Here is a 72,089-nt window from a genome sequence, read left to right on the forward strand (position 1 = left end):
GTCTCCTGACTTGACCACAGCCCTTGGAAGTTTCTTCCCTGAATGACTGCCCCCCATCCTCGGAGGCTTGCATCCGTGGTCACCAGGACCCAGTCCTGTATGCCGAACCTGCGGCCCTCGAGAAGGTGAGCACTTTGCAGCCACCACAGAAGAGACACCCTGGCCCTGGTGGATAGGGTGATCAGCCGATGCATCTGAAGATGCGATCCGGGCCACTTGTCCAACAGGTCCCACTGAAAGTTCCTCGCATGGAACCTGCCGAAGGGAATGGCTTCGTATGACTCCACCATCTTTCCCAGGACTCGCGTGCATTGATGCACCGACACCTGTTTTGGTTTTAAGAGGTCTCTGACCAGAGTAACGAGCTCCTGAGCCTTCTCCGCCGGGAGAAACACCTTCTTCTGGTCCGTGTCCAGAATCATGCCCAGAAAGGGCAGACACGTCGTAGGAATCAGCTGCGACTTTGGAATATTCAGAATCCAGCCGTGCTGTTGCAACACTTCCTGAGAGTGTGCTACGCTGATCTGTAACTGCTCTCTGGACCTCGCCTTTATGAGGAGATCGTCCAAGTATGGGATAATTGTGACTCCTTGCTTTCGTAGGAGCACCATCATTTCCGCCATTACCTTGGTAAATATTCTCGGTGCCGTGGACAGACCAAACGGCAACGTCTGGAATTGGTAATGGCAGTCCTGTACCACAAATCTGAGGTACTCCTGATGAGGCGGATAAATGGGGACATGCAGGTAAGCATCCTTTATGTCCAGAGACACCATAAAATCCCCCTCTTCCAGGCTTGCAATTACCGCTCTGAGCGATTCCATCTTGAACTTGAACCTTTTTAGGTAAATGTTCAGGGATTTTAAATTCAATATGGGTCTGACCGAACCGTCCGGTTTCGGTACCACAAACATTGTGGAATAGTAACCCCTTCCCTGTTGAAGGAGGGGAACCTTTACCACCACCTGCTGGAGATATAATTTGTGAATCGCCGCTAACACTACCTCCCTTTCTATGGGGGAAGCTGGCAGGGCCGATTTGAGGAAGCGGTGAGGGGGCATCACTTCGAATTCCAGCTTGTATCCCTGAGACACAATCTGTATAGCCCAGGGATCCACCCGTGAGCAAACCCACTGGTGGCTGAAATTACGGAGACGCGCCCCCACCGCTCCCGGCTCCACCTGTGGAGCCCCAGCGTCATGCGGTGGATTTAATGGAAGCCGGTGAGGACTTCTGTTCCTGGGAACTAGCTGTATTGTGCAGCTTCATTCCTCTACCCCTGCCTCTGGCAAGAAAGGACGCACCTCTGACTTTCTTGCCTTTTTGTGATCGAAAGGACTGCATTTGGTAATACGGTGCTTTCTTAGGCTGTGAGGGAATATATGGCAAAAAATTTGACTTCCCAGCCGTAGCTGTGGAAACTAGGTCCGAGAGACCGTCCCCAAATAATTCCTCACCCTTATAAGGTAAAACCTCCATGTGCTTTTTTGAGTCGGCATCACCTGTCCATTGCCGAGTCCACAGGGCCCTTCTGGCAGAAATCGACATTGCATTTATTCTAGAGCCCAGTAGGCAAATGTCCCTCTGGGCATCCCTCATATATAGGACAGCGTCCTTTATATGCCCCAGGGTCAGTAAAATAGTATCCTTGTCCAAGGTATCCAGTTCCTCAGACAGAGTATCTGTCCATGCCGCTACAGCACTACACATCTAGGCCGACGCAATTGCTGGCCTCAGTATGGTACCTGAATGTGTATAAACAGACTTTAGGATACCTTCCTGCTTCCTATTCGCAGGATCCTTTAGGGAGGCCGTATCCTGTGACGGCAGGGCCACCTTCTTAGATAAGCGTGTCAAAGCTTTGTCTACCCTAGGCGATGACTCCCAGTGTAACCTGTCCGTTGGCGGGAAAGGATACGCCATAAGCAACCGTTTGCAGTGCCAGATTAAGGTCCTCATGGGCCTGGAGCTGAAATTTCTGAAGGGCCTATTGAGTGCCACTGCAGGGGATGTGACCAGCACAGCGGGTGTGTGGCTAATGATATGGCGGTGGGATCAGTGCTGTACATATATATTGTGTGTGTGTATACATGTGTTTTAAAAATTATGAACCCCCCTCTCCCCTACCCCCTAACCGGCAGCCTAACCATAACCTTCCCCTTTATTGCCTGACCCTAATCACGCCCCCAGTGGTGCCTAAACCTAATCCCCCATCCCCCGCAGATATGTATTTATGAAAATTTAAATTTATCCTTTATTGAAAAATTATGTATAATTAAAAATAATATCTGGTTAATTAGGACACAGTGGTGTGTAGAGTGGTTAATAATTAAAATGAAAGGTTGTGAAAAATTGATGTATAGGATAAAATATTCCTAAAAGGAAATTGCTTATATGATTACTAAAAAGTGAATCCTAATACCGGTATATGGAAATAGGGACAACAAACATGCAATGGACAAACAAACATAGTAACAGTAAGACACACAAAAAACATAAAAACACTCAATTTCCCCAATATACAAGTCTTTAGTGAGTGATGAATAGGATTCCCAGTCTGCGGTGGATGCGCAAAATGCGGCTTTAGGGCCATAACTAGATGTGTGCCAATAGTGCCTTGCCCACAGCGCAAATGCACTGAGAGCGCACCATCTGGCAGCACACCCGCACGGCCACTATGGCACACTTACACTTACTACCATAGGCCGCCGCTGCTACAAGGGAGTGCTGCAGCACTCGCCGACAGCTTCTGCTTCTCATTAAAGTATGCCGGAGTCGGGCGGGCAGAATAATTGGGGATTTTCAGCATGAGAAGAGGAGGGGGGATCCTCTCCTCTCCGCCCCTCTCCACCACTGGCTCCTCCTCTCTGAGACCTACAGCAGCCGCCAGGGATGAGAGATCGTGGTGTCTGATCCCTTGCGGGGAGCAGGCTTTGATGTCCCTTACATCTCTCCACAAAAACAGGTAGCTGGGCTGGCGGATTGGGGAATGGGGGTTGGGCTCTGACTGCTGTCTCTTGTGATTTCTAAGTCCCTTAAATTGCTACCTCTTTTGGTCTATATATGTTGGTTGCCCCCCACCCAGCAGGGGGACTGCTGCCGTAATGTGTAAAAAGGGGGACTTTGCTGCTGTAAAGTGTAGAAAGGTGGACTGCTGCTGTAATGTGTAACAAGAGGACACTGCCTGTCGTAATGTGTAAGAATGGGTACTCTGCTGCTGTAATGTGAAAAAAGGGGGTACTCTGCTGCTGTAACGTGTAAAAAGGGGGACTCTGCTGCTGTAATGTATAAAAAGGTGGACTCTACCTACCATAATGTATAAAAGGGGGCGCCACCTGCCATAATGTGTGACAGAGGCTCTACCTGGTGTAATGTGTGTAAGGCCCCTATAATTTTGGCGCGCGCCTACGCTGTGCACTGGCCCGTTTTTAAATATAGGTTGGGGGGGGGGCACAAATGCTGTTTCTTGCATACAGGGCTAAAATGTCCAGTTACAGCACTGTGCGGCTTGTTCCTTTTATTATTCCCAAGGGATCCTGCTGTGTAAAATTTATTATTTGTAATCCTTGCAGGGGTTATTATAATTGAATTGATAATCTCTGCACAGCATTTGGTGCAAATAGCCCTCTTCAAGCTTCAACGGACGTAGTATGTGTCCATGCTCCCTGGGGTAATCTTTCCTAGGTACTGTAGAAATAGGCAGGTCCAAGGACAGATTGGGATCGAAAACCAGCCAGGGAAATTTATGGAAGCAGCCCTAATAGGGGTGGGGTTCTGTTGAGGGGTGGAGTCTGTGAAGTGGGCGTGATTACTGCCTAGAAGGCCTAATTAAACGCAGGAAAGTAAAGCGCACGCCACAACATTTTAGGGACGTGGCTTCGTGGGGAAGGGGTGTGGCCACATAATAGTGCCAATTCACATTACACCACACAGTAGCGCCGCTTATACACATTGCACCAGGTAGAAACTCCTATACACACTGTGCCAGGTATAGCATGTTGTACATATTACACCAGATAGAGCATGTCTACACTTTGCGCCAGGTAGAGCATGGTATACACTTTGCGCCAGGTAGAGCATTGTATACACTTTGCGCCAGGCAGAGCAAATTATATACCTTGCACCAGGTAGAGCATGTTATACACATTGCACCAGGTAGAGCACGTTATACACATTGCACCATGCAGAGCACGTTATACACATTGCACCATACAGAGCACGTTATACACATTGCACCAGGTAGAGCACGTTATACACATTGCACCATGCAGAGCACGTTATACACATTGCACCATACAGAGCACGTTATACACATTGCACCAGGTAGAGCATATATGTAGGATGACAGAGGGACAAACAGTGCACATGGACACAATTTTCCCCTCACCCCAGTAGCCACTGACCTGGTCGGCTACCACTGTAGTGTGTTTCTTGTCTGCGCGGGGTCTTATGTTATGTGTACCGCTAGCTGGAGTTAACTGCCATTGTAAACAGGCTGCGCCTGTTGGGACTCCAGCAAGCCGCTGGGTCCTAGTGACCGGTGGCTGCCCAACTTCCCTCCAGCAGGGCTGCGGCAATTTACAGGTGGAGCCAGGAGTAGCAGAAAGGGAGGGGTGGGGGTTGGGAGCAGGGGCAGATCCAGAAGAAAATGACAGTAGGAGCAGCATGACAGGGCAAGGGCGAGTTGACCAATTCTAGGTATATTTGCACTCACCATAGGCGCGTGTGCTGACAGAAGAGCAGTGTGGTTTCAGTCCAAGGGGTGTGGTCTCTCAGGATATGCCATCCCCACGAACCACATATCTCTTTTTTGTCATGCAGGGTGACAGTGGAGCACATACACAGGGCGACGGAGGGGGGGGACACGCACGGGGCGACGGAGAGGGGACACATGCGCGGGGCGACGGAGGGGGGACACATGCGCGGGGCGACGGAGGGGGGACACACGCGTGGGGCGACGGAGGGGGGACACACGCGTGGGGCGACTGAGGGGGGACACACGCGTGGGGCGACGGAGGGGGGACACACGCGTGGGGCGACACACGTGTGGGGCGACGGAGGGGACGTACACACAGGGGCGACGGAGGGGACGTACACACAGGGGCGACGGAGGGGACGTACACACAGGGGTGACGGAGGGGACGTACACACAGGGGCGACGGAGGGGACGTACACACAGGGGCGACGGAGGGGACGTACACAGGGGTGACGAAGGGGATGTACGTACGGGAGTGACGGAGGGGACATACGTATGGGGGTGATGGAAGGGAGGTACATATGGGGCTTGGAGGTGTACCCTCACCCCCATTGTTAACCAGACCCTGAGTAGACAGTGACCTGGCAGTGACCCCACATCTTTAATACATTGCCTGATTTACCTCATCATGTCCAGGCTGTCTGTATGGGAAAACAATGACACAGCCTCCCCCCTCCCCCCCAGTGCAGAGCTGAGAGTGCTTTTTGTGTCTCCCTGTGGAGCTAATCAGTGACTCACCAGCGACACAGTAGCTCCTCTTGGCTGGAACGGAGTTTCATGTGCCGGCCAGGGCAGACTCAGCACAGATGATTGATGTGCTCCCCGGCTGCTGGTATGTGGAGGCGGGGCTGCCTGGGAGGAGGGACCTCACAGCTCACACACTGGAGGGAAATGTACAGTGAGGAGTGACAGAGGTAGAGCCGCGGAAGCCGCTTCCCTCACACTCACATGGGGTGCACGTCTTCCGCAGCAGCAGCGCAGGCGCGCAGCAACACAATATCCGAGCTGGGGACGTCCCTCACTCTGCTGTTGTGATAGTGGGCGGCACACAGAACCTTCACCGCTGCAGCCCCAGCTTGAGCTGCAGCGGCCGTAGCTATTTGGCATTGGGAGGAACAGCCACTAAATTGCGCAGTCTGGCAGCCTACTGACAATCTGTCCTGGCGTACCAATCCGCCGCTGGGCAGGTCCTACCTGATGCATGCGGGGGTATCCCCAGGGGCTCAAGGGGCCAGTTAAAGTCTGTGGAGGGTCAGTGGTGGTGGTGCCCACTTGTGAGGCCAGATAGGGGTGTCTGCCTGTGCTGCTGCTGTTCCCAATCCCTTCAGAAGTTCACACACAGAGCGTGCGCCGCGTGGTGGTGCTGGGGCGGTGCTTCCGATATCGATGCACATCCTCTCCTGTGTATGCGGCACAAGGAGGCTCAGGCTGAGAACACAGTTTATCATGCCGCGCCCGCCGTTGATGAGGGAGCTGAGTGAGAGAAAGGGGAGGTGGCGTCAGGACGGATGAACTCTAGCAGGAATAAATGTTTTCCTGTCTACAGTAGCAGCAGAGCAGATACTGTGGGCCTATTTTGATGGGGGGCCTGGAGCTGCAGCTCCATCCGCCCCATTGTTAATCCGGCCCTGACCGTTTGGGAATCTGCACTTTCCTATCAGGAGAATCCCAAAGCTTTTTCACATAAATCATTTAACTCATGTGAAGGGGGAAAAGTCACTTCTTGCCGTTTTTCCCCAAACATATAAACCCTCTTGTCAGGGACCGGGTTTACCTCTGAAATGTGCAATACATCCTTCATTGCTATAATCATGTAGTGGATGGCTTTAGCCATTTTAGGCTGTGACTTTGCATCATCGCCATCGACACTGGAGTCAGAGTCCGTGTCGATATCTGTGTCAACAATCTGGGATAGTGGGCGCTTCTGAGACCCTGACGGCCTCTGCGCTGTAGGATCAGGCATGGGTTGAGACCCTGACTGTCCCAAGGCTTCAGCTTTATCCAACCTTTTATGCAAGGAGTTTACATTATCATTTAACACCTTCCACATATCCATCCAATCAGGTGTCGGCGCCGTCGGCGGAGACATCACATTCAACTGCACCTGCTCTGCTCCCACATAGCCTTCCTCGTCAAACATGTCGACACAATCGTACCGACACACCACACACACAGGGGATGCTCTATTTGAGGACCGAACCCCCACAAGGCCTTTTGGAGAGACAGAGAGATAGTATGCCAGCACACACCCCAGCGCTATATAACCCAGGAATTACACAGTAACTTAGTGTTTACCCAGTAGCTGCTGTATATACTGATATTGCGCTAAATTTATGTGCCCCCCCCTCTCTTTTTACCCTCTTTCTACCGTGAATCTGCAGGGGAGAGCCTGGGGAGCTTCCTCTCAGCGGAGCTGTGGAGAGAAAATGGCGCTGGTGAGTGCTGAGGAAGAAGCCCCGCCCCCTCAGCGGCGGGCTTCTGTCCCGCGATTTTGTGAAACATAATGGCGGGGGCTCATGCATATATACAGTGCCCAGCTGTATATATGCTTTCTTTTGCCAGGAGGTACTTAATTGCTGCCCAGGGCGCCCCCCCCTGCGCCCTGCACCCTACAGTGACCGGAGTGTGTGCGTTAGTGTGGGAGCAATGGCGCACAGCTGCAGTGCTTTGCGCTACCTCATATGAAGACAGGAGTCTTCTGCCGCCGATTTTGATGTCTTCTTGCTTCACTCGCCGGCTTCTGTCTTCTGGCTCTGCGAGGGGGACGGCGGCGCGGCTCCGGTAACGGACGACCAAGGGTGAGTTCCTGTGTTCGATCCCTCTGGAGCTAATGGTGTCCAGTAGCCTAAGAAGCGCAACCTATCCGCAGTTAGTAGGTTTGCTTCTCTCCCCTCAGTCCCACGTAGCAGAGAGTCTGTTGCCAGCAGATCTCTCTGAAAATAAAAAACCTAACAAAATACTTTCTTATTAGCAAGCTCTGGAGAGCTCACTAAAATGCACCCAGCTCCGTCCGGGAACAGATTCTAACTGAGGTCTGGAGGAGGGGCATAGAGGGAGGAGCCAGTGCACACCAGTAGTCCTAATTCTTTCTTAGAGTGCCCTGTCTCCTGCGGAGCCCGTCTATTCCCTATGGTCCTTACGGAGTCCCCAGCATCCACTAGGACGTTAGAGAAATATAAAAGAGTAAACTGCAACAAGCCTCAGCCTGCATCTAACATCTCCCATGTGTGGTCCCGTCACAAGCAACCAAGCTGCTGGGTGCTATAAGACCACAACATGATACAACCTCAAACCATCTCTGTGGTGGAAAATGAAAAAACTGCAGAACATCGACTGCCCGCGCACTAGTCTCTGTGCAGTGAACATCACAGAACAGCGTCTGCCCCACATCAGTGTAGCGAAAGTCACTGAACAGTGCCTTACTCAGGCAACAGATTCCTGTGCTGCAAAAGTCACTGACCAGCATCTCTGGCATGTTCTAATTGGCACCTCACTGCGTCTGAGGTAGAGATGTGCACTTGAAATTTTTCGGGTTTTGTGTTTTGGTTTTGGGTTCGGTTCCGCGGCCGTGTTTTGGGTTCGACCGCGTTTTGGCAAAACCTCACCGAATTTTTTTTGTCGGATTCGGGTGTGTTTTGGATTCGGGTGTTTTTTTCAAAAACCACTAAAAAACTGCTTAAATCATAGAATTTGGGGGTCATTTTGATCCCAAAGTATTATTAACCTCAAAAACCATAATTTCCACTCATTTTCAGTCTATTCTGAATACCTCACACCTCACAATATTATTTTTAGTCCTAAAATTTGCACCGAGGTCGCTGGATGACTAAGCTAAGCGACCCTAGTGGCCGACACAAACACCTGGCCCATCTAGGAGTGGCACTGCAGTGTCACGCAGGATGGCCCTTCCAAAAAACACTCCCCAAACAGCACATGACGCAAAGAAAAAAAGAGGCGCAATGAGGTAGCTGTGTGAGTAAGATAAGCGACCCTAGTGGCCGACACAAACACCTGGCCCATCTAGGAGTGGCACTGCAGTGTCACGCAGGATGGCCCTTCCAAAAAACACTCCCCAAACAGCACATGACGCAAAGAAAAAAAGAGGCGCAATGAGGTAGCTGTGTGAGTAAGATAAGCGACCCTAGTGGCCGACACAAACACCTGGCCCATCTAGGAGTGGCACTGCAGTGTCACGCAGGATGGCCCTTCCAAAAAACACTCCCCAAACAGCACATGACGCAAAGAAAAAAAGAGGCGCAATGAGGTAGCTGTGTGAGTAAGATAAGCGACCCTAGTGGCCGACACAAACACCTGGCCCATCTAGGAGTGGCACTGCAGTGTCACGCAGGATGGCCCTTCCAAAAAACACTCCCCAAACAGCACATGACGCAAAGAAAAAAAGAGGCGCAATGAGGTAGCTGTGTGAGTAAGATAATCGACCCTAGTGGCCGACACAAACACCTGGCCCATCTAGGAGTGGCACTGCAGTGTCACGCAGGATGGCCCTTCCAAAAAACACTCCCCAAACAGCACACGACGCAAAGAAAAAAAGAGGCGCAATGAGGTAGCTGTGTGAGTAAGATAAGCGACCCTAGTGGCCGACACAAACACCTGGCCCATCTAGGAGTGGCACTGCAGTGTCACGCAGGATGGCCCTTCCAAAAAACACTCCCCAAACAGCACGTGACGCAAATAATAATGAAAGAAAAAAGAGGTGCAAGATGGAATTGTCCTTGGGCCCTCCCACCCACCCTTATGTTGTATAAACAGGACATGCACACTTTAACCAACCCATTATTTCAGTGACAGGGTCTGCCACACGACTGTGACTGAAATGACGGGTTGGTTTGGACCCCCACCGAAAAAGAAGCAATTAATCTCTCCTTGCACAAACTGGCTCTACAGAGGCAAGATGTCCACCTCATCATCATCCTCCGATATATCACCGTGTACATCCCGCTCCTCACAGATTATCAATTCGTCCCCACTGGAATCCACCATCTCAGCTCCCTGTGTACTACTTTGTGGAGGCAATTGCTGCTGGTCAATGTCTCCACGGAGGAATTGATTATAATTCATTTTAATGAACATCATCTTCTCCACATTTTCTGGAAGTAACCTCGTACGCCGATTGCTGACAAGGTGAGCGGCGGCACTAAACACTCTTTCGGAGTACACACTTGTGGGAGGGCAACTTAGGTAGAATAAAGCCAGTTTGTGCAAGGGCCTCCAAATTGCCTCTTTCTCCTGCCAGTATAAGTACGGACTGTCTGACGTGCCTACTTGGATGCGGTCACTCATATAATCCTCCACCATTCTTTCAATGGGGAGAGAATCATATGCAGTGACAGTAGACGACATGTCCGTAATCGTTGTCAGGTCCTTCAGTCCGGACCAGATGTCAGCATCAGCAGTCGCTCCAGACTGCCCTGCATCACCGCCAGCGGGTGGGCTCGGAATTCTGAGCCTTTTCCTCGCACCCCCAGTTGAGGGAGAATGTGAAGGAGGAGATGTTGACAGGTCGCGTTCCGCTTGACTTGACAATTTTCTCACCAGCAGGTCTTTCAACCCCAGCAGACTTGTGTCTGCCGGAAAGAGAGATCCAAGGTAGGTTTTAAATCTAGGATCGAGCATGGTGGCCAAAATGTAGTGCTCTGATTTCAACAGATTGACCCCCCGTGAATCCTTGTTAAGCGAATTAAGGGCTCCATCCACAAGTCCCACATGCCTAGCGGAATCGCTCCCTTTTAGCTCCTCCTTCAATGCCTCCAGCTTCTTTTGCAAAAGCCTGATGAGGGGAATGACCTGACTCAGGCTGGCAGTGTCTGAACTGACTTCACGTGTGGCAAGTTCAAAAGGTTGCAGAACCTTGCACAACGTTGAAATCATTCTCCACTGCGCTTGAGACAGGTACATTCCACCTCCTATATCGTGCTCAATTGTATAGGCTTGAATGGCCTTTTGCTGCTCCTCCAACCTCTGAAGCATATATAGGGTTGAATTCCACCTCGTTACCACTTCTTGCTTCAGATGATGGCAGGGCAGGTTCAGGCGTTTTTGGTGGTGCTCCAGTCTTCTGTACGTGGTGCCTGTCCTCCGAAAGTGTCCCGCAATTCTTCTGGCCACCGACAGCATCTCTTGCACGCCCCTGTCATTTTTTAAAAAATTCTGCACCACCGAATTCAAGGTATGTGCAAAACATGGGACGTGCTGGAATTTGCCCATATTTAATGCACACACAATATTGCTGGCGTTGTCCGATGCCACAAATCCACAGGAGAGTCCAATTGGGGTAAGCCATTCCGCGATGATCTTCCTCAGTTGCCGTAAGAGGTTTTCAGCTGTGTGCGTATTCTGGAAACCGGTGATACAAAGCGTAGCCTGCCTAGGAAAGAGTTGGCGTTTGCGAGATGCTGCTACTGGTGCCGCCGCTGCTGTTCTTGCGGCGGGAGTCCATACATCTACCCAGTGGGCTGTCACAGTCATATAGTCCTGACCCTGCCCTGCTCCACTTGTCCACATGTCCGTGGTTAAGTGGACATTGGGTACAACTGCATTTTTTAGGACACTGGTGAGTCTTTTTCTGACGTCCGTGTACATTCTTGGTATCGCCAGCCTAGAGAAGTGGAACCTAGATGGTATTTGGTAACGGGGGCACACTACCTCAAGAAATTGTCTAGTTCCCTGTGAACTAACGGCGGATACCGGACGCACGTCTAACACCAACATAGTTGTCAAGGCCTCAGTTATCCGCTTTGCAACAGGATGACTGCTGTGATATTTCATCTTCCTCGCAAAGGACTGTTGGACAGTCAATTGCTTGGTGGAAGTAGTAAAAGTGGGCTTACGACTTCCCCTCTGGGATGACCATCGACTCCCAGCAGCAACAACAGCAGCGCCAGCAGCAGTAGGCGCTACACGCAAGGATGCATCGGAGGAATCCCAGGCAGGAGAGGACTCGTCAGAATTGCCAGTGACATGGCCTGCAGGACTATTGGCATTCCTGGGGAAGGAGGAAATCGACACTGAGGGAGTTGGTGGGGTGGTTTGCGTGAGCTTGGTTACAAGAGGAAGGGATTTACTGGTCAGTGGACTGCTTCCACTGTCGCCCAAAGTTTTTGAACTTGTCACTGACTTATTATGAATGCGCTGCAGGTGACGTATAAGGGAGGATGTTCCGAGGTGGTTAACGTCCTTACCCCTACTTATTACAGCTTGACAAAGGCAACACACAGGTTGACAAATGTTGTCCGCATTTCTGTTGAAATACTTCCACACCGAAGAGCTGATTTTTTTGGTATTTTCACCAGGCATGTCAACGGCCCTATTCCTCCCACGGACAACAGGTGTCTCCCCGGGTGCCTGACTTAAACAAACCACCTCACCATCAGAATCCTCCTGGTCAATTTCCTCCCCAGCGCCAGCAACACCCATATCCTCCTCATCCTGGTGTACTTCAACACTGACATCTTCAATCTGACTATCAGGAACTGGACTGCGGGTGCTCCTTCCAGCACTTGCAGGGGGCGTGCAAATGGTGGAAGGCGCATGCTCTTCACGTCCAGTGTTGGGAAGGTCAGGCATCGCAAACGACACAATTGGACTCTCCTTGTGGATTTGGGATTTCGAAGAACGCACAGTTCTTTGCGGTGCTTTTGCCAGCTTGAGTCTTTTCATTTTTCTAGCGAGAGGCTGAGTGCTTCCATCCTCATGTGAAGCTGAACCACTAGCCATGAACATAGGCCAGGGCCTCAGCCGTTCCTTGCCACTCCGTGTGGTAAATGGCATATTGGCAAGTTTACGCTTCTCCTCCGACAATTTTATTTTAGATTTTGGAGTCCTTTTTTTACTGATATTTGGTGTTTTGGATTTTACATGCTCTGTACTATGACATTGGGCATCGGCCTCGGCCATGACTAGTGGCAGCAGCTTCAGCACGAGGTGGAAGTGGATCTTGATCTTTCCCTAATTTTGGAACCTCAACATTTTTGTTCTCCATATTTTAATAGGCACAACTAAAAGGCACCTCAGGTAAACAATGGAGATGGATGGATACTAGTATACTTATGGATGGACCAGCGACTGCCGACACAGAGGTAGCTACAGCCGTGGACTACCGTACTGTGTCTGCTGCTAATATAGACTGGATGATAATGAGATGAAATTAATATATATATATATATATATAATATCACTAGTACTGCAGCCGGACAGGTATATATATTTATTATGTAATGACTGATGACGGACCTGCTGGACACTGTCAGCTCAGCAGCACCGCAGACTGCTACAGTAAGCTACTATAGTAGTATGTATCAAGAAGAAAGAAAAAAAAAACACGGGTAGGTGGTATACAATTATGGATGGACCAGCGACTGCCGACACAGAGGTAGCTACAGCCGTGGACTACCGTACTGTGTCTGCTGCTAATATAGACTGGATGATAATGAGATGAAATTAATATATATATATATATCACTAGTACTGCATCCGGACAGGTATATATATTTATTATGTAATGACTGATGACGGACCTGCTGGACACTGTCAGCTCAGCAGCACCGCAGACTGCTACAGTAAGCTACTATAGTAGTATGTATCAAGAAGAAAGAAAAAAAAAAAAACACGGGTAGGTGGTATACAATTATGGATGGACCAGCGACTGCCGACACAGAGGTAGCTACAGCCGTGGACTACCGTACTGTGTCTGCTGCTAATATAGACTGGATGATAATGAGATGAAATTAATATATATATATATATAATATCACTAGTACTGCAGCCGGACAGGTATATATATTTATTATGTATTGACTGATGACGGACCTGCTGGACACTGTCAGCTCAGCAGCACCGCAGACTGCTACAGTAAGCTACTATAGTAGTATGTATCAAGAAGAAAAAAAAAAAATACGGGTAGGTGGTATACAATTATGGATGGACCAGCGACTGCCGACACAGAGGTAGCTACAGCCGTGGACTACCGTACTGTGTCTGCTGCTAATATAGACTGGATGATAATGAGATGAAATTAATATATATATATATAATATCACTAGTACTGCAGCCAGACAGGTATATATATTTATTATGTAATGACTGATGACGGACCTGCTGGACACTGTCAGCTCAGCAGCACCGCAGACTGCTACAGTAAGCTACTATAGTAGTATGTATCAAGAAGAAAGAAAAAAAAAAACACGGGTAGGTGGTATACAATTATGGATGGACCAGCGACTGCCGACACAGAGGTAGCTACAGCCGTGGACTACCGTACTGTGTCTGCTGCTAATATAGACTGGATGATAATGAGATGAAATTAATATATATATATATATATATATATATAATATCACTAGTACTGCAGCCGGACAGGTATATATATTTATTATGTAATGACTGATGACGGACCTGCTGGACACTGTCAGCTCAGCAGCACCGCAGACTGCTACAGTAAGCTACTATAGTAGTATGTATCAAGAAGAAAAAAAAAAATACGGGTAGGTGGTATACAATTATGGATGGACCAGCGACTGCCGACACAGAGGTAGCTACAGCCGTGGACTACCGTACTGTGTCTGCTGCTAATATAGACTGGATGATAATGAGATGAAATTAATATATATATATATAATATCACTAGTACTGCAGCCGGACAGGTATATATATTTATTATGTAATGACTGATGACGGACCTGCTGGACACTGTCAGCTCAGCAGCACCGCAGACTGCTACAGTAAGCTACTATAGTAGTATGTATCAAGAAGAAAGAAAAAAAAAAAACACGGGTAGGTGGTATACAATTATGGATGGACCAGCGACTGCCGACACAGAGGTAGCTACAGCCGTGGACTACCGTACTGTGTCTGCTGCTAATATAGACTGGATGATAATGAGATGAAATTAATATATATATATATATATATATATAATATCACTAGTACTGCAGCCGGACAGGTATATATATTTATTATGTAATGACTGATGACGGACCTGCTGGACACTGTCAGCTCAGCAGCACCGCAGACTGCTACAGTAAGCTACTATAGTAGTATGTATCAAGAAGAAAGAAAAAAAAAAAACACGGGTAGGTGGTATACAATTATGGATGGACCAGCGACTGCCGACACAGAGGTAGCTACAGCCGTGGACTACCGTACTGTGTCTGCTGCTAATATAGACTGGATAATAATGAGATGAAATTAATATATATATATATAATATCACTAGTACTGCAGCCGGACAGGTATATATATTTATTATGTAATGACTGATGACGGACCTGCTGGACACTGTCAGCTCAGCAGCACCGCAGACTGCTACAGTAAGCTACTATAGTAGTATGTATCAAGAAGAAAAAAAAAAAAAAAAAACACGGGTAGGTGGTATACAATTATATATATATTATATACAATTATATATATATATATATATATATATATATATATATATATATTAAACTGGTGGTGATTAATTAAACTGGTGGTCAGGTCACTGGTCACACTATCAGCAACTTGCAAGTAGTACTCCTAAGCAGACAATCACAATATATACTGGTGGTCAGTGTGGTCACAATGGCAGTGTGGCACTCTGGCAGCAAAAGTGTGCACTGTACGTTAAAATATGTACTCCTGCTCTCAGACTCTAACTGCTCCCCACTGTCTCCCCCACAAGTCAGATATACAGTCACACTATCACTTCAGCAAGTAGTAGTACTCCTCCTAATGCTCCCCAAAATTACTAAAGTAAATACTGTGTCTCTCTCTACTCTAGTCTCACTCTCTTCTCTATAAACGGAGAGGACGCCAGCCACGTCCTCTCCCTATCAATCTCAATGCACGTGTGAAAATGGCGGCGACGCGCGGCTCCTTATATAGAATCCGAGTCTCGCGATAGAATCCGAGCCTCGCGAGAATCCGACAGCGGGATGATGACGTTCGGGCGCGCTCGGGTTAACCGAGCAAGGCGGGAAGATCCGAGTCGCTCGGATCCGTGTAAAAAAACCTGAAGTTCGGGCGGGTTCGGATTCCGAGGAACCGAACCCGCTCATCTCTAGTCTGAGGTGTGGCAAAGATGCAGGACCGGTAGAAGGAGTCGCAGTACATCGATCAGTGTGGTCCAGATTAGGGTGTTGAGTGGCTAGCTCAGGGGAACAGCCAGGAGTGGAACCAGGGGGCTGCAGACACGAGCAGGACTTCAGAGGCAGGTAAAATTCAAGAGGCAACATGGCATGGTAGAAATGGGGTGTCAGGCAGCAGTCCACAGACAGTTGTGAAAATCCAAGAAGGTGCCAGCAGCATGCATTGCACCAGCGGTCTGGGTTGAATGGTGGGACCCTGTGGCTCAATGTGGAGCCCCTGTGCTAGGTCAGTCCTGGAAGAAGGGTCCAGCTTCCAGAAACCAGATGCTGGGCATCCCCTTTCTGTGCACATTTTATCAGAAAGTGTGATGGGTACAGATCTATTTACTTTGATTACTTTTTTTGGGGACTTTGAATGTCAAAGAGTGATAAGGCTTTAAGTATATGCCTTAACATTTTAAAATATATGGTCATCTGCACAAGGGTGACAAAAGCATATTGCTTTCTATGATGGTAGAGCAAACCACAATTTTGATAAAAGTAGTTTGTGTTCATACTCTAAAATCATTTCTGTTACTGTATCCAAAGTACATTTACAAGAGGAAGATGAAGATAGACAGAAACACACACACACACACACACACACACACACACACACACACACACACACACACACACACACACACTCATTGGAGCATACATAAAGATAATAACTCAGAACACAACAGTGACTTATATCTTTCACACAGCTCATTAAATAAGTGCAATACTAAAGTTTAGTGAAAATCAGAAGTTTTATTCAAGCAATCAGCTTAGCACACACTGCCACTTCTGTGGCAGTATACTACTTGGGTATATAGTCTTCCAGAATGTAACCCAACCAAGGCATTTCACCAACTACAGTATATGAACATTAAACAGGTTATATTAACATAAAATAATTAAGAAAGCATTTCTTACCATTTTATATTTTACAGCTACTGTAAATTTTATGAACAATATTAAAAGGATTGAATTCCTCCGTGATGAAATGGCACATAGTGTCATTTCAACAGGTTATACATGTCATCAAGTGGGTGGTCACATAGGGTCACACAGGGACAAACTGAAACAACTACTTTTCTATCCAATCCACAGGTAGGGCAAAATGCCAGAAGCTAAACGTGACTTCAGAAAGTCAATCACTGACTTAGGGACTGATTTATATTCTTTCAAGCAGAATTGTTGTGGCAATATATAATGAAGCCAAAATAATTGAAATGTAGCACACAATGTTACTGGTTAAAAATTTGACCAAAATTTGCTTTACAGTAAGAAACAGTGTTCATGAAAATGGTATTTTAACACTAGTTAAAATGATCTTTTAAGGCATTTCTATAGCAGACGGGTGTTTATCCCTTTAATGGTTATTTTATAGACCAGCCACTTGATTTTACACTTATTTGCAATACAATATGTATCAACTTGTCAACTGCCTTCAGGCAATTGTTTTGTTTACTCACAAGTACTGTATCTTATATATAGCCAAATCTATGTCTTCTCCTTGCACGCTGTACTTGTAATTTGCAATCTCACTTCCTGCTTAAAAATCTAGGGATGAACCTTAATCCATACAGTATTTTACATTTTGGCTTTATACTGCATCCCTTTACAAAGTATTGTGCAGAACGCCAAGCTTAATCTGAATCCTAATTTGCATATTCAATTTAGGAGATTTAGATGAGGCTTAAATTATTATATTCTCTGAATGTAACTCAAGGAAGCTATGAATATGTTGTGAAATAAAATCACACATAAATCAGAATTCATACAAACTTTAGGATTCAAAGAACCAATAAAAATACAAGATTTGGCTCATCTCTAATATAAAGCATCTGTGCAGGACAGCCGAAGGACTTAAGAGACTGGCTTTGTAGTAAAGCACACGCTAATAATATACTCTATCCTAATTAGTTTGTGTATGAAACATACAATGTCTCATTTCAGCTAAAATATTTACAAAATGCAATAAATGTACAAAGTTTTACATAACAAAAACAAACACTATGAAACAGAACAGTCTCATATTGGGTTTTCATATAAATATCTATATATATATATATATATCTATATCAGGCATGTCCAAACTGCAGCCCTCCAGCTGTTGTGAAACTACATATCCCAGCATGCCCTGACACAGTTTTGCGGTCAGAGAATGCTAAAGCTGTGTCAGGGCATGCTGCGATGTGTAGTTTCTCAACAGCTGGAGGGCCGCAGTTTGGATATGCCTGATCTATATATATATATCTATATATATACACACATTTTAATCAGGAATAACAGGATGAAGAGTCTGTTTTAATACAAATGACGTATGTTACCAGCTTGTTACTGGCTGCGTCTGAATGTGCCGCTGGCGGTCTCTTCATTGTTCAGGCATACATCATACTTTTTCTCCTCTTACGTGGAATGGGGAGTTGTTTATGATGTGTTAGAGATTTATCTGAAGTTTTATTGATGCATAATATTATATACATAGCTTGCAAACAACAAATAGCTCTAAACGTGGGTGTAACTTTATGTGGTGCTTGCCTGGCATAACCTGAGTGCATATATTACCCATAGGCAAACGCAGGGGGTGTTCCAGTTGCCCAGAAAGCCCCCTTCTCCACAGCCTGGCCAGCGGCCACTACATGCAGTGTAAAGGACAGAATGAACCTGCTGCACATGCCTGTGGATCTGAGTGCTCAATCATCAAACCAGAGAGAGAATCTTGTAAGAGGCTTACTGTGGTCATTGGGACTGCATATGTCTGAAGTACAGTATAAAATAAACAGCACTTTGTCTGGGGCAGACTATAGCTTGTTACATGCTAATTGTGCATCCTTCATGGGCTGGCAACAATCGATCAAAAATCAAACATTTGGAAACTCTCCTCCAGAAATCTGCTGCCAGTGCAAACCAGGGGCGCCAGAATGTTTTGAAGTTGGGGGGGCGCAGAAGAAATTACATATTACGCAGAGTGCTAAGCTCCATGCCCTGTCCTAGCCAGCTCTTCGCAGATGCGTCACTGGGAGGAGGCGTGGCCATGCTGAGCCTGCTGTGACATCCCCGCCTCCTCCCAGTAATGCATCTGTGACGAGACGGCTAGGACAGAGCATGGAGAACAGAACGCTGCAGTGGCAAACTTTGTAAATCGGGAATCCAGTGGTAAGAACTACCCCTCCCCAGTACCTGCACCTCTGTCATGTTTTGAAGGGCATGCTGCCCCCTGCCCCCCACCCCACCCCACCCCTATCCCTCCCATTCAGACGCCTCTGGGGCTAACCTGCATACATCTTCCAACAGTTTCTCCTTTGCATGTATACATATTGCAGCTTTCTTTTGTGAATGCAAATGCCACCTTTGTTTTTGGGCACAATTGTGGCCAACACTGCATCACTGCTCCTGTGTCTAATTCATGACTACTTCTAGATCTAGGTCATTAAAGTTACCCACTTTGGTGAAGGGAGACACAATTTGTACAGCTCTTATTTATCTAGAGGCTTCTTTTACAACAGCAAGTTACTTTCACATCCTGTTTTTGGATTTAAAAGTAAATATTTCTGCTGCTAGAGTTTGTGGGTCCAGCAGTTGTGGGAACTTATTCATGACCTGATCAACTAATGAGGCTTGGAAGATAGCACAAAGTTTAGTACGCACAATCAATCTCTCTGCAGCAAATTGGTCAGAGTTTTGCCACTGTTGGTAATCAGTGCTCGAAGGTGGAATTGCCGTATACACTGGGTAGTTAGGCTGTGGTCTAGTGGAGGACAGATGAATGGGGCTTGGTTCAGACCAATACTTAAGTGAACGGGTAGGTGAGTTTTTATAGTCAGGTGGAAGGCTACAGTGAGCTGGAGAAGGGTCAGACATTTCTTTTCTGTACATAGGGTGTGAAGAGTTTTGGGATGACCATGGAGAAGATGAATTATAAGGGAAGTAAGGTGCTGAATGAGAACCATGTGGAGCCAATTTCTGTGAACTATAGTGTTTGCGATGATCAGCATCCAAATCACTTCTATGATGACAGCAAGGCATCTGCTGGCTACAGTTGCAGTATACTGTTGGGTCATGTGACTGGTCACAGAAACTGTTTGATATACTTGGCCATGATTCCATGCCAGAGTCATTTGAGCTATGAGTAAGGGAGTCATTTGAGCTGACAGATGGTTGGTACCATCCAGAACCTCCAGTGTTCTTGTAATAATGTTTTATGGCATTTTTGTCAAATGTTCTTGCTTTCTGGGAAGACCCAGTTCTCTCTAGAGGAAGTTTCTGCATAGAAGAGATATCTGATTCCACAGTGGAACTCTCTGCGACTGATGGTTTCCTTGTCTTTTTCTCCTCTGAATAAGTTGTACCCTTAGTAGGAGAAACTCTTGCATTTTCGCGCAATTCATCAGCAACAGAACGCTGAGTCTGGTTTATCCTTTCTGGGTGATAAAACTTACACTTCATTCCATAGGTGCATTTCTTACCTATAGGTAAAAAAAAAAATAAGAATTTACTTACCGATAATTCTATTTCTCGTAGTCCGTAGTGGATGCTGGGGACTCCGTCAGGACCATGGGGATAGCGGGCTCCGCAGGAGACAGGGCACATCTAAAAAGCTTTTTAGGTCACATGGTGTGTACTGGCTCCTCCCCCTATGACCCTCCTCCAAGCCTCAGTTAGGTACTGTGCCCGGACGAGCGTACACAATAAGGAAGGATCTTGAATCCCGGGTAAGACTCATACCAGCCACACCAATCACACCGTACAACTTGTGATCTGAACCCAGTTAACAGTATGATAACAAAACGAAGTAGCCTCTGAAAAAATGGCTCACAACAATAGTAATAACCCGATTTTTGTAACAATAACTATGTACAAGCATTGCAGACAATCCGCACTTGGGATGGGCGCCCAGCATCCACTACGGACTACGAGAAATAGAATTATCGGTAAGTAAATTCTTATTTTCTCTAACGTCCTAGTGGATGCTGGGGACTCCGTCAGGACCATGGGGATTATACCAAAGCTCCCAAACGGGCGGGAGAGTGCGGATGACTCTGCAGCACCGAATGAGAGAACTCCAGGTCCTCTTTAGCCAGAGTATCAAATTTGTAAAATTTTACAAACGTGTTCTCCCCTGACCACGTAGCTGCTCGGCAAAGTTATAATGCCGAGACTCCTCGGGCAGCCGCCCAGGATGAGGCCACCTTCCTTGTGGAATGGGCATCTACATATTTCGGCTGTGGCAGGCCTGCCACAGAATGTGCAAGCTGAATTGTACTACAAATCTAGCGTGCAATAGACTGCTTAGAAGCAGGAGCACCCAGCTTGTTGGGTGCATACAATATAAACAGCAAGTCAGACTTTCTGACTCCAGCCGTCCTAACTATATATATATATATATATATATATATATTTTTAGGGCCCTGACAACGTCTAGTAACTTGGAGTCCTCCAAGTCCCCAGTAGCCGCAGGCACCACAATAGGTTGTTTCAGGTGACAACGCTGACACCCCTTTAGGAAGAAACTGGAGACGAGTCCCAGTTCTGCCCTGTTCAAATGGAAAATTCTAATATGGGCTTTTGTAAAACAAAACCGCCCATTCTTTTTGACAATCGCCTGGCCGAGGCCAGGACTAACAACATGGTCACTTTCCATGTGAGATATTGGTCAACAGCATGGTCACTTTCCATGTGAGATATTTCAAATCCACAGATTTGAGCGGTTCAAACCAATATGATTTTAAGGAATCCCAACACTATGTTGAGATCTCACGGTGCCCCTAGAGGCACAAAAGAACTGTATATGGAATACACCCTTTACAATCTGGACTTCAGGAACTGAAGTCAATTTTTTCTGGAAGAAAATCTACAGGGCCGAAATTTAAATCTTAATGAACCCCAATTTGAGACTCAAAACACTCCTGTTTTCAGGAAGTGCAGAATCGACCTAGTTGAATTTCCTTCGTGGAGCCTTCCTGGCCTTACCCACGCAACATATTTTCACCACATGTGGTGATGACGTTGTGCGGTCACCTCCTTCCTGGCTTTGACCAAGGTAGGTATGACCTCTTATGGAATGCCTTTTTCCCTTCAGAATCCGGTATTCAACCGCCATGCCGTCAAACGCAGCCGCGGTAATTCTTGGAAAAGACATGGTACTTGCTGAAGCAAGTCCCTTCTTAGCTCCCCAGGCCCTTAGTCCTCTGTGAGCATCTCTTGAAGCTCCGGGTACCAAGTCCCTCTTGGCCCATCCGGAGCCACTAGTATAGTTCATACTCCTCTATGTCTTATAATTCTCAATACCTTGGTTATGAGAAACAGAGGAGGGAACCCATACACTGACTGGTACACCCACGGTGTTACCAGAACATCCACAGCTATCGCCTGAAGGTCTCATGACCTGGCGGAATACCTGTCCCGTTTTTCGGGCGGGACGCTATCATGTCCACCTTTGGTCTTTGCCAACGGTCCACAATCATGCTGAAAAACTTCCCTATGAAGTTTTCACTCTCCCGGGTGGAGGTCATGCCTGCTGAGGAAGTCTGCTTCCCAGTCGTCCACTCCCGGAAAGAACACTGCTGACAGTGCTATCACATGATTTTCCGCCTAGCGAAAAATCCTTGCAGTTTTGTCACTGCCCTCCTGCTTCTTGTGCCGCCCTTTCTGTTTACGTGGGCGACTGCCGTGATGTTATCCCACTGGATCAATACCGGCTGACCTTGAAGCAGAGGTCTTGCTAAGTTTAGAGCCTTATAAATTTGCTCTAAGCTTATTTATGCAGAGAGAATTCTCCAGACTTAATCACACTTCCCTGGAAATTTTTTCCCTGTGTGACTGTTCTCCAGCCTCTCAGGCTGGCCTCCGTGGTCACCGGCATCCAATCCTGAATGCCAAATCTGCTGCCCTCTAGAAGATGAGCACTCTGTAATCACCACAGGAGAGACACCCTTGTCCTTGGATATAGGGTTATCCGCTGATGCATCTGAGGATGCGATCCGGACCATTTGTCCAGCAGATCCCACCGAAGAGTTCTTGCGGGAAATCTGCCGAATGGAATTGCTTCGTAATAAGCCACCATTTTTACCAGGACTCTTGTGCAATGATGCACTGACACTTTTCCTGGTTTTAGGAGGATCCCGATTAGCTCGGAGAACTCCCTGGCTTTCTCCACTGGGAGAAACACGTTTTTCTGGACTGTGTCCAGAATCATCCCTATGAACAGTAGACGTGTCATCGGAAAAAGCTGCGATTTTGGAATATTTAGAATCCACTCGTGCTGACGTAGAACTACTTAAGATAGTGCTACTCCGACCTCCAACTGTTCTCTGGACCTTGCCCTTATCAGGAAAGCGTCCATGTTTCCTTTTAAGAAAAATCATCATTCCCGCCATTACCTTGGTAAAGACCCGGGGCGCCGTGGACAACCCAAACGGCAGCGTCTGAACTGATAGTGACAGTTCTGTACCAGGAACCTGAAGTACCCTTGGTGAGAAGGGCAAATTTGGACCTGTAGGTAAGCGTCCCTGATATCCAGTGACACCATATCGTCCCCTTCTTCCTGGTTCGCTATCACTGCTCTGAGTGACTCCATCTTGATTTGAACGCTTGTATGTAAGTGTTCAAATATTTCAGATCTCACCGAGCCGGTTGGCTTCAGTACCACAATATAGTGTGGGATACTACCCCCTTCCATGTTGTAAGAGGGGTACTTTGATTATCACCTGCTGGGAATACAGCCTGTGAATTGTGTGAGGGGGAGATGTCTCGAATTTCCAATGTACACCTGGGATACTACATGTAGGATCCCGGAGTTCCCTTGCGAGTGAGCCCCCTGCGTACTGAAACTCTTGAGATGACCCCCTACCGCACCTGAGTCCGCTTGTACGGCCCCAGCGTTATGCTGCGGACTTGGCAGAAGCTGTGAGGGGCTTCTGTTCCTGGGAATGGGCTGCTTGCTGCAGTCTTCTTCCCTTTCCTCTACCCCTGGGCAGATATGACTGGCCTTTGCCCGCCTGCCCCTATGGGGACGAAAGGACTGAGACTGAAAAGACTGTGTCCTTTTTTGCCGATATGTGATTCGGGGTAACAAAAAGTGGATTTTTCAGCTGTTGCCATGGCCACCAGGTCCGATGGACCGCCCCTTTATACGGCAATACTTCCACATGCCGTCTGGAATCTGCCTCACCTGACCACTGTCGTGTCTTCGTCTGGCAGATATGTAAATCACATTTACTCTTGATGCCAGAATGCAAATATCCCTCTGCGCATCACGCATATATAGAAATGCATCCTTAAAATGCTCTATAGTCAATAAAATCTTGTCCCTGTCAAGGGTATCAAAATTTTCAGTCAGGAAATCCGACCAAGCCCCCTCAGCGCTGCACATCCAGGCTGAGGCGATTGCTGGTCGTAGTATAACACCAGTATGTGTGTATATACTGTCATGATATTTTTCAGCTTCCTATCAGCTGGCTTCTTGAGGGCGGCCGTATCTAGAGACGGTAACGCCATGTTTTTATAAGCGTGTGAGCGCCTTATCCACCCTAAGGTGTGTTTCCCAACTCGCCCTTACTTCTGGCGGGAAAGGGTATACCGCCCATAACTTTCTATCAGAGGAACCCCACGTATCATCACACACTTCATTTAATTTATCTGATTCAGGCAAAACTACAAGTAGTTTATTCACACCCTACAAAATACCCTTATTTGTGGTACTTGTAGTATCAGAAATATGTAACAGCTCCTTCATTGCCCTTAACATGTAACTCGTGGCCCTAAAGGAAAATTACGTATGTTTCTTCACCGTCGACACTGGGGTCAGTGTCCATGTCTGTGTCTGTCGACCGACTGAGGTAAATGGGCGTTTTTACAAGCCCCTGACGGTGTCTGAGACGCCTGGACCGGTACTAATTTGTCCGCCGGCCATCTCATGTCGTCAACCGTCTTGCAGCGTGTTGACATTATCACGTAATTCCATAAGTAGACCATCCATTCCGGTGTCGACTCCCTAGAGAGTGACATCAACATTACAGGCAATTTGCTCCGCCTCCTCACCAACATTTTCCTCATACATGTCGACACACACGTACCGACATACAGCACACACACAGGGAATGCTCTGATAGAGGACAGGACCCACTAGCCCTTTGGGGAGACAGAGGGAGAGTTTGCCAGCACACACCAAAAGCGCTATAATGTATATAACAACCCTAGAAGGTGTTGTTTCTATATATGCGCTCTTAATATATCATTATATCGCCAATTTATGCCCCCCTTCTCTTTTAACCCTGTTTCTGTAGTGCAGTGCAGGGGAGAGTGGGAGCCTTCCTCACCAGCGGAGCTGATCAGGAAAATGGCGCTGAGTGCTGAGGAGAATAAGCTCCGCCCCCTTTTCGGCGGGCTTTTCCTCCCGGTTTTTTAATAACTGGCCTGGGTTAAAATACATACATATAGCCTTAATGGCTATATGTGATGTATTTATTTGCCAAATAGGTATTTATATTGCTGCCCAGGGCGCCCCCAGCAGCGCCCTGCACCCTCCGTGACCGTGTCAGTGAGCCGTGTGACAACAATGGCGCACAGCTGCAGTGCTGTGCGCTACCTCTCTGAAGACTGTGAAGTCTTCTGCCGCCTGTTTCCGGACCTCCGTTCCGCCGTCTTTCTTCAGCGTCTGTAAGGGGGATCGGCGGCGCGGCTCCGGGACGAACCCCAGGCTGACCTGTGTTCCGACTCCCTCTGGAGCTCAGTGTCCAGTAGCCTAAGACTTCAATCCTCCTGCACGCAGGTGAGTTGCCAGTCTCTCCCCTAAGTCCCTCGTTGCAGTGATCCTGTCGCCAGCAGGAATCACTGATTAGAAACCTAAAAAAAACTTTACTAAATAGCTCCTTAAGAGAGCCATCCAGTTTGCACCCTTCTCGGACGGGCACAAAAACCTAACTGAGGCTTGGAGGAGGGTCATAGGGGGAGGAGCCAGTACACACCATGTGACCTAAAAAGCTTTTTAGATGTGCCCTGTCTCCTGCGGAGCCCGCTATCCCCATGGTCCTGACGGAGTCCCCAGCATCCACTAGGACGTTAGAGAAAAGGGTCAAACTACAGTACAATATATAGAAAATGAATGAAGTGCAAAATAGATACAATTTTTGCTATTTTTACATATATAGAATTGTTAAATATTTGAACATTTCTCTAAACATTACACAAACATGTAAAATAATGCTGCTGAAGTATTTTGATACTGTAAGGGTATCCGAACTCCAGGTCGACAACAAAAAGGTTGACACACCTTAGGTCGACGCCAATTGGTCGACACACCTTAGGTCGACATGGACAAAAGGTCGACATGGACAAAGGTCGACAGGAACAAGGTCGACATGGAAAAAGGTCGACATGAGTTTTTTATGTTTTTTTTTTCTTTTTTTGAACCTTTTCATACTTAACGATCCACGTGGACTACGATTGGAACGGTAATCTGTGCCAAGCGAAGCGGAGCGAAGCGGAGCGAAGGCACCATGCCCGAAGCATGGGAGCGAACGCGGTGCACTAATTGGGGTTCCCGGTCACTCTACGAAGAAAACGACACCAAAAAAACTCATGTCGACCTTTTTCCATGTCGCCCTTTTTCCTGTCGACCTTTTGTCCATGTCGACCTTTTGTCCATGTCGACCTAAGGTGTGTCGACCAATTGACATCGACCTAAGGTGTGTCGACCTTTTTGTTGTCGACCCTCAGTCCCAGACCCACTGTAAGACTGAATAGGATTTACTTATGTATACAATGAAAAGATCCTAAGGGGCCTATTTATCATTAAATATTTGCACGCTAATCCCCAAAATATTAAGCATCCCCCAAATATACTATGGAGAGATGGAAGCAGATATCTAATAATGTATCTGCCACGGTCCGTCTCATCTGCAAATGCAGCCCCCATGTTTCTATGGAATTGCTGCTCAGACAGGTTTATCAAGCTCCTGGATGCGATAGGTAATGATATCTCCAGATACCTTTATCCTATTGTATCCTATGGACAAATATAGATATGTCCTCATACATCTAGCTTCAATACACCATGCAGCACAATATTCCTGGCGTGAATGAGTGACCAAGTCCTGTGTCACTGTGCTAGCACCGGAAATCTTCTTTTGGCAAAAATGTGATGATTTATTTGATATGCGACACGTGTTTATCTGTGTGTGACTAAGCTTATATACGGAGCACAATGGAACATGGCATGGAAAAAAAACACCACCGCTGCATTGTAGCACTTTATATACGGACTCAGAGACTCAGTCGCACACAGATATACAAGTGTCCTATATCAAATTGATCAGCACAGTCTCCTCATGCATTCTAGTTGCATTGTGTTGAAATAGCATTTCTGGCAAAGAAATATGCCGGATGCTGGCAGAGTCTCACAGAAACTGGCTCGCAGAGAGGGGCTGTTTGGTGCGACTGCAGCATTGTCTGAGGACACATTTTTTTCCGTTGCCCCATTTGTCCCATTGCACAGGACCTGCCGGCTCATATAGGGGTAGATGTACTAAGCCTTGAAGAGCAATGTATTTCACGGTGCTAAAGTACCAGCCAATCAGCTCCTAACTGTCATGTTACAGGCTGGGTTTGAAAATGACAGTTATGAGCTGATTGGCTGGTACTTTGGGGGAGATTTACTAAGCAGTGATAAAAGAAGAGAAGTGAGCCAGTGGAGAAGTTGCCCATGGCAACCAATCAGCATTAATGTAACATTTATAATTTGCATACTATCAAAGTATACAGAGCAGCTGATTGGGTGCCACGAGCAACTTCTCCACTGGCTCACTTCTCCACTTTTATCACTGCTTAGTACATGTCCCCCCTTAGCACCATGCAATTTATCACTTTTCAAGGCTTTGTACATATCCCCCATATTGAGGCTAGATGTATGAGGACACATCTGTATTTTGCTAAATATGGGCCTAGATGTATCAACCAAGACAGATCACAACCAATATCACCAATAGGACAGTACTGTTAAATGATGCTACAACTAGTTTTACAGTATACATAACGGCAAGGCATGGTAGCCTCCAGAAGCTATTCATAACCAACACAGTGGCAGAGATGTAATGAAGTCAGAGTTCAGCAGCCATGTCGGGGCATGGCCTTGTAAATGATTGACCCTTTAAAAAAAGTCTGAGTTCGGTTGCTGAACTTGTACTTCATTACATCGCAGCCTGTATTTCCAATGGTGTGAATAATCATTAATTTTAATAATCTATTGTGTCAGATAATGTTATCTGCTAGTAGTGGAAAGTGAAGGTCCAAGTGATACAATGTGAAAAATTCTTATTTACCATAAGGACATTGTACTTTTTTATTCTCTGGTCCAAGAGGTCTTTTTCTAAGGAAGTCATCCAGGTTTGGACCTTTTCGTCCCATAGGATCGTCTGGGGGCATAAATCTAAACCAAAGTCAGGTTAAAGGAAAAATTAATAGCTATATCACACAGGCTGAATCAGTATCTTTGAAATGTTGAAATAATCCGCACATAAACTCTCCTCCTCTATTCATTTTATTAATCAGCTGATGTAAATCATATCTCTTGCTACAATACTGTGTTATCTCATGCTCTAAAACTGATTATTGAATTTGTCAACAGCATTTAAATATATGCATGATGTACATACTGAGTACAGTATACTTTATCTAGGGAACATACCAGATAATACCATGAATTTCCCCAAACTCTACATATAAAGGCACCTTGGGTATAATAAATGATACCCTCTATAAGAACTTTTAAGAAAAATATTATTACATTTAGTAATTTGGGCATGAAACATGAGACTTATATACTGTATACCATTGTAAATGTGAAAAATAAATGTAATGAGTAGCTAATTAATCTTCACTGACACAGAATGAAATCTGTATAAGCTATAGTAAATTAACAATGACATGTTGATGAATAAAGCTGAAGTGCAAAGTTTTCTAGGGGAAGATACATCATACCTTGGAAAGAGATATATTAGAGAAGTTGCTCATAACAACCAATCAGATTCTGTAATTTGTCTAGTACCGCCTATAGATGACAGTTAGAAGATGCTTTCTTGGTATGGGCATCTTCTCCACTTTATATATCTGCAAGATTTGATAAATCTACCCCTTTTCATTTCAGAGAGCTTGATTATTGCGAGAATATGACGTTTACAACAAGTATCTTACATGTCATTGACAAAGGAATACATGAGTAGCCGCTCCTCTATGAACTTCTTCCATTCCGGCTTCTCACTCTGGAGGTCTCTGTAGATATCATTTGAGACTATGACCCCATCACACTTGTAGGCCAACTTTACAATAAACCTATCATCATAGCACACAAGCCGTTTTCCATTGACTCGACGAGATGGCGTGAAAACCAGGATTTTCTTCTTTTCAAGTTCAGTCAGAATGTGTTGATCTGCCAAAAATGATGTATAAAGGGATTAATTATTCAGTTTTCCCTATTATGTCCTATCTTAGGTTGGCGTCATAGTTGATAATGGTTTCAATTATAAAATGTGCAAAATACATTGTAAATAGTAGTAATAATTACTGATGTATACTGATATATGTAGTATAATTCTATAACTTAAAACATAAAATTTAAGGACGGTTAAACTTCTATTAATTTGGGTGATATTGGAGCACATTAGTAATTTTGTGTCCTCTGTCAAAGTTCATAGTTAACCCCTATGGGCCCTGTAAAACACTCAGCATTAGGTAAATAGTATAATACAAAGGGTTAAATGTAATAACCGGGTTGGTTTTGCCTTGTAAATGATTGCTGCTTTAAAAAACAGGCAGACTCGCACAAAGTTCTGCACCTCCGGCAGCTCACAGGCTATTACATTTAACCCATGGGGGTATATGCAATTAGCGGCGAATCGCGGCAAATTATCGCCGTTTTTTAATTCGACACAATTCGACCGTCCAATTTCGGCAAGTGGTTGCCGAAATTCACCATATTCAATGGAAAACGGATTCGACAGTCCCGCGGGCGAAAAACAGCCGATTTGCCGGATTTTGCTGCGATTTTAAAAAACGGGGAAAAACGGGAAAAACCCGAAAAAAAATGGCGTGGGGTCCCCCCTCCAAAGCATAACCAGCCTCGGGCTCTTCGAGCTGGTCCTGGTTCTAAAAATCCGGGGGGAAAATTGACAGGGATCCCCCGTATTTTTAAAACCAGCACCGGGCTCTGCGCCTGGTGCTCGTGCAAAAAATACGGGGGACAAAAAGAGTAGGGGTCCCCCGTATATTATACACCAGCATCGGGCTCCACTAGCTGGACAGATAATGCCACAGCCGGGGGTCACTTTTATACAGTGCCTTGCGGCCGTGGCATTAAATATCCAACTAGTCACCCCTGGCCGGGGTACCCTGGGGGAGTGGGGACCCCTTCAATCAAGGGGTCCCCCCCCCCCAGCCACCCAAGGGCCAGGGGTGAAGCCCGAGGCTGTCCCCCCCATCCAAGGGCTGCGGATGGGGGGCTGATAGCCTTGTCAAAATTGAAAGAATGTTGTTTTTTCCAGTAGTACTACAAGTCCCAGCAAGCCTCCCCCGCAAGCTGGTACTTGGAGAACCACAAGTACCAGCATGCGGGAGAAAAACGGGCCCGCTGGTACCTGTAGTTCTACTGGAAAAAAAATACCCAAATAAAAACAGGAGACACACACCGTGACAAGTACAACTTTATTACACACTGCCGACACACACATACTTACCTATGTTGACCCGCCGACTGCCACAGTCTCCGACGATCCGGGGTACCTGTGAAAAAAATTAGACTGACCTCAATCCAGTGTCCGGGAGATAATCCACGTACTTGTTAAAAAAAGAAAACGAACAACCGTACCAGCGGACTGAAAGGGGTCCCATGTTTACACATCAGACCCCTTTCCCCGAATGCCGGGACACCACGTGACTCCTGTCACTGAGGTCCCTTCAGCCAATCAGGAAGCGCTACTTCCGTGGCGCTCACCTGATTGGCTGTGCGCGTGTGACCTCAGACAGCGCATCGCAAAGCCTCTCCATTACTTTCAATGGTGGGAACTTTGCGGGTAGCGGTGGGGTTACCCGCGGTTAGCCGCTGACCGCGGGTGACCTCACCGCTGACGCAAAGTTCCCACCATTGAATATAATGGAGAGGCTTTGCGATGCGCTGTCTGAGCTCAGACGCACACAGAGCCAATCAGCAGAGTGCAAGGACGTTGCACTCGCTGATTGGCTGAAGAGACACTTCTGTGACAGCTGTCACGGGGGTGTCTGCATTCGTGGAAAGGGGTCTCATGTGTCAACATGGGACCCCTTTCAGTCCGCTGGATCGGGTGTTCGTTTATTTATTTTGCCAAGTACGAGGATTTATATCTGGACACTGGATTGAGGTGAGTATAATTATCTTTTATTTTCAGGTACCCGTGGATTCTACTTGGAGAAGAGGACCGACTGCTTCGTGTCAACATAGGTAAGTTTGTGTGTGTCGGCAGTGTGTAATAAAGTTGTACTTGTCACGGTGTGTGTCTCCTGTTTTTATTTGGGTATTTTTTTCCCAGTAGTACTACAGGTACCAGCGGGCCCGTTTTTCTCCCGCATGCTGGTACTTGTGGTTCTCCAAGTACCAGCTTGCGGGGGAGGCTTGCTGGGACTTGTAGTACTACTGGAAAAAACAATATTCTTTCAATTTTGACAAGGCTATCAGCCCCCCATCCGCAGCCCTTGGATGGGGGGGACAGCCTCGGGCTTCACGCCTGGCCCTTGGGTGGCTGGGGGGGGGACCCCTTGATTGAAGGGGTCCCCACTCCCCCAGGGTACCCCGGCCAGGGGTGACTAGTTGGATATTTAATGCCACGGCCGCAAGGCACTGTATAAAAGTGACCCCCGGCTGTGGCATTATCTGTCCAGCTAGTGGAGCCCGATGCTGGTGTATAAAATACGGGGGACCCCTACTCTTTTTGTCCCCCGTATTTTTTGCACCAGCACCAGGCGCAGAGCCCGGTGCTGGTTTTAAAAATACGGGGGATCCCTGTCAATTTCCCCCCCCGGATTTTTAGAACCAGGACCAGCTCGAAGAGCCCGAGGCTGGTTATGCTTTGGAGGGGGGACCCCACGCCATTTTTTTTCGGGTTTTTCCCGTTTTTCCCCGTTTTTTAAAATCGCGGCAAAATCCGGCAAATCGGCTGTTTTTCGCCCGCGGGACTGTCGAATCCGTTTTCCATTGAATATGGTGAATTTCGGCAACCACTTCCCGAAATTGGACGGTCGAATTGTGTCGAATTAAAAAACGGCGATAATTTGCCGCGATTCGCCGCTAATTGCATATACCCCCATGGGTTAAATGTAATAGCCTGTGAGCTGCCGGAGGTGCAGAACTTTGTGCGAGTCTGCCTGTTTTTTAAAGCAGCAATCATTTACAAGGCAAAACCAACCCGGTTATTACATTTAACCCTTTGTATTATACTATTTACCTAATGCTGAGTGTTTTACAGGGCCCATAAAATACGGGGGACCCCTACTCTTTTTGTCCCCCGTATTTTTTGCACCAGCACCAGGCGCAGAGCCCGGTGCTGGTTTTAAAAATACGGGGGATCCCCTGTCAATTTTCCCCCCGCATTTTTAGAACCAGGACCAGCTCGAAGAGCCCGAGGCTGGTTATGCTTTGGAGGGGGGACCCCACGCCATTTTTTTTCTGAATTTTACCATTCCATCTAAAAATAAAAAATAATATTATTTTAAAAAATATATAAATAATACTTGTGCCTCCAAAAAAGACAAACCAAGTACCTAATCCCTTCTATTATAAATAGATATGCTATTATCAATAAAAAAAAACACAAAAAAAAAACATGTTTTAATTTTTTTTTATTAGTTTCACCCACCAAAGTGTGGCGGATTGAAAATTTCGAATTTACTGTCTAAAAGCACTGTTGTCGAATTTCCAAACTTCAATTGAATATACTTTGGTCGAATTGCAGCACTTGTAGCAGAAAAGTCGAATTTGACAAAAGTCGAATTTCAAAAAGTCGAATTTTGAAAGTCCGTTTTTTGGACGGAAAGTACTGAATTGCATTGACGATTTTTTTTTTTGGGCGAAAAAGTCCCGAAATTCGACAATTTCGGGAATTCGACCGCAATTGCATATACCCCATAATCTCTTCACCAGATATTTGTGATATCACAAGTACAAGATGATCAGTTTACTTGGTACAAGATACAAAGCTATATTATCAGAGCCATATCAACTTAGAGCTTTTGAATACTTATTCATGCCATACAATAGTCTCCATATTAATCTTCTTTCTGTATCGTATTAAGTGCTTACCTGTAATGGGCATATCAGGCCTGGGCTGCTCCTTTCTCCACAATGGTACAAACACTGTGACATCTGTATGTCCTCTTTCCAGAAAAAAGGTGACAGCCAGCAATATTCCACGGCATGAGAACACCTCTTTGTTTCCATGGCTACAGAGAAAAGGAAACAAGCAATGAGTTTTGCAGACATATTTTACCATTATGAGTAAAGTAAATCACTGTACAGGATGCCTTCCTGCCCAATAACAATGCAGGGTTTAAAGGGCACAGCCTGTGCAGCGTGCAAGCTGAAACTATCAATATTCATATTATAAAATCTAATTTTACCAGTTTCGATCAGTTATACCTGAAAATTTGGTTTTAAAAGTGACCTTGTTTATTTGTTTTCAATAAAAGTCTTACAGATATAGCCAGCCTCATGGTTGCTGCGATGTGTATGCATGGGCGATCTTGGTTGTGGATTATTAGATCTACACTAAATAGGTCTACAGTCAATAGGTCTACCACTAATGGTAGACATGCATTAGGTCACAGGGTTAAAAGGTTGAGAGGGTCAAAAGGTTGACGTAGAATAGGTAGACAGTAGGAAAGGTCGACAGCGGCAAAATGTCGAGATGGAAAAGGTCGACACAAAAAAGGTAGGCACTATTTATTTATTTTGGGGGGGGGGGTGTTTTGTCACTTTTATGCTACAAACAAGCCCTAATAGTGTACCACGTCCCCACGCATGGCTCGCGTTCGTGCAAGGTGCCTCGCTCAGCTACCGCTGCGCTCTGCACAGGTTACTATTCCCAATTGTAGTGCCTGTGGATGTTAAAGTATGAAAAAGTTGAAAAATATGAAAATTTTTTAAAAAACTTGTGTCTACCTTATGTGTGTCGACCATTGTCATGTCGACCTTTTGATCATGTCGACCCTTTGATCCTCTTGACCTTTTGAACTGTCTTCCTTTTACATGTCCACCTTTTGATCCTGTCGACCTTTTGACCCTGTCGACCTTTCCTACTGTCTACCTATTCTACGTCAACCTTTTGACCCTCTCGATCTTTTGACCATGTGACCTAATGCATTAAACCATTAGTGGTAGACCTATTGACTGTAGACCTTTTTAGTGTAGATTTATGGTCCGGATACCCTCGATCCCACAGCAGTGTCCTAACTATTGAAAAGAGGCTTCAACAATTCAGAGCAGTTGGATTATATATTCACACAAATATACAAACTAATATATGTCCGCCTAGCAGAACATCACCATGCAATCACAGGATAACCTGCTATAAATAGGTTCTAAAAATCCATTGTGCTTGCATACTCCCTTACAAATACTATCTGTGTTAAGAGTGTAGCTTTAGGCCACCAGACAAAATACTGTCCTTTTTATTTTATAAGACAATGGGTTTATTTATGAAGCAGTGGCATTTGTAAGCACTGCTTCCCAGGTGTGTTGGAGGTGAAAATTTGTCACTGTTAGAGATGGTCATCGAAAACCGATGGTTAGCAACAATCAATGTTCCCACTATGGTGAAATTACTTTTTTCCATAAAATTGTGAGTATTCAATGGTTGCCAGTCATCAGAAGTCACTTTCTGATGCTCATCTGATGTTTGACAGCCTTTTGCAGCTGCGAACACCTGGAAGTGCTGTAAATAGCTCAGCTAATATGCACGTCCGCAAAGCTCCTACTGCTTCTGTACATGCGCACATAGTAGCCATTGACGATTTTACCATCAAATGGTTTCGATGCATTGGCTAGTAGCCATTGCATCACCTGAATTGATGTCATTCAATGCCTAACTTCTGATGTTCACCACTATTCAGTTTAAAGCCTGATGTGCTTTACAATGACTGTGAGTGCCGCTTTCAATTTTCACCTCTAACCTGCTGGGTTGCAGCGGCTATCAAAAAGTTGCTGCTTTGTACTTGAAGCCCTATGAATCTTTTCAGTACACTGTGCCTTTAACATTAATTACAATTAATAGGGTTGTCATACTGCACTGTACATGAGGAATATTGTAACATTCTTAAAATGAGATAAATGTAATAAGCAAAGTCCTATGATAATTTACAACTTTACAAAAAAAGAAAATATAGCATTTCTTGGCACACTTAGATGACCTGTAATATGCCTTGCTGTAAAGTTGAGTACGATGAACAACTGTTTGAAAGGTCACTGAACTGGAAATTAACATGAATTAAAATAACATTCACCTCATGTTGCATTTGACCTTCAACTTGTTATTATGCAAGTATATTTTTGGAATATTTCCTGGTTCTGTGTTTAGTAAGGTAAGTTTTCATAATCACCGCCCTTGTTGTTTTAACAGCACAGTCTTATAAAAAAACTCAATGGCCATGTGCTGGTGTCAGTTAACACCTATTGGGGCAAACATTGCTAAAAACTGGAAGGACACTCTTGTACTGTATATACCTGAATTATCCAACCAGATTCCAAAATGTGTTTACAAATGTTTCCCCTCTAAAAAACAGAAATTAATATTTACAGTGGATTTAAATGTGTTTACTATTTGTATAAACATTCCCAAATTGAGTGTGAATTTATAGGATAGTGCAGTGGTTCTCAAACTGTGCACCATGGCACCCAGGGGTGCCTCGGGACACTTGCAAGTGTGCCTTGGGTTGGTGAAAGAGAACCAATTCAAACTATTTATGGTCACTGCAATAGGCAATACCAGTGCTGGTGTCTACCAGTCATAAAATATGTGGACAAACAGAAGTGAATCCTGTCCCTCAACACATAATTAAACCTAAGTATGACATATAAACACAATTTACTTAATTCTCTCTCTCTCTCTCTCTCTCTCTCTCTCTCTCTCTCTATATATATATATATACACACTGCTCAAAAAAATAAAGGGAACACTAAAATAACACATCCTAAATCTGAATGAATGAAATATTCTTATTAAATACTTTGTTCTTTACATAGTTGAATGTACTGACAACAAAATCACACAAAAATTATCAATGGAAATCAAATTTATTAACCCATGGAGGTCTGGATTTGGAGTCACACTCAAAATTAAAGTGGAAAAACACACTACAGGCTGATCCAACTTTGATGTAATGTCCTTAAAACAAGTCAAAATGAGGCTCAGTAGTGTGTGTGTGGCCTCCAGGTGTCTGTATGACCTCCCTACAATGCCTGGGCATGCTCCTGATGAGTTGGCGGATGGTCTCCTGAGGGATCTCCTCCCAGACCTGGACTAAAGCATCTGCCAACTCCTGGACAGTCTGTGGTGGATGGAGCGAAACATGATGTCCCAGATGTGCTCAATTGGATTCATGTCTGGGGAACGGGCGGGCCAGTCCATAGCATCAATGCCTTCGTCTTGCAGGAACTGCTGACACACTCCAGCCACATGAGGTCTAGCATTGTCTTGCATTAGGAGGAACCCAGGGCCAACCGCACCAGCATATGGTCTCACAAGGGGTCTGAGGATCTCATCTCGGTACCTAATGGCAGTCAGGCTACCTCTGGCGAGCACATGGAGGGCTGTACGGCCCCCCAAAGAAATGCCACCCCACACCATTACTGACCCACTGCCAAACTGGTCATGCTGGAGGATGTTGCAGGCAGCAGAACGTTCTCCTTGGCGTCTCCAGACTCTGTCACGTCTGTCACATGTGCTCAGTGAGAACCTGCTTTCATCTGTGAAGAGCACAGGGTGCCAGTGGCGAATTTGCCAATCTTGGTGTTCTCTGGCAAATGCCAAACGTCCTGCACGGTGTTGGGCTGTAAGCACAACCCCCACCTGTGGACGTCGGGCCCTCATACCACCCTCATGGAGTCTGTTTCTGATCGTTTGAGTAGACACATGCACATTTGTGGCTTGCTGGAGGTCATTTTGCAGGGCTCTGGCAGTGCTCCTCCTGTTCCTCCTTGCACAAAGGCGGAGGTAGCGGTCCTGCTGCTGGGTTGTTGCCCTCCTACGGCCTCCTCCACGTCTCCTGATGTACTGGCCTGTCTCCTGGTATCGCCTCCATGCTCTGGACACTACGCTGACAGACACAGCAAACCTTCTTGCCACAGCTCGCATTGATGTGCCATCCTGGATGAGCTGAACTACCTGAGCCACTTGTGTGGGTGGTAAACTCCGTCTCATGCTGCCACTAGAGTGAAAGCACCGCAAGCTTTCAAAAGTGACCAAAACATCAGCCAGAAAGCATAGGAGCTGAGAAGTGGTCTGTGGTCACCACCTGCAGAACAACTCCTTTATTGGGGGTGTCTTGCTAATTGCCTATAATTTCCACCTGTTTTCTATTCCATTTGCACAACAGCATGTAAAATTGATTGTCAATCAGTGTTGCTTCCTAAGTGGACAATTTGATTTCACAGAAGTGTGATTGACTTGGAGTTACATTGTGTTGTTTAAGTGTTCCCTTTATTTTTTTGAGCAGTGTATATATATATATATATATATTTATTTATTTATTTTTTTCATTTCCCAGTAAGAAACTTTGGCCTAGAGGTGCCATGAAAAAAATTCTGATACTAGGGCCTCGTGATTCAAAAAAGTTTGGGAACCCCTGGGATAGTGAGTGGTTCTGAAACCAAATTTTCTGTATAATAGGTGTACACTATAATGCAGGAAACAAGTAATTTCTTCATTGTTTGGATTCATTATGACACTGTTTTCCAATTCAGTAATAACTCCTAACAGTAGGCTAACAGCACCTGTGACACACTAAGGTTGCAGAACTGTGGTCAGTGCTCCTTCCAGAATTCAATGTGTACTTTCACATAAAGAACAGGTTACTGTTTGACAATAGGTCCACGTTACATTCAGCAAGTGACTGATGGTAGTTCAAAGCCTAGTGCACCATGGACTCTGGATACACAGCCTAATGTTGCTGAATGGTAATCATTTGAAACAAATTCTCTTAGTTCATCAAAAGTGACCTAAGTATAATTAAATTAAGTCCCTTTCACATCTCCAATGCCAGATCCCACCCGGGAATTGGAAACGGGTCCTTCCCAGGTGGGATCCGGCATTGGAGCCTAAGATCTTGCTTCCCGACCCGGCAATTTGCCGGGTCGGTTGCCATAGCGGCAGGGGGGGAAGGCGGAGCAGGCAGTGGGGACAGCGCTGGGAGATGAGCTCATCTCTGCGCCGGCCTCTCCCTATGTAGTGAACGGGTCCCGGGTCGCATCAATCCGGGAACCCATTTACACTGCCACTGACCTGGTATTCAACCCGAGAATAACCCTTCTTATAACCCGGGTTGAATTACTGGGTCAGGCGAGCCTGAATTCTTCAAGGCCCCTTTCACATTGCACAGTGACCCGCGTTGACCCGGCAATATTCCTGGTCGATACCGGGTTATTTTTGCAATGTGAAAGGGGTATTAGTTTTGTCTTAACAGAATTCAAACTGTTCAAAAAACAGTCTTATTTCAAATGGCATGTAAAATGCTAATAATTTACTGAGCAGCTTGAGGGTTACAGATCAATGGACATAATTCATGTACTTTCGAGTCTTTAGTGCCAAGTCTAACTGTGCTACACAGATACACTGCTGCCTGCGGCAAAGTTTGTGGTTTCTTGTAAAAAAGGCCCCAACTTATCAAATTGTTTACTAAACTATTATTTGAGATGAAGTCAGAAGAAGTAATGTGCACAGAGTAAAATGCTCATACAACATTGAAGCTCTTGGTCCCATTGTGCTCCACAATGTGCAGTTGGGACAGGCATTTTTGCAGAGCAAGATAATCACATTCAGAAGAGATGACTTATATGCAGCAACAGCATTCCAACTGCATGGAGTGGCCACACATTCATTTCATGGAGTAGGGCACAAAACAGCTAACATTTTATAGAGGATTCCCTTCTAGATTGTGGAAGAAAGTTTCTAATTTTCAAAAGTGGCTCTAAAGAGTATAGAGTTAAATTGGGTACACACTGATTGATATGTTGTCCAATCTGTTGGAACAGACAGACATATTGCTTACACTGGTGCATATTGGGCAATGTGTGTGCCCGATATGCGGGTGTCCGCTGTCGCTAGTGATGTTGTTAGGTTTGATGTGCTACACATCGAACCTGACGATATCGCTAGCATCCTGTTGTATGCTAACGAAGGATGGAATATGATTGTTCTGTCCTTCAGTTACATCACTCCAGTGTGTACAGGTAATCTGGATTGGCAGGTGTTTGTTTCAACATGATGGCATTTGTTCCAATGTCGGAACGAATGCCCATCGCTCAAGTGTGTACCCAGCTTAAGGTGTTCAGGATAAAGTACACTTAGTGGTCCATATGTACCACTGGTTCCCAAACTGTGAACCTAGGGTGCTGCAAGGCTTTTGCAGGGGTGCTTTGGGTTAGTGATCCAGGACCAAATCAAATTATTTATGATCAAAGAGATAGGTAAAACATGTGCTAGTGGCTGCAAATTATAAAGCATGTGGACAATCAGAAGCACAACTGTTCACCACCACATAACTGAACCTATGGATGACAGGTAGGCACAATTTACTTAATTTTATATTTTTTCCAAATTTATCAATACAAATTTTTTATCCTAGGGGGACCATGAAAAAAATGCTGATACTCCAGGGCACTGTGATTCAAGAACGTTTGAGAACCACTGATCTAGACAGAATACGAAACCATGGTGTTTTGCTGTGCACATCAGGTGTGCTCTGTGATGGATGTCCACATTATCCCTACATAACCAGCAAGCATTAACAGTTTAATGTACGCAAGTATAACATAAATCCGGAGAACAAACACTATCAAGTTCAAGTGCAAACCACGAACATCTCCCTTTTGTTAGCAAATATATATATATATATACCGTATATATATATATATATACCGTATATATATATATATATATATATATATATATTAGTTCTCCGTGGAAGTCCGTCTAAGAGGTACATGTAATAGCTCAGTTATTTAACAGACCATTGCTGGCATTTAAATGCAGGGCCAATGTCACTTTGCACCCTTTGCCCACAATTAAAATCCCCCCCCCAGGGGGAGATTTACTAAGCCTTGGAGAGTGATAAAGTGGAGAGAGATAAAGTATCAGCCATTCAGCTATGAACTGCCATGTTACAGGCTGTTTAAGAAATGACAGTTAGGAGCTGATTGGTATGTGGGTTATCTCTTTCCAAGGCTTAATACATCTGCCCATAGGTCACATAAGTGTGACAGAGACACTTAGACAAAAAATGTCTGTATTTATCAGTACAGTATATGACCTCCTATAAAATTCTAAAGCTGTATTGCATTAAAAAATGTAATGGCTAAACCAATACAATATGCTGCAGCAGAATTTCCTTTATACAAGCTTCTTTTGAAAAAAAATATACTTCCTTGTGAACCCTCGAAATAGCTGTAGTATTTACCCAAGGCTATAAGGTGTAAGTATCTCATATAGAGGTTCTAATTTTGCAAACGCTGAGAAAATTCCCAGGAGGAGGAAAGAGCAGGTATATTTACATAAAGCGTATTTGCATAGACTGCTAGTGAGCTGTTCAGGCAGGCAGGTCTCTGGCCATGTGAATCAGCAAGGAACAATGTAGAAGATTAAGCATACAGGAAGTAGCAGTGCGGAATTTCCCTTTAGTGAACCTGACACTAAATTATACTTTGTACTTTGTTCCACACAGCTGCAAAATACCTTTCTTTGACTAAAGAGGCAATGACTGTCTTTAACTACTGTCCTCATCTTGCATGTTTCTCTTGTTGATGGATTGTCCACAACAAAGAGAGATAAAAAATGTCTACAGTATGTGGTTTATAAAGTTGTACAGTAAATGACAACTGATGTTCTGTATGTTAAACCTGCAAGCTAGCATTCTTTGATGTCTTTTGCTTTAAAAAAAATTGCATCAAACAACTCAATTAAAAGGTTTCAGATGAAGTAGAGTATAATATACATGGGTAACCGTTATTCGCCACAACAATGTAAATATTACTGGTAAAATCTAGTCACACTAATATATCTAGAAGTATAGATGAATGAATTTGTAATGTAGGCCATTACTATTATTTGCACTGCGCTGGTTACAACAGTTGGTGGGTAGCATGGGATGGACTCAGTAGCGGATCTTGCCACGGGCAAGCAGGACTTTTGCCCGGGGCGCCGCCTTCCGGAGGGCGCCGGCGCCATCCGGAGGGCGCCGCACCAGGGCAAGATCCGCTGCTGCTGTGCCCCCCGCTGCCGCTGTGAAGGGAAACTAGAGTTTCCGTTCGTGGAGAGGTCCTTTACTGCGCGGAGCGCGATGACGTCATCGCGCACTGCACAGCAAAGGTCCTCTCCACGAAGGGAACTAGACGCTCAGGATCCCGGCAGCAGAATGCCAGCAGGGGGCGGGGAGGGGGGGGGCAGCGCAACTAAGCCCCTAACGGGCTTGCTGCGCTCACTACGCTGCAGGCACAGTGGCAAACTGCGCTCGCCACAGGTTCTATTCCCACTCTTTGGGTATCATGGACTGGACACCCATGAGTGGGAATAGTCCCGACTGTCGGGATTTAGAAGGGGGTGGGATGTAGCCGCTATTTTTTAGACCTGTTTACACATGTTGGACTAGTATCAGCTTATATACAGATAAGCAACGTATGCACACACTCATGCACACACACATGCACACACAGACACATGCACAGTCGCACAAAGAATTACTGTACTTTAATATATGCAAAACATATTGCTTAAGCTATTATTTTTACAGCCAAGCCTTTCAAGTAGGTTAAGGTACAAACAACAAATAACAAAAAAAACAAAAAACATTTAATGTGACAACAGAAAAATGGGTCAAAGAGTTCTTATTTTCTAGAGTAACATTTCTCTGAAATAAGTTTCAAAACACAGCCAGTGAGCCCATAACAGAACAGGAAATGAATCAGCAGAGTCCTGCTTATTACTGCATAAACCAGCCATTGCCTATACATCATTATTTTGCATATATATATTTATTTATTTATATATTTTTTCTTCACACAACCACATGTTTATTGCAAAATACACATTAAGCTTACTGACCTCATTTTGTTTGCAAATGTCAGTGATCATTTAAAACTGTAATACGTGAAACCCTAACTTAAATGACATACAGTGTAAACATAAAACTGAATACAAAGAATAAAATAAACTACAAAAATATTGCTCAGTCACTGCTGCTAGGAAATAGAGACTTCTGGGAAAAAGTGGGGCCTTAGGACTCACAAAATAAGCCTTATTGTTTTTGCTATGAAAATAGGTATACTTTATGGCAAACAGATATTGTCTTTCTTTTTTTCTTTCTTTAAAACAAACACTGCAAAGGTACATTGTGATGATCTTTGCACCAAACCTCAGGCGTCCACAAATGATATGTCTCCAGACTGGCATGTGAGCCATTCATCGGTTTAAGATCCTTGAAAAAAAATTCTGCTGCACTACCTACAGTACTGTATGTTTCTGATGCACTGAATTTTCATGAGCAGGAAGCTGAAGGGAACAAATTGAAAATGCGAAGCACTGACATAAGACTTATTTTCTATTACTGTCAGCGTTAAACCTACTGTGTTATAACTGATATGAAGTACTACATTCAGTTAATGGGGCAAATGATAATTGCTAAAGGTGCATACACACAGTGCGATTCTGGCTAAATGCCGATTTTGACTATGTGATTTCCCTTAAACTCCCCAAAGCCCAGAATCACCGATACTGACTGTACACATGGTGCAATTTTGGCTATGTACAATTTTGACTATATACAATTTTGACTATACTAGAAACTGGATTGTACGCAGCATAGTCAAAATTGCCTTGCCTGCACAGTCTATTTTTTCTTGCAATACCGACCATGCGGGAATGCGCATCGGTATTGCAAGCTGTGTACATACGGCGCTATATGTGCTAACTTTTCTTATGATTTTCGTAAGCACACATCGCACCGTGTGTATGCACCTTAAGACTCATTAAGGATTGCAGTTTAATAAAAAACAACATTAACAACAGCTCAGTAATGTTGAATACATGTCAGTAGACTTACAAAAAATATAGCAAAGTGTAACAAACCTCATAGCCACATTACTGCCATCAATGACAATTGGTCTTAAGTTGTTACTATCACTTTCTTCATTTGAAGTTGTGGATGCCTTTACTCCCATGCTCCCTCGAGGTATTAAAACAGCATCTGTTGACTCCTCTGGCACAGCTTCTCGTTCTGGGTTTCCTCCGTGTTTCACAAGCTCTCCCAATACAGAATTTGTATCTGCATCCACACCAAGATTCTGCAGGACCGCATGGATTTCGTCTGAGGTATAACCTAGTTTACGGAAAAAGTCTACTTTCATCTGCATCTCAGACTGGTCAGCAAGGTCAGGTGAACTGTCCTTTTCTGGTGACCGGTCACTTCTTGCCCTTTTTTGGCCCCATCCTTGGCTGTAAAAACCTTCGTCATGTGTGTCTCCATATAATAAAGCAAGGTCATACTTTGGAAGTTCGTACCCTTTACATTTGTTGGGTTCATTCCAGCTTTGCTGATCCAAACAGCAGTTGAAATCAAACGGAAGGCTATCCATTACAAGTGCTTCAGTCTGCTGTAGTGACCTCCAGCTTCAGCTACAAACACATAATTAATCATTAGCTTAGGTTAACTTGTACCAATAATGTTTGCAGTAAAATGTCAGCTCTAACTTCCCCTGATTAATACAGCTCAAGAACTTTTCACATAAGTCATTGCACATTTCAGATATTTCTTAGTGCTGTTTCTCAAACTCCGTTGTTACAGTCCAGGTTTTAAGGATATCCATGCTTGAGCACAGGTGTCTTAGTACCTCAGTCAATTTGATTTAACCTCTTCAGTGGCATGCCCGGAAACTTTCCGGGGCCAGCTGCGGTGTGCAGACTGGCAATCCCGGAAATTTTCCGGGGCATGCCATTGCTCCCCCTCCCTCCACCTTACACTCCGCTCGGCCGGTGGACTAGAAGATCATGACACGATCGCGTTGTGACATCATGACGCGATCGCGTTATTCCATAAAGCTCTGCAGGCAGAGCGGAGTACAAGGGAGGAGTGTGGGAGATGATTACAGTGCTGGCTGGCTAGTGCCCGCCAGCAAACGCTACCTAGGGGATGGCCATCAGTGGGTTTTACATCGATGGTCACCATCGATGGATAACCTCGATGGTGTAAAACCATCTTGAATGGACCCATTGATGGTTTTTACCCGTCGATGGTCATCCCTGCACTACTATACAAATGCAAACCAAGAGGCATGGCATAGTGGGTGTCAGGGAGCGGAGCTAAGCTCCGTGCCGACACTTTGATAAAAAAATAAAAATAAATTGGTAGCACTGAACCATCGATAGCGGGAAACCATCTGGTTCTCCCCCATCAATGGTAAAAGTCTTCAACATTGGTCATAGACCATCAATGCTTTTGAATCATCGATGGTCGGTGGCCATTCCTAGCTACCCCATGGCATCAAACATTCCCTAGGCAACGAGCATTCCCCATGGAAATGAGCATGGATCCCAGAGCATAAAACCCCTGGCAAAAAGCATGACACAATGCGTGAAACCCCTGGCAATGCGCATGAAACACCTGGGAACGCGCAGGTAAAAAAAAAATTAAAACCTGCCCTGGGAGGTTTGGTCAAATTCCAAAAACCCGCCACTGAAAGGGTTAAAAATCTGGACTCAAGCATGGATATCCTTAAAACCTAGACTGTAATGGCCGAGTTTGGGAAACTCTTGTTTCGTGTTTTCCAAAAAGCATCATGCATTGTATGATATAATTAGTAAATATACATTTAATAGTTTAGTGCTATGTTTAATAAATAGGCAAGCATTACTAAATACTATGATAACATAATTAGAAAAAAATAACTTTCACTGCTGGATGTTTGTAGAAGGCAGGAATATTAGAGATGACTGGGTAGTGAGGGATATGTAAATCAACCTTTATTATTCTACAGCATTTGGAGGAAACGACTGCCCAAAATAAATCTCACTTTTATATTTTCTCCCTAGGTACCCACCACTGACAAAAGTCAGAAGACAATACCCTCCAGATTTCTAAATTATGACATTAGACTAATATATCTGGATCATGTCAGCACTATCCAGATGCACTCAGTATTATTAATTCTCAGTACATTAGTTTAATAATTAACAAGGTTTAAATACATACTGTAAATATTCAATGTACTGTACTTGGAAAACACTTTTAAAAATGGTGTTGATCACTTGGTAAACATAATAAATCTTATGTCATCATTAGCAGTAAACAGTAGGTAAAGGAAATATGTTACTCACAACACTGTAATAGTGGCCTCACTACACCCTGTGCTGGACATGCCCTCTGCGTGCCTGATGTCAGGAGGTGGGGTAACCAGCATCAGGAATCACAGCACTGTGCGCTGGGGGTCTGTAGTAGCTGCAGTGTACTAGTCTGGGGAGTCCACAGGACACTCTGCCCAACACTGCAGTAGGCACTCTGGTAGTCAGAAGCATGGGCCATGGGTGAGCGACAGTGCCACCCACAGGGTTCTGCGCCCTGGGCGGGGGCACCGCTTTCACACTCCTAGTTACTGCCTGGTTACTCAAGTGTAACATTTAAATTTCATATAAATGTGGTTAGACTTCTGCTTTCCATGCTGACTCCTGAACTCATTATTGGAGTTATGAGAAAAGTGAGTATCAGATTAGGCAAGACCAGCTGAGCATTAAGCAGTATCCCTATAATTTAATTATATCAGATTAACACAAGTGATTAATGCATTTCTCTTTTTGGAAACACGTCTCAAATAGTGTAACTTTACAGATAACCATCAACATACTGTATGTGTGTGTGTACTGTATATATATATATATATATATATATATTTTATTTTTTTTTATTTTTCCAAACCTCCACATTGCACTAAGAATCCACAAAGTGTGAACAATGAGGTATGTATTAGAAGAATATTGTGGCAGTTGGACTTGCATACACATTTTTTTTTTTTGCCGGCAGTTTGCAAAGACAATACACTTTCTCAAGTACTATATTGTAAAAAGATTAAAACATGTTTGGGTCAGGGTATGTTCCAGCACTCACATCCGATCAGTTATTGCTGGGGCGGTCCTTTATATATGAGACGCCTTTGGCATCATCTCTATAGATATACTGTACACCTACAGTGTAGGAAAAAGGCACACTCTCCAGATAGTCACTTTCAAAGTATCTCACTTTATTGAAATTGAATGCTGTGTGAGAAATGACAGCCAACATTTCCATTCCATTTGTGAATCTTTTTCAAGGCAAACTGATTACAATGAAGTATTAGTTGTGTACAGAGCATACACCAGCCAGCATGCAATGACAATAAAGTGAGATACTTTGAAACAAATACATACATAAACTATAAGCAGATACCCTAACAGTGGTAGTGGTAGCATTCTATTTATTTACCCATCACAGAACTTCACAACATGGCTGCTAACACATCGCATGAACAAAGCTATATATATATCACACAATATATTTTGTGTAGATGCAAATGTGATAAACCCATGAATCAAATAGGTCATAATATACACAAAATATCACAATCCTACACAATCCAGCACTCATTCATAAAGTTATAATTATAAAAGATAACAACAACATCAAAAACAAGAAAAAAAGTAGTAACAAGAAGATAAGAAAACTTAATTACTTAATTACTTAATTACTGTAGTAATAACTTGCATCTGCCTCCAAATCATGTTCTAACCATTTAAGCTGAAATAAGTCAGTCAGTAAACCTGTAATATCTAGCAGTCTTCATGGCTTACCAGATGATTCAGAACAGACACACATAGAATACAAGAATCCTATAAGCTTACAGGCTGAGAAGTGAAGGCCTGCCTGACATTTCTTCTGTGTTATATGCAACAGGAAATAAAAGTACAGTCAGTTGGGCGTGTACAGTACATGTGGGTGGTAATAACACAGCTTGATCTGGTTATTTAAAGATATAGTCACCCTAACTATTGCAATATGATGTTCCCATTACAAACGTTCTCACTGTTCAGGGCAATGGAACAGAGTTAAGACATGCCAGTGACTTGAGGGCTTGAATACTGTATCAGTTCTACATTTTCTGTATCAATATGGCTAACAGGCCACTTCAAGTTTTCATGTAATGGAAACAAAATTAGTCTACAATATAAAAAAAATTATTTTTCATATTTGCACAATGCATTGGAACTGACAAACCCTTGTGGTACTGGATACAATGTTGTTCTGTGTTGTAGACAAGATATTCATACTTGATTAAGCCGGGTACACACTAGCCGATGTGTGTACCCGGCGATATTGGCTGCGGCAGGGACCCGGCGGGGTGCCGGTACCGGCAAGTGCATGCACACTTGCCGATGCCGGCGTGAAGCGAGCGACGGCGGGGGGGGGGGGGGGGGGAGCGGGGGCCATGTTGCAGCTGCTGCATGGCTCTTGTTAATGAAGTCCTCCCTCGCCTGGACTGGGAGCGCGCATCATTAATGATGTTGAGTGTACACACTAGACGAGATAGTAGAAGATATTGCAGAGAAAGACCCCTCTGAGCGATATCTTTTACTTTCTTGTCTAGTGTGGGGCTTTAGGGCTTTATTCAGGTTTGTTAGCAAACCAAAAAAGTTAGCAATAGGGCAAAACTGTGTTGCACTGCAGGTGGGGATTTGGGTGGGATGTGTTATAACTGAAATGTAAATTGCAGTGTAAAAATAAAGCAGCCAGTATTTACCATGCACAGAAACAATATAACCCACCCAAATCTAAATGTCTCTGCACATGTTACATCTGTCCCACCTGCAGTGCACATGGGGGGTAATTCAGATCTGATCGCAGCAGCAAACTTGTTAGCTAATGAGCAAAAATATTGTGTACCGCAGGTGGGGCAGATATAACATGTGCAGAGAGAGTTAGATTTGGGTGGGGTGTGTTAAAACTGAAATCTAAATTGCGGTGTAAAAATAAAGCAGCCAGTATTTACCCTGCACAGAAACAAAATAACCCACCCAACTCTAAATGTCTCTGCACATGTTACATCTACCCCACCTGCAGTGCACATGGTTTTACCCAATTTCTAACTTTTTTGGTTTGCTAACAAGCCTGAATAACCCCCTTAATACAGTATTATCCACAAAGATCAGACTAAAGGTCCATACACACTGGGCGTTTTTGCCCAGCGTGTATGCATAGCGATGATCGCTGACATCGCTGGGCTGAAAAGGGCTCAGTGCATACACACTGAGCGCTTTACCCCGCTGCCCAGCGATGTCAGCGGGGGTGAACGGCTTTCCATAGCAGGACGCTATGAAAAGCTGCTCACCCCACCGTTCATCTATTGGTAACACCAGTAGATGAACGGCGGCGGCTAGCGATGATGCGGAAGCACCCATCAGCGCTCATCGCTCATCGCTGGGGTATACACACTGGGCGGTTTTGCACTGAAAGCAGCTCAACACACCAAAAGTGACCTGCTTTCAGCTCAAAATCGCCCAGTGTGTATGGGCCTTAAAAAGGAAAGTTTGGAAAGACTTTGGTCCATAACAGGAACAGTTGGAAGGGGGTGGTATTCAGTTTGCTGCTGTCGGGATCCCAGCGCACAGTATACCGGCGCCGGAATCCCGACAGCTGGCATACCGACACTTTATCTCCCTTTTGAGGGTCCACAACCCCCCTGGAGGGAGAATAAATAGCGTGGCGCGCTACAGCAAGCACAGCGAGCCTGCAAGGGGCTTATTTGCGCTTGCCACACTGTCGGTATGCCGGCGGCCGGTATTCCGGCGCCAGTACGCTGATCGCCGGGAGCCCGGCCGCTGGCATACAATACTACACTCGTTGGAAGGTACAGTGTGATTATTATGAGGAGACTGAATATTGTAGTTTGTTAAATACACATCAACCAATCAATATACATAAATATCAGTTTTGTAAACATCCAGTAAAATTTAAACAATTCCATTTTTTTTTAAATCTTAGCAGAAACAAGAGTTGCTCCTTAACCCGATACACAAAAAAAACATAATACAAATTGGTCAGGAAGCATTCAATTAAAAAACACAGCTTCAGCTACACATGATGCAAAAGATTTCATTGACAGGAGAGTTGTACTTTGCTTACTGATGGATTTAGGTGTATCTATGACAGCAGTTCATGACTTGTCACTTGGCCACTGTCTCCACTTTACAGTACGCTGAGATAAGATCTGAGGCGTAGTGTACTGTACTAATCTTATTATTATATACACATTAATGTAAGATAGAATACACAGCATATTCCAGAAAGGGAGTGCCATAGTGGAAATACTGTATACTGTACATATAATACAAATACAGGCACCAGTACATCACAGTACATTGTTACAATAAGCGATTAAGAGGCCACAGACACACACCAGCAAATTGGTAAAACGCTATTTTTTTTATGGCATCAAAATTACAACATGTCTTTCCCTGTGCGACCCCCCCCCCCCCCCCCCCAAACGGAGCATCACTTGAATTGCTATGTCGTGCCCCACCTAGTGTCTGCCCATGCGCAAAACGCAAAAAGAGTGATAGTAAAAATAAGAATTTACTCACCGGTAATTCTATTTCTCGTAGTCCGTAGTGGATGCTGGGACTCCGTAAGGACCATGGGGAATAGCGGCTCCGCAGGAGACTGGGCACAACTAAAAGAAAGCTTTAGACTACTGGTGTGCACTGGCTCCTCCCACTATGACCCTCCTCCAGACTTCAGTTAGGATACTGTGCCCGGAAGAGCTGACACAATAAGGAAGGATTTTGAATCCCGGGTAAGACTCATACCAGCCACACCAATCACACCGTATAACTCGTGATACTATACCCAGTTAACAGTATGATAACAACTGAGCCTCTCAACAGATGGCTCAACAATAACCCTTTAGTTAAACAATAACTATATACAAGTATTGCAGACAATCTGCACTTGGGATGGGCGCCCAGCATCCACTACGGACTACGAGAAATAGAATTACTGGTGAGTAAATTCTTATTTTCTCTGACGTCCTAAGTGGATGCTGGGACTCCGTAAGGACCATGGGGATTATACCAAAGCTCCCAAACGGGCGGGAGAGCGCGGATGACTCTGCAGCACCGAATGGGCAAACTCTAGGTCCTCCTCAGCCAGGGTGTCAAACTTGTAGAATTTAGCAAATGTGTTTGACCCCGACCAAGTAGCTGCTCGGCAAAGTTGTAGAGCCGAGACCCCTCGGGCAGCCGCCCAAGAAGAGCCCACCTTCCTCGTGGAATGGGCTTTCACTGATTTAGGATGCGGCAGTCCAGCCGCAGAATGTGCAAGCTGAATCGTACTACAGATCCAGCGAGCAATAGTCTGCTTTGAAGCAGGTGCACCCAACTTGTTGGGCGCATACAGGATAAATAGCGAGTCAGTCTTTCTGACTCCAGCTGTCCTGGAAACATAAATTTTCAGGGCCCTGACTACATCCAACGACTTGGAAGCCTCCAAGTCTTTAGTATCCGCAGGCACCACGATAGGTTGGTTCAGATGAAAGGCTGATACCACCTTAGGGAGAAATTGGGGACGAGTCCTCAATTCTGCCCTATCCATATGGAAAATCAGATAAGGGCTTTTACATGACAAAGCCGCCAATTCTGATACACGCCTGGCCGAAGCCAAGGCCAACAACATGAGCACTTTCCACGTGAGATATTTCAATTCCACGGTTTTAAGTGGCTCAAACCAATGTGACTTTAGGAAATCCAACACCACGTTGAGATCCCAAGGTGCCACTGGAGGCACAAAAGGGGGCTGAATATGCAGCACTCCCTTAACAAAAGTTTGAACTTCAGGTAGTGAAGCCAGTTCTCTCTGGAAGAAAATCGATAGAGCCGAAATCTGGACCTTAATGGAACCCAATTTTAGGCCCATAGTCACCCCTGACTGTAGAAAGTGCAGGAAACGGCCCAGCTGAAATTCTTCCGTTGGGGCCTTCCTGGCCTCACACCACGCAACATATTTTCGCCATATGCGGTGATAATGGTTTGCAGTTACCTCTTTCCTAGCTTTAATCAGCGTAGGAATGACTTCCTCCGGAATGCCCTTTTCCTTCAGGATCCGGTGTTCAACCGCCATGCCGTCAAACGCAGCCGCGGTAAGTCTTGGAACAGACAGGGCCCTTGCTGCAGCAGGTCCTGTCTGAGCGGCAGAGGCCATGGGTCCTCTGAGATCATTTCTTGAAGTTCCGGGTACCAAGCTCTTCTTGGCCAATCCGGAACAATGAGTATAGTTCTTACTCCTCTTCTCCTTATTATCCCCAGTACCTTTGGTATGAGAGGAAGAGGAGGGAACACATAAACCGACCGGTACACCCACGGTGTCACTAGAGCGTCCACAGCTATCGCCTGCGGGTCTCTTGACCGGGCGCAATACTTTTCTAGCTTTTTGTTTAGGCGGGACGCCATCATGTCCACCTGTGGCCTTTCCCAACGGTTTACAATCAGTCGGAAGACTTCTGGATGAAGTCCCCACTCTCCCGGGTGGAGGTCGTGCCTGCTGAGGAAGTCTGCTTCCCAGTTGTCCACTCCCGGAATGAACACTGCTGACAGTGCTAACATGTGATTTTCCGCCCATCGGAGAATCCTTGTGGCTTCTGCCATCACCGTCCTGCTTCTCGTGCCGCCCTGTCGGTTTACATGGGCGACCGCCGTGATGTTGTCTGACTGGATCAGTACCGGCTGGTTTTGAAGCAGGGGTTTTGCCTGACTTAGGGCATTGTAAATGGCCCTCAGTTCCAGAATATTTATGTGCAGGGAAGTCTCCTGACTTGACCATAGTCCTTGGAAGTTTCTTCCCTGTGTGACTGCCCCCCAGCCTCGAAGGCTGGCATCCGTGGTCACCAGGACCCAGTCCTGTATGCCGAATCTGCGGCCCTCTTGAAGATGAGCACTCTGCAGCCACCACAGCAGAGACACCCTGGTCCTTGGAGACAGGGTTATCAGCCGATGCATCGGAAGATGCGATCCGGACCACTTGTCCAACAGGTCCCACTGAAAGGTTCTTGCATGGAACCTGCCGAATGGAATCGCTTCGTAGGAAGCTACCATCTTTCCCAGGATCCGCGTGCAGTGATGCACCGACACCTGTTTTGGTTTTAGGAGGCCTCTGACTAGAGATGACAGCTCCTTGGCTTTCTCCTCCGGGAGAAAAACTTTTTTCTGTTCTGTGTCCAGAACCATCCCCAGGAACAGTAGACGTGTCGTAGGGATCAGCTGTGACTTTGGAATATTTAGAATCCAGCCGTGCTGTTGTAGCACCTCCCGAGATAGTGCTACCCCGACCAACAACTGCTCCCTGGACCTCGCCTTTATCAGGAGATCGTCCAAGTACGGGATAATTAAAACTCCCTTCTTTCGAAGGAGTATCATCATTTCGGCCATTAGCTTGGTAAAGACCCTCGGAGCCGTGGATAGACCGAACGGCAACGTCTGGAATTGGTAATGACAATCCTGTACCACAAATCTGAGGTACTCCTGGTGAGGATGGTAAATGGGGACATGCAGGTAAGCATCCTTGATGTCCAGTGATACCATGTAATCCCCCTCGTCCAGGCTTGCAATAACCGCCCTGAGCGATTCCATCTTGAACTTGAATTTTTTTTATATACGTGTTCAAGGATTTAAAATTTAAAATGGGTCTTACCGAACCGTCCGGTTTCGGTACCACAAACATTGTGGAATAGTAACCCCGTCCTTGTTGAAGTAGGGGCACCTTTACTATCAGCTTATGAATTGCCTGTAACACTGCCTCTCTGCCTGAGGGAGTTGTTGGTAAGGCAGATTTGAGGAAACGGCGGGGGGGAGACGTCTCGAATTCCAGCTTGTACCCCTGAGATACTACTTGAAAGGTCCAGGGATCCACCCGTGAGCGAGCCCACTGATTGCTGAAATTTTTGAGACGGGCCCCCACCGTACCTGGACTTAGAGGAAGCGGGGGAGGACTTTTGCTCCTGGGAACTGGCTGTATGCTGCAGCTTTTTCCCTCTACCTCTGCCTCTGGGCAGAAAGGACGCGCCCCTAACCCCCTTGCCCTTATTGGGCCGAAAGGACTGTACCTGATAATACGGTGCTTTCTTTGGCTGTGAGGGAACATGGGGTAAAAATGTAGACTTCCCAGCCGTTGCTGTGGAAACGAGGTCCGAGAGACCATCCCCGAACAACTCCTCACCCTTATAAGGCAAAACTTCCATGTGCCTTTTAGAATCTGCATCTCCTGTCCACTGCCGAGTCCATAACCCTCTCCTGGCAGAAATGGACATTGCACTTATTTTAGATGCCAGCCGGCAAATATCCCTCTGTGCATCCCTCATGTAGAAGAGTGCGTCTTTAATATGCTCTACGGTTAGCAATATAGTGTCCCTGTCTAGGGTATCAATATTTTCCGACAGGGAATCTGACCACGCAGCTGCAGCACTGCACATCCATGCTGAAGCAATAGCTGGTCTCAGTATAACACCTGTGTGTGTATATATAGACTTCAGGATAGCCTCCTGCTTTCTATCAGCAGATTCCTTCAGGGCGGCCGTATCCGGAGACGGTAGTGCCACCTTCTTTGACAAGCGTGTGAGCGCTTTATCCCCCCTAGGGGATGTTTCCCAACGTGACCTATCCTCTGGCGGGAAAGGGTACGCCATTAGTAACCTCTTAGAAATTACCAGTTTCTTATCAGGGGAAGCCCACGCTTCTTCACACACTTCATTTAATTCCTCAGATGGAGGAAAAACAACTGGTAGTTTTTTCTCTCCAAACATAATACCCTTTTTTGTGGTACCCGGGGTAACATCAGAAATGTGCAACACATTTTTCATTGCCTCAATCATGTAACGTGTGGCCCTATTGGAAGTTACATTAGTCTCATCGTCGTCGACACTGGAGTCAGTATCCGTGTCGACATCTGTGTCTGCCATCTGAGGTAGCGGGCGTTTTAGAGCCCCTGATGGCTTTTGAGACGCCTGGGCAGGCACAGGCTGAGAAGCCGGCTGTCCCACATTTGGTATGTCGTCAAACCTTTTATGTAAGGAGTCGACACTGTCGCGTAATTCCTTCCACAGCACCATCCACTTAGGTGTCGACCCCGCAGGGGGTGACATCACATTTATCGGCATCTGTTCCGCCTCCACATAAGCCTCCTCATCAAACATGTCGACACAGCCGTACCAACACACCGCATACACACAGGGAATGCTCTGACAGAGGACAGGACCCCACAAAGCCCTTTGGGGAGACAGAGAGAGAGTATGCCAGCACACACCAGAGCGCTATATAACACAGGGATCCCACTATAAATGAGTGTTTTTCCCTTATAGCTGCTTATATTATATATACTGCGCCTAAATTTAGTGCCCCCCCCCTCTCTTTTTTACCCTTATGTAGCTTGACACTGCAGGGGAGAGCCAGGGAGCGTCCTTCCAGCGGAGCTGTGAGGGAAAAATGGCGCCAATGTGCTGAGGGAGATGGCCCCGCCCCTTTTCCGGCGGACTTCTCCCGCTTTTTCTGGAATTCTGGCAGGGGTATTTTTACACCTATATAGCCTTCCTGACTATATATGGTGTAGATTTGCCAGCCAAGGTGTCTTATATTGCCCTCAGGGCGCCCCCCCCCAGCGCCCTGCACCCATCAGTGACCGGAGTGTGAGGTGTGCATGAGGAGCAATGGCGCACTGCTGCAGTGCTGTGCGCTACCTTGCTGAAGACAGAAGTCTTCTGCCGCCGATTTTCAGGAACACTTCTTGCTTCTGGCTCTGTAAGGGGGCCGGCGGCGCGGCTCCGGGACCGAACATCGAGGTCGGGTCCTGTGGTCGATCCCTCTGGAGCTAATGGTGTCCAGTAGCCTAAGAAGCCCAAGCTACCACCAGTTAGGTAGGTTCGCTTCTTCTCCCCTTAGTCCCTCGCTGCAGTGAGTCTGTTGCCAGCAGATCTCACTGTAAAATAAAAAACCTAAAATATACTTTCTTTCTAGGAGCTCAGGAGAGCCCCTAGTGTGCATCCAGCTCAGCCGGGCACAAGATTCTAACTGAAGTCTGGAGGAGGGGCATAGTGGGAGGAGCCAGTGCACACCAGTAGTCTAAAGCTTTCTTTTAGTTGTGCCCAGTCTCCTGCGGAGCCGCTATTCCCCATGGTCCTTACGGAGTCCCAGCATCCACTTAGGACGTCAGAGAAAAGTTTGACAGTGTCTAGTTAGACCCCAAAATGTTGACAAGTGAAAAAGTTGACACAATCAAAAGGTTGACGCAGAAATGGTCAGCACAAGTTTTTTTAATTTTTTTTGGTGTCAGATTGTAGGTTTCATCACATGACATCCTATGTAGTATACCGCATCCTCTCGCATGGCTTCAGTCAAGGTGACTAGCTCCACTACCTCTGCGCTCAGCACAGGTTACCCTTCTCAAATCGTAGTCCACGTGGATGGTATGAAAGTATGAAAATGTTGGAAAAAAGCAAAAAGTTCCAAAAAACGTGTCGACCATGTTGTGTCGACCATTTTCATGTCAACCAACTGAACCTGTTGGCTTTTTGATCATGATGACCATATGCATATCAACCATTTGGTGTTGACCTATTGACTGTTGACCCTATCTATTTATCTCTCTCTCTCTCTCTCTCTCTCTCTCTCTCTGTCTCTCTTTATAGATATTTATATAGAGATATGTATGTATACATGTATAGGTAGACAGAGAGAAAGAAAGAAAGTACATACAGTATTAAGCAAAGTCTAGTAATGTGAAGTCTCTGAACGATATTTGTGTACTGATAAAACATCCAATTACCGACCAACTTCTAGTAACATACTGTATACTCTCATACAAAGTGAACAGCGCAACTAGGACACTACAGGATCCCTAATTTAACTTTTACTGTACTTCAAACGCCCCCTCCTCCTCTCCCCCCCTCCCTTTCCGCGCTTCTGCCACATCGCCGGCTCTGTGTCACCAGCCCAGGGGCACTCCTGGGCATTTACAGGTAGGGAATGAGATCACACTGTTGTGTGTGTGCGACTGGCAACAGATCAAACTTTCCGAAGACTTCTATTTGTTCCCAGGAGCCCTGTATTACTGATATTGGGGTAACAAGGGGAGATAGCGAATTGTACTCACAGCGGTCTCTCTGTCGACTGAATGTACCCAGAGAGGGAAGGATGGAGGAAGGGCCAGCAAATTGCTCATCAGTAATGACAGACGGAAGTCACCTCGTTATAACCATTCAGGTACAGTAGTAGGCGTCCTCTAACACCTGATTAGCAGCGGCAACAGCACTCCCCTTACATTGCTCTGCCGAACTTTGCAGCTAGGGGGAAAGAGGAGGAAAGAGAGGACCCAGTGTACAGTACTGGTGCATTGCCTGCAACTGTCTACATTCAAAACACCTGAAGACCACCCATTCAAAAGACTACCCTCTAACCCGTAGCTGACTGTATATTGTCCACTTGGCTGTGAAATAAATATAGGTCTGGCTTTTGCAAATTATTTGCAGGGTGATTTACTAAAATCAGAACACGGTTCTGTTGGCTCTCATACAGGGGATTAGGTGAAAACCGGACCGGACCAAATTCCGGAATGCCGGACCGGATCAGCTCCCTGCAGCGACCTCTGCCGCTGGGGAGCTGTGAAAGCGCGTCCCCGTCCGGGGGGCGGGTCCGCGGACGGGCTGTCAGTGGGGAGGGAGAAATCCCTGCCGGCTCCCGCACGAAGCTGCTGCACTGCTAGGAGGCTGTCAGCCCTGCACAGTGGCGCTGTCTGTGCGCTGCTGTCACACAGGGGAACCGCTGTGCAGGGCTGACAGCCTCCCACCTACCCCGCTGGTACTACACTCGGGCAGAGGGATGGAGGGGGGAGAACGGACATAGCTGCTGGTGCTGCAGCTCATCTATTTCACACACTGGCTGCATAGGGAGTTTTTTTTTTTCTTTTTTAGAGCAGTATAAATATATAAATAAATAATAATAAATGACCACTTGCCCATTGTTTTTGTTGGGAGGGTAGGGGGTGTGACCACGCCGCCTTTATAAAAAAATATAATTAAAACTAATATTTATGAGCAGCGCCACATGCAGTGGTGCCAAGAGGCGGGTAATCAGGTATTAATTACCCTGTCCCAGGCTGCTGGAGGGGCCCGACAGGGGATTCTAAAACTAATATTTATGAGCAGCGCCACATGCAGTGGTACCAAGAGGCGGGTAATCAGGTATTAATTACCCTTTCCAAGGCTGCTGGAGGGGCCCGACAGGGGAGTCCACATCCCCCTTCCCAAATATACTTACGCTTGGCGGTACTGGGCAGCGTCCTGTAGTGCACATGCGTCATGTTCCCAGATGTCACTGGGCAGATGGCGCCGTCGGCCGAAGAGGAGGGACCTGCTTCCGATTAAGCAACCTGGCCCCTTTGCATAAATTGCACACAATTAATACTTTAATTAATCATATCTTTCAGAGGTGTAGATACGCACCCAATTTAGGCCACACCGCATTACATTACTGGGGCCCAGCATGGCTTTCCACGCCCCTGTGGGGTGGGGCGCCGTTATATCCATTCCGGTTGGTAGAATTGGGTGCAGAACACCCAGACAAACTTATATGCTATTGGTGCCGAAATAGGACATCCTTAGATATCAGTACCAGGTCCCGGAATGGGGGGCAGACCATCTTAGATACCTGTTCCGGGTTCCGGAACAGGATGCATACCACCTTAAATAGCTGTTTCATGTGCCGGAATTGTGTGCAGGACACCCAGACAACCTTAGATAGCCTTTCAGGGAGCCAGAATAGGGCGCAGACCACCTTAGATACCTGTTCCGGGTGCCGGAACAGGGCTCAAACCATCTTAGACAACCGGTCCGGATGCCGGAACAGGAGGCAGACCACCTTAGATAGCTGTTTCAGGTACCGGAATGGTGTGCGAGACACCCAGACAACCTTAGATAGCTGTTCAGGGTGCCGGAATAGGGCGCAGAACACCTTAGATACCTGTTCCGGGTGCCGGAACAGGGCTCAAACCATCTTAGACAACCGGTCCGGGTGCCGGAACAGGATGCAGACCATCTTAGATAGCGGTTTCAGGTGCCGGAATGGTGTGCAGGACACCCAGACAACCTTAGATAGCTGTTCCGGGTGCCGGAAAAGGGCGCAGACCACCTTAGATACCTGTTCTGAGTGCCGGAACAGGGCTCAAACCATCTTAGACAACCGGTCCGGGTGCCGGAACAGGATGCAGACCATCTTAGATAGCGGTTTCATGTGCCGGAATGGTGTACAGAACACCCAGACAACCTTAGATACCTGTTCAGGGTGCCGGAATAGGGCGCAGACCACCTTAGATACCTGTTCCGGGTGCCAAAACAGGGCTCAAACCATCTTAGACAACCGGTCCGGGTGCCGGAACAGGATGCAGATCATCTTAGATAGCGGTTTCATGTGCCGGAATGGTGTACAGAACACCCAGACAACCTTAGATAGCTGTTCAGGGTGCCGGAATAGGGCGCAGAACACCTTAGATACCTGTTCCGGGTGCCGGAACAGGGCTCAAACCATCTTAGACAACCGGTCCGGGTGCCGGAACAGGATGCAGACCATCTTAGATAGCGGTTTCATGTGCCGGAATGGTGTACAGAACACCCAGACAACCTTAGATACCTGTTCCGGGTGCCGGAAAAGGGCGCAGACCACCTTAGATACCTGTTCCGGGTGCCGAAACAGGGCTCAAACCATCTTAGACAACCGGTCCGGGTGCCGGAACAGTATGCAGACCATTTTAGATAGCGGTTTCAGGTGCCGGAATGGTGTACAGAACACCCAGACAACCTTAGACAGCTGTTCAGGGTGCCTTGAAAGGCCGCAGACCACCTTAGATACCTGTTCCGGGTGCCGAAACAGGGCTCAAACCATCTTAGACAACCGGTCCGGGTGCCGGAACAGTATGCAGACCATTTTAGATAGCGGTTTCAGGTGCCGGAATGGTGTACAGAACACCCAGACAACCTTAGATACCTGTTCCGGGTGCCGGAAAAGGGCGCAGACCACCTTAGATACCTGTTCCGGGTGCCGAAACAGGGCTCAAACCATCTTAGACAACCGGTCCGGGTGCCGGAACAGGATGCAGACCATCTTATATAGCGGTTTCAGGTGCCGGAAAGGTGTGCAGGACACCCAGACAACCTTAGATAGCTGTTCCGGGTGCCGGAAAAGGGCGCAGACCACCTTAGATACCTGTTCTGGGTGCCGAAACAGGGCTCAAACCATCTTGGACAACCGGTCCTGGTGCCGGAACAGGATGCAGACCATCTTAGATAGCAGTTTCATGTGCCGGAATGGTGTGCAGGACACCCAGACAACCTTAGATACCTGTTCCGGGTGCCAGAAAAGGGCGCAGACCACCTTAGATACCTGTTCCGGGTGCCGAAACAGGGCTCAAGCCATCTTAGACAACCGGTCCGGGTGCCGGAACAATAGGCGGACCATTTTAGATAGCTGTTTCATGTGCCGGAATGGTGTGCAGGACACCAAGACAACCTTAGATAGCTGTTCCGGTTGCCGGAATAGGGCGCAGACCACCTTAGATACCTGTTCCGGGTGCCGGAACAGGGCTCAAACCATCTTAGACAACCGGTCCGGGTGCCGGAACAGTAGGCGGACCATTTTAGATAGCTGTTTCATGTGCCGGAATGGTGTGCAGGACACCAAGACAACCTTAAATAGCTGTTCCGGTTGCCGGAATAGGGCGCAGACCACCTTAGATACCTGTTCTGGGTGCCGGAACAGGGCTCAAACCATCTTAGACAACCGGTCCGGGTGCCGGAACAGGATGCAGACCATCTTAGATAGCGGTTTCATGTGCCGGAATGGTGTGCAGGACACCCAGACAACCTTAGATAGCTGTTCAGGGTGCCTTAAAAGGCCGCAGACCACCTTAGATACCTGTTCCGGGTGCCGGAACAGGGCTCAAACCATCTTAGACAACCGGTCCGGGTGCCGGAACAGGATGCAGACCATCTTAGATAGCGGTTTCATGTGCCGGAATGGTGTGCAGGACACCCAGACAACCTTAGATAGCTGTTCAGGGTACCTTAAAAGGCCGCAGACCACCTTAGATACCTGTTCCGGGTGCCGGAACAGGGCTCACACCATCTTAGACAACCGGTCCGGGTGCCGGAACAGGATGCAGACCACATTAGATTGCTGTTTCATGTGCTGGAATGGTGTGCAGGGCACCCAGACAACCTTAGATAGCTGTTCAGGGTGCCAGAATAGGGGGCAGACCACCATAGATTCCTGTTCCAGGTGCCGGAACAGGGCTCAAACCATCTTAGACAACCGGTCCGGGTGCCGGAACAGGATGCAGACCACATTAGATTGCTGTTTCATGTGCCGGAATGGTGTGCAGGGCACCCAGACAACCTTAGATAGCTGTTCAGGGTGCCAGAATAGGGGGCAGACCACCATAGATACCTGTTCCGGGTGCCAGAACAGGGCTCAAACCATCATAGACAAGTGTGTCGGATGTCGGGTGCCAGAACAGGATGCAGACCACATTAGATTGCTGTTTCATGTTCCGAAATGGTGTGCAGAACACCCAGACACCCTTAGATAGCCATTCCGGGTACCGGAATAGGGTGCAGGCCACCTTAGATAGCTGTTCCGGGTGCCGGAATAGGATGTAGACCACCTTAGATACCCATTCTGGGTTCCGAAACGGGCAGCAGACCACCTTGGATACCTATTCTGGGTACCGTGCTAGTGTGCAGAACACAGAGACATCTTTAGATAGCCTTGTTGGGTGCCAGAATTGGACGCAGACCACCTTAGATAATCGTTCTGGGTGTTGAAACGGGGTGCAAAAACACCCATACATCCTTAGATAGTCAGCACCCCCACAGCTGTGCTTCCGTCGCTGCCCCGCCAGTGCTGTACTATACCGGCTCCTGCTCACACAGTGACAGGCAGCCTGCATTGGCACGCTGCAGTGACTGCAGCATCCTGTACCACCTACGCTCCGCCCCTCCCAATTCCCAATGTCCGCAGTAGGAGAAGAACATAGCGCGGTTGACAAATTGGCAGCCAGGTGGAAGCAGCTGCTCTGGAGGCTGAAGTAAGTATAACACACACAGACACACACACACACACACACACACACACACACACACACACACACACACACAAACCAGGGCTGTCTTAACAGCAGTGTAGGCCCCTGGGCACAGCAATGCGCTGGGGCCCCTACCCATCCTCTAATGGAAGGGGTGCTATCAGCGGCAGCTTTGGTGTCCCGTGGGTGGTAGGGGGTGTTTCAGGACGGATCGCAATACGCAATCCAAATGCAAAAATTACTAAAAGCATGCGGTGCATGCACAGGGCCTGTCCTGCGCCCGCATTTTCTGTGTGCGCCCGCAGAAAATGCAAATGAAGTGTTCGTGGGGCAGGGTGCGGCAACGCTCCTTTTCCAAGGCAGAGACTTAGCTTTGCGGGGGCGTGGCTTGGAATTGGGGGGCATGCCAGCATGAATGGGGTGGACATGACAGGGGCATGATCGGGGCGGCTGCGTGACATCACACCCAGCCACCGCAATCAAAAAGATGGAGGCAGGCCCCCTGCGGTGTGATCGCAATTTCTGCTTGGAAAAGGGGGGTGGTGGAACCTGAACCAGGCCCTATATTCCACTCTGCATGTAGGACCTGGAGCAGTAATTTCTGCTGGGAGGGCAGCTTGCTTGACTGCAGATATCTCAAGTTCCTGGAAATAGATTTTTTTAGCTTTGAATGAGATTTTAAAAAGTAGTTATCCCCCCCCCACCCCCCACCCCCCTTCCTCCTTCAGGAGGTGCTGGGGACATGGGGATCAGAGTTCAGGAGCCAGAGCAATCCACCAACGAAAATATACAAATATATTAGGCATGTGGAGCTGGAGCCTGCTGCTGGAAGGCTGATATCTCTGGATCTGGGTATGGTAGAGACAAGCTGCCAGAGTCAACCAAAAGGGGAGAATCCCATCTTTTGGGGTACACTGTCAGAAAAACTCAAAGTCAAACAGAACCTGAGATATCTGGCTAGGAGAATCAATTAATAAGCTTGGATGGAGACCACTGCTTTGAAGTCAGATATCTCAGTTTCCCCAGGGCCAATTTTAAAAATCTGTTACCCCCTGGAAAGAGGGGGCCATCAGCTATCAGCCTAGCTCCCTTATACACCTGGTGCAATGTGCAAAAGGAAAGGGGGCTCTATCTGGTGCAATGTGTAAAAGGGGGCTCTACCTGGTGCAATGTGTAACAGTAATGGGAGCTGTACTTGGTGCAGTGTGTAAGAGGGGCTCTACCTGGCAATGTATAAGGGGACTGTAACATAGTAACATAGTTAATGAGGTTGAAAAGATGCACATCGGCTTCAACCTGTATTCTGTATTAAGCCGAGTTTATTATAATGTCCCTGCTGAAGTAATGTTTTATGTCTAGTTAACAACTATAAATCATGTTAATCCCAGATTATCAAAGTTGATAGTTTAAATTCTATAACCTTGGATATCTTTTTCAGTCAGAAATTTACTGCATTTACAGATTCCGCCATTACCACCTCCCTGGCAGGGAATTCCAAATCCTTATTGCCCTAACAGAGAAGAACCCTTTCCTCCGCTGCGTACGGAATTTTCTCTCCTCTATCCTCAGCGAGTGACCTCGTGTCCTATACAAAGTTTTTTTTTTTTTAATAAGCAATTCCTCTGATAACTCTTTGTAATTTCCCTTTACATATTTGAAGATATTAATAATGTCTCCTCTTAGATGCCTCTTTTCCAGTGTATACATATTCAACCTAGTAAGCCTTTCCTCGTAATCCAGTCCCTCTAGCCTTTTAATCAATTTAGTAGCACGCCTTTAAACCCTTTCGAGTTCACAGATATCTTTTTTTATAATGTGGTGCCCAAAACTGAACACAATATTCCAGGTGCGGACGTACCAATGATTTGTACAGCGGCAGGATTACATCCTCGTCCCTTGTCTCAATGCCCCGTTTTATGCACGCTAGCACCTTACTTGCCTTCTTTGCTGCACTTTGACATTGTATACGGTTATTAAGCCTATTTCTCTTACGTTCTAGAGCAGGCCTGGCTAACCTGTGGCTCTCCAGATGTTGTGAAACTAAACATCCCAGCATAACCTGCCACAGTTTTAGCATTCCCTAATAGCAAAACTTTGGCAAGGCATGATGGGACTTGTAGTTTTACAACAGCTGGAGAGCCACAGGTTGGCCAGGCCTGTCCTATAGGATGCTGGGGTTCCATTTAGTACCATGGGGTATAGACGGGTCCTTTGGGAGCCACTGGCACTTTAAGAGTTTAATAGTGTGGGCTGGCCCCTCCCTCTATGCCCCTCCTACCAGACTCCGTATAGAAACTGTGCCCGAGGAGACGGACAACTTCGAGAGAAGGAATTACACAGATAGTGGCGAGATTCACAGCAGCTCACACATACAAGGCAAACCAAGCTAACCAACTTGAAAACTCAAAAAAACAAACAAAAAAAAAACAATAGGAAGCGCTGTCACCAAAAGTATCAAATTTAATAAAAGTTGTTTTTACATTATTCACAATAACACACACAATATTATAAAACCAACTCTCCTGGGAGTTTTAAACCATTCTGCTGACTCAGTGCTACAGATACAATGTTACTTTAGATTTTATACAGTAACTTTTTAGTGTCCACGCTAGGAGGCTCTCTTTGATACACTGTATCAATATCACCCTAGCAAAGTCTCTTAAATTCCGGGCCACACAGTCAGGCGAGCTGTGACCAGAGTAGCATGCTTTAATTCATTGTATAACTGAACAGAACACTGTGGCATAATTGATCACAAATCATCTAAAATGTGCATCCTACAATTGTTATAAAAATCAAGGGCATTAGTGAGCTCATTCATTTAATTAGCCCACGCGTGGAGCCTGCATATTTTAGAGACTTCTCTGAGGATCTTACTAAAGATCAATTCAATATTGATACAGTGTATCAAAGAGAGCCTCCTAGCGTGGACACTAAAAAGTTACTGTATAAAATCTAAAGTAACATTGTATCTGTAGCATTGAGTCAGTAGAATGGTTTAAAACTACCAGGAGAGTTGGTTTTATAATATTGTGTGAGTTATTATGAATAATGTAAAAACAACTTTTATTAAATTTGATACTTTTGGTGACAGCGCTTCCTATTGTTTTTTTGTTTGTATATCCATTTTTATTTGAGGTTCAGCACCCCAAATTGTGAAGCTGCAGTCACTATTAAAGTGTTTTTATAGGTGTCTAACAGTCAGTATACTAGCGCCCACTGTCTATATTGGAGCTTGAAAACTCAGCAACATCTGAACAACATTACTTAACCAAGTAACAACACAGTACTTAACCAAGAACAAAACAGTACTGAAACAAATAGCTACTGCAGGATAACGAAGCACTGGGCGGGCGCCCAGCATCCTCTACGGACTACGAGAAAAGGATTTACCAGTAGGCGATTAAAATCCTATTTTCTTTTACGTCCTAGAGGATGCTGGGGTCCACATTAGTACCATGGGGATGTACCAAAGCTCACAGAACGGGAGGGAGAGCGCGGAGGCTCCTGCAGAACAGATTGACCAAACTGTAGGTCCTCAGATGCCAAAGTATCGAACTTGTAGAACTTAGCAAACGTGTTCGACCCTGACCAAGTAGCCACTTGGCAAAGTTGAAAAGCCGAGACACCCCAGGCAGCCACCCAGGGAGAACCCACCTTACGAGTAGAGTGTGCCTGAAAGGATTTTGGATACTGCAATCCTGCCGAAGAATATGCATGCTGGATAGTGAACCTGATCCAGCGAGAGATCGTCTGCTTAGAAGCAGGACACACAATTTTCTTGGGATCATACAGGACAAACAGAGAGTCCGACTTTCTGTGACGAGCAGTCCTCTTCACATAGATCTTCAGAGCCCTTACAACATCTAATGACTTTGATGGATTTGAGGAGCCAGTAGCAACTGGCACCACAATAGGTTGGTTGATATGAAAATCTGACACAACTTTTGGAAGGAACTGCTGATGTGTCATGAGTTCAGCTCTATATTCATGGAAGATTAAGTAGGGTCTTTTACAAGACAAAGCCCCCAATTCTGACACACGCCTAGCTGAAATTAAGGCCAACAGGGTGACAACCTTCCATGTGAGAAACTTGACCTCATCCTCCTTTAAAGGTTTGAACCAATCCAGGAACTGCAACACCACGTTAAGATCCCAGGGTGCCGTAGGAGGCACAAAGGGAGGCTGGATGTGCAGAACCCCTTTCAAGAATGTCTGAATCTCAGGTAGGGAAGCCAGTTGTTTCTGGAAGAAAACGGATAAGGCCGAAATCTGGACTTTTATGGATCCCAAACGCAGACCCATATCCACACCTGCTTGCAGGAAGAGGAGAAACTGTCCAAGTTGAAACTCCACCATAGGAAACTTCTTGAATTCACACCAAGACACGTACTTTTTCCAAAGTCGATGGTAATGTTTAGACGTTACTCCATTCCTAGCCTGTATCAGGGTAGGAATAACATTGTTCGGAATACCCCTCCATGCCATCAAACATAGTCGTTGTAAGTGTTGATAAGCGAACGTCCCCTGTTGAAGAAGGTCCTCGTGAAGAGGAAGACGTCTCGGATCTTCCAGTAGTAATTCCAGAAGATCCGCGTACCAAGCCCTTCTTAGCCAGTCCGGAGCAATGAGGATCACCTGAACTCTTGTTCTTTTTATTAGTTTGAGAATCCTTGGGATGAGTGGAAGTGGAGGGAACACATACACCGACTGGAACACCCACAGAGTTACCAGAACATCCACCGCCACTGCTTGTGGGTCGCGTGACCTGTAACAGTACCTCCAAAGCTTCTTGTTGAGGCGAGAGGCCATCATGTATACTTGAGGTATGCCCCATTGGCTTGTTACCTCTGCGAACACCTCTGGGTGGATTCCCCATTCTCCTGAATGGAGATCGCGTTTGCTGGGGGAGTCTGCCTCCCAGTTGTCCACTCCTGGAATGAAGATCGCCGACAACGCCACCGCGTGTCTTTCTGCCCAGATGAGGAATTTTGTTATCTCTAACATTGCAGCTCTGCTCTTCGATCCGCCCTGCCTGTTTATGTAGGACACTGCTGTGACATTGTCCGACTGAACCTGAATGGCTTGAGCTTGCAGAAGATATGCCACTTGTAGAAGGCCATTGTAAATGGCCCTTAGTTCCAGAACATTTATTGGAAGGAGAGATTCCTGACTGGACCACTTTCCTTGGAAGTTTTCCACCTGAGTGACTGCTCCCCAACCTCTGCGACTTGCATCCGTGGTTAGAAGGATCCAGTTCTGAATCCCGAATCTGCGGCCCTCGAGCAGGTGAGAAGTTTGGAGCCACCAGAGGAGTGAAATTCTGGCTTTCGGCTATAGGCGTATCCGCTGGTGCATGTGAAGATGCGATCCCAACCACTTGTCCAGGAGATCCAGCTGGAAGGACTGTGCATTGAATCTGCCATACTGTAGAGCCTCGTAGGAGGCTACCACCTTTCACAGAAGGTGAATGCACTGATTAACCGACACCCAGGCTGGCTTCAAGACATCCCAGACCATTGATTGGATCACCAACGCTTTCTCTACTGGTAGAAACACCCTCTGCACCTCCGTGTCAAGGATCATCCCCAGGAAGGGTAGTCTCCTTGTTGGTTCTAAATGTGACTTTGGAAGATTTAGGATCCACCCATGATCCAGGAGTAGTTGAATTGAGAGAACAATACTCTGCAACAGCCTTTCCCTGGAAGATGCCTTTATCAGTAGATCGTCCAGGTATGGAATAATGTTTACTCCCTGCTTGCGGAGGAGGAGGAGCATCATCTCTGCAATGACCTTTGTGAACACTCTCGGTGCTGTGGAGAGGACGAATGGCAGGGCCTGGAACTGGTAGTGACAGTCCTGTATCGCAAACCTTAGATAGTCCTGGTGAGGCGGCCAGATCGGAATGTGAAGGTTCGCATCCTTGATATCCAGGGATACCAGGAATTCCCCCTCCTCCAGACCTGAGACCACCACTCTCAGAGACTCCATCTTGAACTTGATCACTTGTAAGTATGGGTTCAATGACTTTAGGTTCAACATTGGCCTTACCAAACCATCCGGCAGTGCCGTAACTAGGCATTTTAGCGGTGTGTGCAAGAAACGACAGTGGCGCCCCCCCTCCCCCCCCCCCCCCCCATGTAAGATAGGGGCAGTGCGCGCCGTATGCGTGCGAAAAATTTATAGGGGCATAGCTTCATGGGGAAGGGGCGTGGCCACAAAATAATAGCAATTCATACTACGGTGCACAGTAGTCTACATTATTCAAATTACGCTGCACAGTAGCGCCACTACACCTGGTAGAGCCCCTTTTATACATTACAGCAGACAGCATCCCCCTTTTTACACATTACAGCATACAGTCTCCCTTTTAACACATTGCGGCAGCCAGTCCCCCTTTTTACACATTGCGGCAGACAGCGTCCCCTTTTTTACACATTACAGCACACAGCGTCCCCTTTTTTAACATTACGGTAGACAGCGTCCCCTTTTTTACACATTACAGCACACAGCGTCCCCTTTTTTAACATTACGGTAGACAGCGTCCCCTTTTTACACATTACAGCAGACAGCGTCCCCGTTTTTACACATTACGGCAGACGGTGTCCCCCTTTATACACATTGCGGCAGCCAGTCCCCCTTTTTACACATTGCGGCAGCCAGTCCCCTTTTTACACATTATGGCAGACGGTGTCCTCCTAAAAGAGAGAGAGAGATACTTACCATCTCCCCGCTGACAGGCTCCTCGTGCAGCTTCCTCGGTGCAGGCAGGTGAGAAGGAGGAGGAGGGAGGGGGAGCAGGGAGCCGCAGCAGCGCTATTTCATTGGTAGTAAGCGCCGCTGCAGCATCCCCCTCTCCTTCCGTATTGGCTGCCCGGCGCTGCTGTGGATGCTGGGATGGAGGAACCGCATCCCAGCATCCACAGCAACGCCGGGCAGCCAATACGGAAGGAGAGTGGGGTGCTGCAGCGGCGCTTACTACCAATGAAATAGCGCTGCTGCGGCTCCCTGCTCCCCCTCCCTCCTCCTCCTTCTCTGCTGCCCGGTGCTGTAGCTGTCCTCCACAGCGCGGCCACGGCGCAGACTTCAGAGGCATGTAATGAGTCAATTTGACTCAGTACATGCAGCTGGCCATGCGCCCTCAGGGCAACTGCGCTGTGTGCCAAGCCCACTTGGCACACAGAACAGAACAGTTAGTTAATAGAACAGTTAGTACTGTTATCACACTCCACCCTGGTACCGTGAGGCATTGGAGTTATGTGGAGGGCAGCGCTCCCTGTCAGCGTTCTGTGTAATCTGCAGGGAGAAAATGGCGCTGTTGAATGCTGGATCCACTCTGAGGGGAAGCCCCGCGCCCTGACCTGGTGCGTGGCTTCCCGCACTTAACATATAAAATCCTGAAGCCAGTTTAAATAATAACAGTGGGATTAGCCCCTGTAAATGCTATGACCAGTGTAGGGTTAACCTGCTGACTGGGGACTCCCCTCCAGCATCTACATGCAGAGATGTTGCTGAGCCATACCGGAGCACAGCCCCTCAGAGCTGTGCTCCAACCCTTGTGCCACCATACCCGCCGGCGACCCACTAACCGTGATGCTGGCACCATACTCACTACTCTTCTATCTTCTGGCTTTGTTAGGGGGTGGCGGCCGTGCTGTGGGAGTGAGCAGTTGCCTCATGGGCTTGTGATCATCACCTTCAGGAGCTCAGTGTCCTGTCAGCGCAGATAGAGAACCATTAACTCTCTATTAAGTTGGTTCCTACTCCCCCCTTAAGTCCCACGAAGCAGAAACTAAGTCCCACAAACTAAGAAATCTCCTAGGAGCTACCCTAGCTGTGACCGGCTCCTCCAGGCACATTTTCTAAACTGCGTCTGGTATGAGGGGCATAGAGGGAGGGGCCAGCCCACACTATTAAACTCTTAAAGTGCCAGTGGCTCCTAGTGGACCCATCTATACCCCATGGAACTAAATTGGACCCCAGCATCCTCTAGGACGTAAGAGAAATCGGGATGCCAGCATGGGTATTCTGAACGCTGGCATATCATACTGGATCCCAGAATCACAACTATACATTTTGGTGCCAGAAATAAAATTGGTGCCCCCCACAAAGGTGCGCTGTAAAAATATAGGGGCATGGCTTCAGGGGGAAGTGGCATGGTCTCAAAATAATACAAATTCATATAATGCTGCACAGTAGTCTCCATTATTCAAATTACGCCACACAGTCATCCCACTTATACACATTGTACCAGGGAGAGCCTTCATATACTCTACACCAGGTAGAGCCCCTTTTACACATTATGCCAGGTACAGTTCCCTTATACAATGACAGGTAGAGCCCTCTTACACACTGTACCAAGTAGAGCTCCCTTTTACACACTGCACCAGGAAGAGCCCCCATTCCTTTTACACATTGCACCAGTTAGAGCCCCCTTTTACACATTGCACCAGATAGAGCCCACTTTCCTTTTACACATTGCACCAGGTGTATAAGGGCCCTAGTCTGATAGCTGATGGTCCCCTCTTTCCAGGGGTACCAGATTTTTTAGAATCTGCCCTGGGGAAACAGAGAGATCTGACTTCAAAGCTGTGGTCCACATCCAAGCTTATTCATTGCTTTTCCCAGCCAGATATCTCGGGTTCTGTCTGACTTTGAGTTTTTCTGACGGTGTACCCGAAAAGCTGTGGCTTTCCACCCATGTGGTGGACACTGGCAGCTTGTCTCTACTATGCCCAGACCAAGAGATATCAGCCTTCTAACAGCTGGCTCCAGCTCCACACGCCTAATATATATTATAATATATTTGTATATATTCATTGGTGGATTGCTCTGGCTCCTGAACTCTGATGCCCAGGTACCCAGCACCTCCTGAAGGGGGAGAATCTCTAGTTTTTTTTATCCCATTCAAAGCTAAGAATTCTATTTCCAGGAACTTGAGATATCTGCAGTTAAGCAAGCTCCCCTCCCACCAGAAAATGATGAATATTATGCCCACTCCACTATCCACCCATCCGCTACATATTAAACACACCCTACCACCCTGGAAGTCATGTACCAGGGCCCCTTCATTCAGCACAATGTCCCCGCCCCTTCTGTGCAGTAGAAGAGTAATTAGCAGAAGTCATTGCTCCAGGTCCTGCATGCTGAGCAGAACATAGGGCCTGGTTCAGGTTCCACCCCCTACCCCTTTATCAAGCAAAAATTGCGATCGCACCACAATTTCTGCTTGATCGCTAAAATTAAGAAAGACTCCTGCCGGTGCAGCCTGGCTGCGCCTGCAGCGGTCCAGCCTCCGTCTCTTTGATCATGGCGGCTGCGTGTGACGTAAGGCACAGAGCCGGCCCTAGGTATAGGCAAACTAGACAAATGCATAGGGCATTTGGTATGCCTAGGGGCACAAGCAGCTTCTGCTGATTAAAATGATATGCATCATGCCTATATTCTGTGTGTGACTGCAGCTGTATCTGCATACAATATGCTACATTACAGTGTATTCCTGGAAATCAGTGTAACGTAGCATTTCATATGCAGATACAGCCACAGTCGCACACAGACTATAGGCATGCAGCATATAATTTTAATCAGCAGAAGCTGCTTGTGCATCCTAGCCACATAGTAATGCAAATAATATGCATTTTCATCAAAACAAGGCATCCGACGTTAGCAGAGCTGGCCCTGAGTTGGCAGCTGACTCACACCAGGCATCTCCTGCTGCATCGCGTACTGAGGCAAGATATAGGAGGACACACCTGTATCCAAGCAGAGGCAGAGGTCACAGTGTTAGCAACCTTGTGAGTGCTGTGTGCAGGTGGGTCGGTTGTGCAGTAGTGTTCAGCATATGTGTAAGGGACATTATGTGTGTCATGTGTATAAATGCATTAAAAATGTGCGGTATAAGTGTAAGGAATGTTATGTGTTTAATTATATGTGTATAAAGGCATTAATAATGTGTGGCATATGTGTAAGGGACATTATGTTTGTCATTATGTGTATAAGGGTACTAATAATGTGTGGCATAAGTGTAAGGGACATTATGGGGGAATTCAAATGTTTGAAAAGTCAGTTGGTTGTCTGTTTTTTCCTGTCTATTAGATAGGAAAAAACAGACACCCAAATGACTTTTCAAACAATTGAATAGCCCCCAATGTGTGTACTTATGTGTATAAGGGCATTAATAATGTGAGGCAAATGTTTAAGGGACATTATGTGTATAAGGGCATTAATAAAGTTTGGCATAATATGTTAGGCACATTATGTGTAAGGGGTATTACTGTGTTATATAATGTGTATAAAGGCATTACTAATGTGTGGCAATATGTGTATAAGGTGCTCTATTGTGTGGCATAACATGTAGAAAGCGGCATATGGTCTAATGTGAATAAAGAGCAATATGGTGTGGTATAATGAAAATAAGGAGCAATTCAGTGTGGTGTAATGTGGATAAGGGGCACTACTGTAAGGAGTAACGTATATAAAGTGACACTACTGTGTGGTCTAATGTGAATAAAGAGCAATATGGTGTGGTGTAATGTGAATAAGGGGCACTACTGTGAGGAGTAATGTAAGTGGTACTACTGTGTGATGTATCGTGAATTAGAGACAATGGGCCTAATTCAGATCTCTTCGCTGTCTAGCAATTTTCGCTGCGCTGCGAACAGGTAACTACTGTGCATGCGTATGCACAGCAATGCACAGGTGCGCCGTACGGGTACAAACAGCATCGATGTTTTGCACAGGTTCTAGTGTCGATTCCATTTGCACGGGCGTTCGCAAGGAGACTGACAGGAAGGAGGCGTTTCTGG

General features: G+C 46.3%; 1 protein-coding gene across 3 annotated transcripts; it reads right to left on the bottom strand.

The window, feature by feature from the left end:
* Positions 1-19,119: 19,119 nt before the first annotated feature.
* ZC3H12A (zinc finger CCCH-type containing 12A) lies at positions 19,120-56,391 on the bottom strand. Of its 3 annotated transcripts, none has more exons than XM_063954367.1 (6): positions 56,305-56,391; positions 43,221-43,766; positions 33,191-33,330; positions 29,059-29,293; positions 28,188-28,294; positions 19,120-20,336 (listed from the first exon to the last, which is right to left on the bottom strand). In XM_063954367.1, exons 2-6 carry the CDS (start codon positions 43,724-43,726, stop codon positions 19,387-19,389), a joined length of 1,938 nt encoding a protein of 645 aa, XP_063810437.1. In that variant the 5' UTR covers positions 43,727-43,766; positions 56,305-56,391; the 3' UTR covers positions 19,120-19,386. The 3 variants fall into 3 exon arrangements, with proteins under 3 accessions (XP_063810437.1, XP_063810436.1, XP_063810438.1); XM_063954366.1 differs by lacking the exon at positions 56,305-56,391 and adding an exon at positions 46,968-47,051; XM_063954368.1 differs by lacking the exon at positions 56,305-56,391 and adding an exon at positions 45,465-45,599.
* Between the last annotated feature and the right edge of the window lie 15,698 nt (positions 56,392-72,089).

The sequence above is a fragment of the Pseudophryne corroboree genome, chromosome 2 (genome assembly GCF_028390025.1).
Source record: "Pseudophryne corroboree isolate aPseCor3 chromosome 2, aPseCor3.hap2, whole genome shotgun sequence".
NCBI lineage: Eukaryota > Metazoa > Chordata > Amphibia > Anura > Myobatrachidae > Pseudophryne > Pseudophryne corroboree.

Bases quoted from the DNA above. Each gene is read 5' to 3' on its own strand.
- ZC3H12A (XM_063954367.1), bottom strand. From the start codon at position 43,726: ATGGATAGCCTTCCGTTTGATTTCAACTGCTGTTTGGATCAGCAAAGC. The intron at 29,294-33,190 runs GTAAGCACTTAA...CATTTTTGGCAG, and splicing joins GCCTGATATGCCCATTACAG to ATCAACACATTCTGACTGAA. The intron at 20,337-28,187 runs GTAAATAAGAAT...TTTTACCTATAG, and splicing joins AAAAGTACAATGTCCTTATG to GTAAGAAATGCACCTATGGA.